Below are 72,089 nucleotides of genomic sequence, written 5' to 3'. Positions count from 1 at the left end.
TTTTTCTCTGGGGTACTTGAAATCTCGCTTCCCAAAACACCTCAGACACACAATAAAGGTTGGTTCACATTATCTGTTTGATTTTCGGCGAGAGGATGAGTTCCAGACATGTAATGTGAGACCATGTTGTCTGTATCTGTTAGGTAGTTTAATGCAAGTTTCATCCCCTGCAAAATTTTATACTGATAATGCAATTACAGAATGCACATAGTTTTGGATGCACATTACAGTAAAATTTGAATGTAATGTAATACTCGGAATGTAAATTACATGTTATTTTGAGAACAAATGATATTTTAATGCAATTGATATAAAATCGATTTGAATGCAAATGTGAAATATTGAATGTCAAACTTTATCTATTTTACAAGAAGGTTTCCCAATTTATTTTAGTCACTAGTCTTGTTGGCTCAAGTGGAACCGCGAAGACGGTTTTCAAATGGGAGTAAACTAAACCCACGAAACCGAGCAGGTGACCTGCACTTCTTCACGTTTGATCGTGAAATCGAACCCCGGCTGTATTGGTGAAAGCCGAATGCACTATCCACTACGCCATCCGACCATCCATGCCCAAAGTATAAATACTCGAAAACCTCCTTATACTGACATCATTTGTCGTGACAAAAATTTGCGTTATAAATTGTTTGTGGATAAATTTAGGGAAACAAACAAAGGAATTCTTAGGAATATGAGAACAAAACAACATGGAGATATGTTGTCGATAAGCGAGGTGGCAAATCGAACGAGGGACATTATATCGTCGTCTTATAACGTATAATGTCGTTTTTCTATCATTTAAGGAGTCCCTCTATGCCACTTTAAGATAAAAAAAAACTTAAGTTTTGTGGCCGAAACTGTGTGTTTCCTCTTCCATTCCATAGGTCCCGTTCCAAGATATTCAGTATCATAACCTGATTCTATTAACGGAGTTCCTTTACGTGGAACTCGTTAGCGTGCAGGGGGCAATTCGATCTTGTTTACAATTATTGTAGCAGCAAACTCGAAAGCATACCCCATAGCTTTATTAACAAAGAAACAGATGAATGGTTAATTGTTAGTCACTGGTATAAATCACTCGGCCGTTCCACGAACTAGATAATACGCACTTTCAAATTGATGACTTTCGGCCATTAACACTATATCATAGTATGCATATGCATGAACCGATGGAAAAAAAATACCAAGCAATACATTGAAGGTTAGAAGTGTGTGTGAAAAACAATGAAACAGTTGTCTTTTGACAGTTTGGGTGCGTGTAGTTTACATACACATGGGTTACTCATCAGCACAATTTGTCAATTCACGTTTGTTCATTTATGCAATACCAGTCGATTGGTGCTGATAAAGCGAATTGCTCGGAGTGTACTTTCGCAAAAGGTTCAGACGATCTGTTTCACACGTAGGCCTACAACCCTCCCCGAATCCCATTTTCGGCCCGCACTGTCTGTCAAGCTATATATCACTAAACTATATCTGACAGAACGATGACGATGAACGATGAAATGAATGCACAATAACCTGTCCCAGCCAGTGTAGAGATAATCTATGTGACGTATCGGGTACTATCTATCAATTGCAGCCAAAATCTGCATAGAAATTCTGAGGAGAGATTATCTGTATATATAATTTTTTAAATGTAATGTGTTCGTACTTATTTACAATGTAGGCAGTGAACGTCAGACAGGGATCCTTTTAAGACACGTTGATGCATTTTGGGGTCTAACACTGCACATATCTCATATGACGTTTAAAGTCTATCATAACTCAATGATATTTTATGATTGGCTCTTTTCTAAACATGTATGTTAACCTTCATAATCCAATTGTTTTGATACTATTAGGTAAGGAGATGTCCCTTAATCGGGTATTTGAGAAAACAGTAAATAGTTCAAGTAAAGTCTTGTCGTAAGATGTAAACAAAATGTATGCTAATTGCTATCGAGAGCCAAATTGAGGGGTGCTTTCTGAACATGCGCTGTACACGAGTGAGCTAGTTTCCGTTATTAAATGGGAGATATATCATTTTACAAATTAAATGTACAGCTTTCATCATGCCATGATATCTAGTGAGTTATTTAAAATTTCGGATAGTATTGTTGTTAATGCGGTCGTCACTTTTAAGTTATTTAAATCGTTATCCAACGTTAGTATTCTCTGCAGTTTACGGGTGCGCTGTTTTAATTTTCAGACAAGATATTTTACTGTTTCAATACTATGTTTTAAATTATTCAGTAGGCAACTGTGTTATGATAAGCGATCAATTACTAGCCGTCCACGCGATAGCTCCTTTTTCATTTGTTATAATTTACAGTTATTATACATGTATTAAAGGGACATTAACGAGAACAAACAGTTTTGGTGAAAAACGATTCTTGGACTGGTATGCAGATTAATCCACCAAATTTTCAAACAGAAAAACAAAACAAAACAAAACTACTGCTTGTATTGCAGTTTTGTCCCCCTAACTAATGCTGGCCTGAACGTGCTCCTAAATGAATCTACTCCGAACAAGGACAAGCCTCGTCCTAGTAAGGAGAGAGAAAAAAAGAAAATGTTGGGGGCCTCTTTTGTTGGGCCGATCACGCCGTCACAACAACCGGAAGTAGAAGTGTTCCCCTGTTTAGTCATTTTGTTTATGAGCTGCAATATTTCCTAATGGTATCAAGTGCTTCCGGGGGCTGTTTCGAATTAAACGTTTCTGGGCTATTTTCCTAATCGAGGAACCCCGCTGGTATCTACGTAATACATCTACAGAAAAACGGAAGTCGGCCTCGTTAGACACCGAGAATGTCATTCGATGACGTTCCGTGCTCATTCAATACACACGTTTTGTATTACTCTTTAAGCCCTATTCAGTGTTGCTTATGTTGTTAATTCCGTTATAAACATCTGGTAGAGAAATTATAAAGACACGTGTTAACCAGAAAAAATAATGTTTGATTTCAGAACACCGCGCGCATTTATACTAGACTATGTTCCCGTGATCATACTCCTGTGACCGTAACGAAAAATATTGAGGGTCATGTGAAATTCGGTACAATTATGTGGCTTTCAAAGAGTTAGAACGCCTCCGTAAAGGTTAAAGTTGCGGAAATATTTGAGTTTTTATTTTATGACACGTCGAAACTATGTAGCATATTATAGGTTGAGTGTGTTTTGTGTAGGAGACAATCGGTCTTAAAAATGTTTGATATTCGCCTCGTATGGACTACACAGGATAAAGGAGCGGGTCGATGGTGTAATATCATAAACAACACTGTGATAGTTAACTAGATTATATTCATTTTTGTTTGTTAAGTTGTAATGCTATATATCACAAACGATTTACAACAGTACTTCTTATGACACAGAAAAACAGCCACGACGTCATGTTTTTCCGTTTAAGTAAAATATGAATAGACTCTTAAACTCATTCTCATTGCAGCCGAAGCTCGTTTCAAGAAAAAATAGTTATTTTGAGATCTAATATGGCTTCAACGTCAGATAGAACTCAATCTTGTCAGCTAAGCTTTGATCATGTGATTTAGACTTCGATCTAATTACTTTAGTTATTTTACAAAGATTATGAAACTCTTGGGTCTTGATGTGGGATGAAACAGGAGAAAACCACGAAATCGGGCAGATTACCCAATACTTTTTCAGTTTGACATCATTGTCATTAAAGGAATCGATCTCACCTTTTTTCCTCAAATAGTGTCATTTACGCCTCAAACTTCATTTTGCGCGGGAGTTTATATATTTTAATCCGGGACAAAATGTCAATTCATTTGTTTCCTTTTCCTTGTTTCCTCCGCTCCACACATCCCCTTTCCTTCTTTATTTAAATGAACAGCTGAAGGTGGCCGTGTCAGCCGGAATTACCAGCAGTCAAACAATGATACTCTATATCCAGTAAGAATCGATGATAATACGATTGTGTTTGGGCATGCGGCTATTTTACACCGGAATATTATACGTAATAAGCCCTCAATAGGAAGGTGTCATCGAAACGTCCGTATAGCTGACACGTTCATTATTGGCGATTGAAGCTACAGAGGCAGGAACAATGAAAACGAGGCTCTAGTATTCATCCCGAGCCAGAACAATGGCGGCGCGTCTGGCCCACTAATGTCTTGTCTATGCGGGTTATCCGCGCGCGTACAGTGTGGTAATTCGGAAAAGCGTAATTTGATATTTACAACATGATTCATATATATCCACTTTACATATATATATTATATATCTATTGTATTAACTTGTGTTGAATATTTTTAGGTGTGGTGTTGGAAACCAAAACACAACAGAATCCGCAAAACATGTACAATGTATGTATCATACCAACAAATTAGATATAGGTCCACAGCACTGATCTGTAGAAGAATCAAAGGGAAATCATACGAAATTAAAATTTTCGAGGCTGCTGACTCATTGAAAAACTTGTAATTTATAAAAACCAGACAATTCTTTAGACCACAATAAACTATTTATGTCTGAGTCACGGAAGACTTTAGCATTTAATTTGTTTAAATGATTTGTGTTTAATAATGATCGTGGCTATTCAAAGTTTATTTAACCACACATAAAAAGGTTCGTCGCTCCTTGAAAAATGCCAAATCTGATAAATAACAGTATACCTAGGGAAAGCTTGTAAAACTGATATGTAGGGAAGATCTACATGTATTTTGATACTTTACCTGATATGAAAGTATATAAGAAATTGTCTGTATACAGACTCATATATCACAGCCAGTGAAACGTTTAAATGTGGTATTTTGATGATTCGTATGATATGTACTCAATTACCTTCATCAGAGAAATCCTTCATGTGTGACGTCTTTGACTTGTAAGATATGTATCCTGTCACCTTCATCTGAAAAATCAATTCAAGTGTGACGTTTCGATGAACAGATCGAAATGTATTTTGTCACCTTCATCAGAGAAATACTTTCATTTGTGACGTTTCGATGACTAGATCAAATGTATTCTGTCACCTTCATCAGAGAAATACTTTCATTTGTAACGTTTCGTTGACTAGAACGAAATGTATTCTCTCACCTTCATCAGAGAAATACTTTCATTTGTGACGTTTCAATGACTAAAAACAAAATGTATTCTGTCACCTTAATCAGAGAAATACTTTCATGTGTGACGATTTTGATTGCTGGTAAGATATGTACCCTGCCACCTTTATCAGAGAAATGACTATTAAAGTGCTTGTAAAAGTGTAAAATATGAACGAGTTGGCAACAATAAAGATGTCGTAGATTCGGCTAAGCTGTAGTTAGTTGTAAACAGTATTACTGGAAAATCTAAACGCCTACTCTAACAATCGTGCACGGCGTTATAGCCATGAACAATTACCTATGAAATAGCGATTTTCAAAAAAAAAACCCACAACAAATGAAAACGTCGCGTAATCATAATTTTAATCACCATAATAAATGTCACCTAAATGAGATATTTAAGATGTCTGGAGATTTGCATTGTGTTGTCGAAAAAGACAAAAACAAACACTTTGCTATCACACACAACGCATTAAAGAGGTTGGCAGCTCGGATATAGCTAAGCTATCTTTCATAACTACTTACGCACATTGGAAACATTTCAACAACTTATATGACATTTCCTTTGCAAATCTAAATGTAAAAGTCTGTAGGTTGGTGTTTATGTTGTTACTCAAATGGCAATTGTGTGCCAATACGTTCTTAAATAATTGCACTAAATGTGGCACGTGTCTTCGTTTCAATCACATAAATATATCCGATACTGCGATATGGAACACTTAAAATGAAACATTTTTGTTATCACGACCGCTGTATCTGACCAAATGAATTTGAAATGTAATCGATATGGCAAAATTTAAACCCAAAATGAAAATTAAACTGGATATTAAATAAGTGAGCGAAAGAAAGAAACATCTTTGGCGGAGCAACTTAAAAAATGTGATGAACTTTATCAAGATGTTGTAACACATTTCAGTATTTACGAGAATAACAAGAACTTTAAAATTATAATGTGTTATTCAATCATTGAGGTGGTGGTTGGTATTCTTTGTTTGGTCTGCTGTATCATTAGTGATCTCGTCACGATGTTACGGTATCTTACAGAAAGATTATCCTCCTCGGCGGTTAAAACGTGTTTAGGTTAATGAATTGTTGAAGTCCTTTCCGTAGATTTCGTTCCTACTTGCGTTCGATTGTTATTTGTAACTGTGTGTATTCTCTGTTCTGCATGAGCCTTGGGTTTCAACATATATTCCATGTATACTCTACCATACGAGGTCCTATGATATACAGTTATCGCATGGGTGTGAGGGAAATAGTTAATGTCAAGGGGGACACACAAAATGCTATTTCCCGAAATACCCATAAGATAACTGTTTTATTATAACAACATCAGAATAATTCCATTCTTATGTAAAAGTGCATGTAAGAAAGCAAAGTCTGTCTCAATGAACACATTTAAGCCAAAAAATCCTCGAAAGTTTGAATGCAGGTTAGATAACTCATTCCGGTTAAATAGCTCTAATGACTATTTACCTGGTAGATAGTTTCTTGAAAGAGGTTATTTTGAACAGCATTTCTATTTTCTACTTTTATAAAAGAATAATAATAACAAAAGCTACTAGAAAAATGCTGATTTAAGTGTAAGGCGGAGTATGGTACGGAAAGAAATTCAGCCCAGATAAGAGAAGAACAGCCAAGTCAAAGAAGTTGAATCAGTTAATCAAGGATGATTAACAAGGGGATAGACAGACCAGCGATCGCTTTCCTCGACTGACAGTTGGAAGTACCCTTAACTCAAACCTCAGCCCCTTCTCCGATCTGTGTATGATTCGCAGCCCCCCTTGTACATGTACAATGTATATACACCTGATTGCCCCCGTCTTTCGGAAGTGACAAACCTTAAAGGTACCGACGGTCCGTGCGGGTAACCTTAGTTGGATTTTTTTTCTTTATTTTTAACAGGATAAATATAGCAATTCTTATTTTTCTTACATAGCAAAAGTTAATTAACTTCCCGTTAATTCCACACCTAGGAAGTGAAACTTGTTAAAGATATAAAATAAATTTTAATGACTTACGTGTCATAAAGAATTCGATATTTTACATAATTTTAAGCATGCGTAGACACGTACGATGTAATGTTAATGCTCATGCTAGAACGTGGTCGGCTAAGCAAACAGACATCGCAATTAAACGAAAGTGTGCATCAATGAAGCCTTAGACTAATGGAATGTGCTTAAGATGGAAAAAAGTGTGTGTGCATCACACACTTTTTTCCTCCTTAAGCACATTCCATTAGTCTGGTCGAACAGCGATGGTTCCGAATGTCGCTGCGTGCTGGGAGAGAGAAAAAAACGTGAAAATACGTGTAAATTAAAAAAACAAACAAAAAAAACCTGTTATAATGGAGGATTCTTGAATATTCGAAACGAAAATTACCCTGAACAACTATTGACAGCTCTCATGATTTACATGAAACTAGTAGTACTGAATACTCCTGATGGGTTCCGAATGGACATGTGAACATATTACAAACAAGAGTTGCGAAGCTTTTACATGACAGGTGAGTACTGAATCGGCTTAGAGTAACACTTTGCATGTTTATTGTGTAATCATCCATTTGACATTTCAAGAGATATATATGTCGTACCAAACAATCTCAGGTATCATAGGAACACATGTGGTCGACACGGAAGAAGGGCTGTAGTCCTCGAGTAATTCGGCAATGCGTAGGAAGAAGGTTGCAGTGAGGCCCGCAAAATAAAGGATGCTCATGATTAATATGAGTTTGTGTTTGTTTGACGGGTGCCTAGGGAGACACTGCCAAAAATAGAAAGTAGATAGAAAAAAAAGAAGATCACTTTTGATATCTCCCATGTCCCCTTCGTATAAGACACAAAGAAAAACCCCGATTCTGCAGTGGCCCACGGAAGTCGCCTTTTTACGATACGCATGAAGTGGGATACAACAGGTCTATTCGGGGTTTCTTGAATGTCCCTATAACAGAAGACATGGAAGAAACCACCACCGATTATTGAAGGCGGTGGAAGGGGGTGGGGGTGGGGGNATTATCTCCCCTTACCTCCACGAGAGTTAGGTATCGGTTAATTTGTAGTACAGCGTAGAGTTAAAGGATGAACACACGGAGCTCTCAAGTGAAGTCGAGGTATTTGCTGCAGAGACCTTTCCGAGAGCCGATGTAGCAAGTGTTCTCTGTAGTGGAAATTCAAGGACGATGCATGCAGACAGTATTAAACAGATCGGTAAAAGCAACGGAAAGAATATTTAGCTTGTTATGGATAAAGAACGATAACAGAATCTTAAGACGCTCCAACGACGCGCAGTGATTGATTACCACTGTGAACCCCATCCTGACAGTGCACCGAGCAAGGGGCCGAAAGACAGGTTGATGGATAGATTCGGCTGAAGAAGTCGGAGGTGATTCTAAATCATCAACATTGCTACATGTAAGTTAGTAACGTTACAATATTGATGACATCGAAAAGGTGATGACGTACCTCTCCTTATGGAATACACATACCTATTTGAACCGTTTCATTTTATAGAAAAATAATAGTTAAAATCGATTGAATTACCTAAAAACGTATTTCGAAAGTGTTGGTGGAGGTTTTAATATACACATTACGCATTTAAAAGAGTGTTTCCGTTTTTGTTAAAATTATGAAAACTAAAACTAATGAAAACTGATTTAGGAAGCCACAGTGTGTCTGGAACTATCGGAGAATTAACATGTTTGCAGTTTTTCGTCACTCCATTAATATTTTTACCCTACTCGTTACTTTTCGACGACACCTTACGCTAGCTGGTCGCTTCTAGTGTTACTGGTCCATTGTTTCGCCTAATCGTTTAAGTGATCTGTGTGGGTACCGATATAAACTTTACATACAGTATCTAAAGATTTTTACATTAATGTGATCGCCTGATTTACTTCGCTTCTTTTAGGGTTTGTACATTAAAAGCGTTGTTATTGCAAGGCTTCATTTATTTCAGTGTTTGTACACCATTTCATATACAAAAATGTAATACCCACAGCAGACCTGCGAATTTTTACACCGTTTATGCTTTGAGACCTTTCCTGATATGTAGAGAGTGTTATTTCAACATTTAAGGGCGATCAGATGTACACCCCACAAAAATACCATCCTCAAGGATTGGCTACCGGCTCTCGTTTCATTGGTCATTTAAAAGAACCGGCCGATGAGACGGGAGATATTGCATACAATTAAGACTGATGTAGTTTTTCGTTTACATTTTCCGGTTCTCTGTTGCGAAGGCCGAGAAGCCGAGTGGATAGGGCGTCTGACCGTTTTGATCACTATAGCCCTCCACCACTTGATCGCGGGTTCGAGGCCTACATGGAGCAGTCGCTAGGTTCTGTCCGCATGTCGGTGGTTTTTCTACGGGTACTCCGGTTGTCCTCCACCACCAAAACCTTACTCGTCCTTAAATGACCTTAGCTGTTAATGGGATCTAAAACACAAACAGATAAACAATGCACTCTGTTCCTTTGGACTACCGTTTCTCATGAATTTAACAATACTTATGATGATCTTAAAACTTCAAAACTTAAAAGGTCTTAAGTAGAATTTATCGGTTAGTTTATGTTATATACACATAAGGAGACAGAGATTGATTCATTTACTTACGTAAGAACGTCATGTAAGCTGGAGTTATAGGTTTGTTTATAATCCACACTCACACATATATTTATATATAGAGAGAGATCTAGATGGGGAGTTCTGTACCTAGCGTAAACAATGTCTTGCAAACACATTATGAGAAGGCGTGATTCTATATAGTTTATTATAGTTATACGTCACAGAAAGTACAAACCTTTTTGTTGGCGAAACACATTATCTAAACGTTGACATCGTCAACTGATACGCAATCTTTAGCATAAACAGAGACATATATGGTGGTAATTGTAAACCTACGCTAAACGCACTGAGGTGTAACATCCAGTGACGGACCATGAGATAAAAAAAAAAAAAAAAAAAAAAAAAATTTTTATAANTGGAGGATTCTTGAATATTCGAAACGAAAATTACCCTGAACAGCTATTGACAGCTCTCATGGTTTACATGAAACTAGTAGTACTGAATACTCCTGAGGGGTTCCGAATGTGTTGATTAATGGATACGTTCCCATCTTTCATCGATAAGAGTGCTAAGATTCCTGGGTTTCCAAAACTGAGGAATTTTATTCCGAGAGTTGTGATATAATCAAATGCTTTCTTTAAAACCGTTTTTAAATTGTTGTGCTTTGTTCGGGTTTCAACGTCCTTTCAACAGACACAGTGACGTGAAGACGAGTCCCGAGGGAGACATCGACCGTAAGAAAGGTAGGATAGAAAAGAAAATATACAGTGGGTTGCAGGGAAAATAAAACATCAAACCACTACATGTTTTAATGCATTTACTTATATCACTTGAAGCAAATCACCTAGGCATGGCACGGACTTTCAACTCGTTGCACCTATATAGATTTACATATGAAAGGTCCAAGTAGGTAATCAGGTCCTCATTTCATCTGCTAATTCGTCCCTGTAGAGGATGTGAGAGTGTCACAGGTATTACTCACACACAACCCCCAACATACACATAATTAATGAGCCTGACCTGATAATTTCGCCCACCGGTACCATGGGAGGGGAATGATACCCAACATATTTTTTGGCACGGTGTATACCTCTCAAGTAAGAAACTATGTAAATAGCATTGCAGTGATGGTAGATTATTGTGTTTTTTAGCCGTTTATTAATTCTTCCTGAAATACAACATACACAATTAACGAAACAGAACTGGCAACATAGGGCAATACCAACTCGTTGTATCGAGTCTTGATGAAAAGATACAGTTTATACACGATCGCCCCCTCCATCAATAACGTATTTCTATCTCTACCCTTTTAAAAGGTTTTGTTTTCCCCACCACACCCTTCTTAACAATAATTAAAATTGAACGAAAAAAACATGCATATCTTTATCGAAATATTTTTTTTCTTCTACTTGCTTGTGTAAGAATGAAAACGTATACATGAATATTTGTGTTATTCTGGACTTGATACTATTGATCAGAAAGTGCTGTTCAGCTATTTTCGCCCTCTACGACAGAGCGTTGGAGACAGCAAGGAAAGCAAAACTTTATCAAATCAGGTGTTTCTCAACCAATTGGAAATAAAGATCCTTTGGGATATTAGTGTGCTGTGTAAATGGCTGGGGCCTATCGCCTTTATCCCGTTTATATAAGCCAGAGAATCGACATGTCACCAAAGGGAACGGTTAAACCATGCATATACATGTTTCACTTAAATAGGAATTTGCATGTTAGCTTTATTCCGATTTTATTAAATTATTGGTGAATTGGCAATAAATCTCGGAATCCATATCAAGGAAAGTTTGTTCCCGGTAGGGCAGATACTGTCATTGAAAATCATGTGACATTGTAATCAAGTTTGAACAGGTAAAGAACATTTTTAAGAGGTTTAGTCTCGCTCAACTATCACTTAACTCTCGTTCGACTATAGCGAGTACATGTCAGTTATGTCTCAAATTAACTTCACAACTGACAGTTGATTTTGAAATTGAAATATTTCTGCTGACAATGTATTCCATTTTTTGATGCTGATTGTTAAAGCAAGTCGAGTCATTTTTCTGGTGTCCCTATCTAATTAACCTTGCAATGCAGTATATGGTCTAGGCGTGTTTGTAACACTACGTACTATGTATGTCCCTTGTTTGTATGCAATAGGTATTATTCATGTCCCATTTCAATGTACACATTGTGATGAGGTAAATCAATTATATTGATTCAAAACATGATCATAGTGTATTGTTGGATTGATTCAAGACATGATCACAGTGTATTGTTAGATTGATTCAAGACATGATGACAGAGTATTGTTAGACCGATTCAAGACATGGTCACAGAGCATTGTTAGATTGAATCAAGACAGGGTCTCTAAGTATTGTTAGATTGATTCAAGACATGATCACAGTGTATTGTTAGATTGATTCTAAACATGATGACAGAGTATTGTTAGATTGATTCTAAACATGATCACAGAGTATTGTTAGATTGATTCAAGACATGTTCACAGACCATTGTTAGATTGATTCTAAACATGATCACAGAGTATTGTTATATTGATTCTAAACATGATGACAGAGTAGTGTTAGACTGATTCAAGACATGGTCACAGATCATTGTTAGATTGATTCAAGACATGATCACAGAGCATTGTTAGATTGATTCTAAACATGATCACAGAATATTGTTAGATTGATTCTAAACATGATCACAGTGTATTGTTAGATTGATTCAAGACATGATCACAGAGCATTGTTAGATTGATTCTAAACATGATCACAGAGTATTGTTAGATTGATTCTAAACTTAATGACAGAGTATTGTTAGATTGATTCAAGACATGATCACAGAGTATTGTTAGATTGATTCAAGACATGATCACAGAGTATTGTTAGATTGATTCAAGACATGATCATAGTGTATTGTTAGAGTGATTCTAAACATGATGACAGAGTATTGTTAGATTGATTCAAGACATGATCACAGTGTATTGTTAGATTTATTCTAAACATGATGACAGAATATTGTTAGATTGAATCAAGACATGATCACAGACCATTGTTAGATTGATTCAAGACATGAGCACAGACCTTTGTTAGATTGATTCTAAACTTGATCACAGAGTATTGTTAGATTGATTCTAAACATAATGACAGAGTATTGTTAGACTGATTAAAGACATGGTTACAGATCATTGTTAGATTGATTCAAGACATGATCACTGACCATTGTTAGATTGATTCAAGACATGATCACAGACCATTGTTAGATTGATTCTAAACATGATCACAGGGTATTGTTTGATTGATTCTAAACATGATCACAGAGTATTGTTAGGCTGGTTCAAGAAATGGTCACAGAGCATTGTTAGATTGATTCAACACATGGTCACAGAGCATTGTTAGATTGATTCAAGACATAATCACAGACCATTGAAAGTTTGATTCAAGACATGAACTTAGAGTATTGTTAGATTAATTCAAGACATGACCTTAGTGTATTGTTAGACTGATTCAAGACATGATCACAGACCATTGTTAGATTGATTCAAGACATGGTCACAGATCATTGTTAGATTGATTCAAGACATGATCACAGTGTATTGTTAGATTGATTCAAGACATGGTCACAGTGTATGTTTATATTTTTTCAAGCAAACCGTATCGTGTACATTGTAACAAGGAATGATTACATTTTTGACGTCAGTGTTAATAAGATGGAGATACATGTATTAAGCGATCAGCATCAAACACGGTATACCTGTCTTCATTGTCTATTACAATTAGACTGTTTTTTCTTGACAGCCAAGCAATTATGAGAAAGCAATTCTGACAATTTTCTCACCAACCGTCAAAAATGGCAAGTAATGCATTACACAGACCATACAAAACAAAGGACCTTTACATCGCTGAGTTCTTTTGAAAATGAACAAAAACAATTCAATTTCTTTGGACAACGAAGAGTTTTAGAGTAAGAATTCGATAGAAGATTTCTTAACTTCGTTGTTTATAATAAACATTTAGGTGTGACCTATAATTCAAGTGCAAAAGGGAGGGTGGTGTCAATGAATTTTAAACTTCTGTCAGTGAAATGTAAACGGTTTACGTAAATTTACATGTAAACGCTTACTGAGTCATGCTACTCTGTTGAGAAGCTGCTCGTGTTAAAGCAGAAATCCTATATCTGTATTGATAAGCATACTATGAAACGGGTCTATGAACTCCTTCCATTCGCAGAAAATAATGAGATACCAACATGCGTATGAGCTGCAGAACAAATAAACTCATGTGTATGTCGCCTCTATATGCATGCGAGATATATGGGATGGTTTTTAATCTGAAAAGTTTCAGAATACCGGAAAAGCAGCTGATCAAATTGTAGCAGAAATCGTATACCTGTGATGATGTTTCATGCTACATTTATGAAACGGGTCTACAAACTTCCTCCAGTCGAAGAAAACAATAAAATACCAACCAGTATATGAGATGCAGAACAAATGAACTCATGTTTGCTTTAACCATCTCCTGTCGATTTATATTGTAGAAAATAAACGTTAAACCCTACAAATATTATGATTACAGTTTCTTTGATGCTTTCCACGCTAACTTTATACAGTTTGTATTGGCACCGCTTCCCTTTCGGACACCAACATAACCTGTCTCCGGCACACAAACAATACCGAACCAAACCAAAGTTTCCCTTACGCAGTATTTCTGCATATGTTTCGGAAAACATTAAGTAGTGTTTTTTTATTCTTTTGATCTTTAGTACAACTTAGTCCTAGGAGGGCCAAAAAGGCAATGAGTTGCAGTAAAGTGATTGCTTTTCTTGACTTTCTGCTTCAACAAAAACTGATTTATTGAATAGTTGCGTCCTTAGTTCGCTTTATTTGGCTTCTTGCTTCAACAAGCTGAATCATTGAATAGGTGCTTCCTTACTTTGATTTATTTGGCTTCTTGCTTCAACAAACTGAATCATTGAAAAGTTGCTTCCTTAGTTCGCCTCATATGGCTTCTTGCTTCAACAAACTGAATAGGTGCTCCCTTGCGATGTACTTCGTATCGATTATTAATTATCATAATTTATAATTACAATGTCTTAGATAATTCAGTGCGATTACTACCTTATCAAAATACATACAGTCGGCTCTATGACTGTTAACGGAATATTTACATACAAAATTCAGACACCAGTGTAGCTCTACATATACAATATGATTGTTTTTTTGAAGAAACCCCTGGGTGAATGTATTTTTTTCACCGTCCTTTCAGAGTTTAAAATGTTTTTATATATATAAATGAAAGGACAATATGAAGTATGTTGTACGTTCAGTTTGATTTTAATGTAATTTTGCACTGAAATTCACAGTTTACTTTTGGCCTTAATATAAACATTTTTAGGCATGTGTAAAATTTATCAAGTCCAGTTATTGAATAAAAAAAGGAACACACTGTTCAAGTACCTGACAATGGAATAGTTATTGTCATTTTGCAGACTTTATGCAGATAAAAACATATTTCATGAGTGATTTAAATAAATTTCAAGCTGTTTTCCACTTCATATAAGACAATGCCAGTTGAGTGATTATCAAATAATTACACTCGCTTTATGGTGAACTTGAATTGAGTTTGGATTTTGTACTTGTGTGATATTGAAAGCGATAGCCAGATATGTTCACCGCCTTTATTAAAGCATTTGTCACACATACATATGGCCTTCTTCCTTTACTGGACATGCTAAATGTGGTCAGTGTGTCATTTCGTTGTTTTCCAAGTGTAAAGACAGTCAGCACTATTGGCCATTCCTTGTTTTACAGGATTACCTGAAGGTATTTCCTTGTTTTACTAGAGGAGTCAACAGACGTGTCCCTTTTTACTACAAGACGTGGTCAAAACATGTGTCTTTAGATTTATAAAAAAATCTGTCGGTGTGTCTCTTCTTTTACAAGAGGTGGTCAACAGCTGTGCCCTTTGTTTTATTATAATTGGTTAGCAGGTGTATTCAAATTTAATAATAGGTTGTCAACAGCTGTGTCCATTTTAACTGATCAACAGAGGAGTGTGTATATTTTTTCACTAGAAGTGGTTACAGGTGTGTTAATAGTGTATAGTTGTCAATACGATGTTTGACGACTTCAAGTAAGACCAAGAGACAAGTCTTAAAAGAAAAAAACTTCGGAAATGCACAACTCTTAACCGATCAATCGAACCGTTGGGAACGTCATAAACGAAAGCGGACCGGTAAAACAAATGGAATCATCTTTTGAAATCGTCGATGCAAAGACTAGTGACAAAGAGACTGAAATTTACATGGATGCTTGGTATTTCCACTTGTAAGGTATGTCGGCCTTTTAACCCATAACTCACGAGGAGGACAGTGGACCCACACCTGACGGATGGCCTTATAAAGGGCCGTGTGCGGATTTTTAAATCCTACCACGGTAACCAGTGAGACAAATTGCTTAAACACACATTTACTGTGTTGCCAACATTTTTAACAAGGGATGTGGCACAACTTAATACAACTTAACAACTTATTCTCTTTCTTTTTTTTTTTTAAATGACTTGCGCATATTCTCAAACTATGGTCCGCATTAAGTATCTGGACATGGCCATGCACGAGCGGAAGGCTTCATCAACATATTGATTTCCAGTCAATCTCCCCCGTCTTTATAGCATGGTCCCTCCCTCCGTGGCGGGAGTTATACGCACAACGTGGCTTGGAGCGGGTCTACCTGCACGTGTCGAGGGCTGTACACCATTTAGTACCCATATCACTTATCGATTTTACATATCGGCATACTTTTTCTTCGTAGTATCCAATAACGTTTTAATTCCTTTGACACATATCGTGCGGTACGCAGCAAAACCTCTCTCGCCTGAGCTTGCCGTCAGCGATACAATCACCATGGAACAACATAGACGTGCTGGTAACATGTCAAATTGTGTTAAAACACACATTCTGTTGTAAACAGAAACAAACACAAAGAAAAAAATATCTGAATTTAAAAACACGTGTTCTTGGTGATTGCACAGCAGGAAATATAAAGGATCGACAAAGATCGGAGGGACGCCAAAGCTATTAGATGTAGCGGAGGAGTACACAGTTAGCGGAGTAACGTCCAAACGTACAGGACTCAAATAGTGAGCGAAGGGTTGTGACAAATTAACGGAATCAAAAAAGTGTTCAAAAGTGTGGAAACAGGACAGTTTTCATTCCGAGGTAAGTGACACAAAATAGTGTTAATATATATGATACAAGTATCGAATGTTTAGGTAAGTAATAGGGGAGAACTTACTTTATATGTTATGTATGTATCATTCGTTTGGGTAGTTGATAAAAACGGTATCATAATTTAATATTTATTAGACATAGTACAATTACTTTCTTTATCAAATTTTTACTTTCCACACAAACAGTGTACGCATTAAACGTCTCGCAACGTTCCAAGACCGACTCGTCCCTTTGTTAAGCTATGACTGAGTGTGTTTACACAGTTCCAAACTGATGAGTCGTATTGAAGATACAGTACAATTACGACAGGTAGTTCACATCTGAAACCTTCAAACAACGTGCACTAGTGCATATGACACATAATGTTTATAACTGGAAATAGACAAATTCAAACTCGTACACTGTTCATTCAGGCTCCGAATTCACGATCTTCGGCACCAAATCACATACTGTGTATCTGAAAAATATGCGCAAATCTAGACCATTAAATAAACCGTCTAGCCTCTTCAGAAAATTAGTTTTCAAATTGCAATTGCCAACAGCCGGACAATCTGGACATGGTCCCGATATATTTACATATGTACACATATATATATCAGACATTTAGGTAGGTTTACTATATGTGATGGCTTTAGTTTTAGGGGTTTTGTTTTATTTACTTGTATATTTATTCATTTTCTAACGGCTTCATACCTTGCAACAGCTAAGGTCATGTGTAGACAGCGGGGATTACCATGACTTTAGCCGTTGCGAAGACATACGAAGGAAAAGTTAATAAAATTATTTAGTAACAGTAAAAATTGTACACAACATTTGATAAAGCATCCTATCTAACACGAATAAGTTACTCTAGAGCGCTTTATAAAGGTATACAATTAATGCAATTAGCATGTTCATTAATCAATACAATTTTAAAGAATTCGCAGGAGCTGCCTTATCAGACGCTAACTGCTAATCCTATGCCACCTGGCTAATATCTCCCTATGTGTGTATGCCTCCGTGTGTGCTGGAGATGTATTGTGGTGTGCTCTTCATCTACATGTAGTTAGAGATATATGAGGATAGCGTAATCAAATATGTACTGAAATACACTACAGAAACAAAACCCAGCCTCGACACTTTTCACCCATACCAATATACGCAGTGATGGTTTTGTTGTCTTTCCTCCTTTTTATTCTCTACCTGGGACTATTGAAGTCATACATCTCGCTTATTGCTATAAATATCACTTCGTCGGAATTATCTTTTTGAGGCTGGCAACAGAGTTGTTTCAGTGCAGGATATTTTAACTTTAAAATCGTTCAACTCAAAACACATTTTAAGCCCTGCTCTGTTTGAAAACATATCAGCATAACTGTCTGCTGTTTCTTATATCATGATTATGTAGAGCCGTTTTTCATGAAGACACCCAATGTTATCTGTCTTTCGATGATGAAATATTCAACAAAAACGACCAGCGAAAACATTATAGTTATCATGTTGGCTAATGTATATCTGATAATTTACTAGTAAAGGCCGAAGCAAATTGGCAATTACCCAATCTTAAAACCAGAACATTTTACCAAGCACAGAAAATCGTGTAAACATTGGCTGTAATCTGTTCTTAAACCACAGCGAGATTAATTTTTAATGTTTTAACGGTCTATATGATCTCCCAGTAACCCGACTCCGCAGTCGTCGGCGGAGTATAAAATGGCGTAACACAGTTCTTTGTAGTTGTCATAAGTAGACTCCGTCACACTCAATTTACTGACGAATAGATGTGATTGTAAACAGATGGTATGTCATTCTCTCATGACCCGCTCTCACTTCGTGCTGAGATTGAGAATGAGCAATAAGCGGTGTGTTTGCAAATATTTGTGGTCAACAGCTGTTTAACAGGAAATAAACGGTATATTAGATCAGAAATATTGTATTTCGAAAAAAGCGATCGTTTTACATTAAAATAAAACATGTGAATATTTTAATATCCTTTCACACGAATACAGGGTTTGCCTCTATATAGGTGTTGCAATTCAATCTGCCACCTTATTGTCCTAAATCTAGTGTGAATTGAAGCCTGTATGACAGGTTTCTCATGAATAGTAAAAAAGGTTTTTGAACTCACACTGTAGTAGTTTGGTATCATTAAGAAAATGTAACAGGGGTCACTAGTCACTTCAGTGCCTTCGCTGCCTTCGCTAGGAGTCGAAGCCGAGACCTCTGGTTCACTAGTCGAACGCTTTACCGAGTGAGCTAAAGAGAAATTTCTCCCTAGCCAAGCTGGTAGGAAGCCGCTTATATTTTACATGTACCATAGAAGCATTCCCCCCCCCTCTAGGAAAAAAATCTTCCCGAGTTTTCCAGTGGTCATTTCGATTCTTGTGAAAGTATCGCATAGTATAGTTCCTGGGTCCTGTCAAGGCTTCCGCTAGGAGTCGAACCCGGGTCCTCTGGTTTAGCTAAAAAGAAATTATCCCTATTTTACCAGGGTGACACAAATGCATTCGAATGCACCCAGCAGTAGCTTTAAGAACAATTGAATGTGTTTACTCTCATTGGAAAAAATATCAGAAAGTAAAGTTAAGGGAGGAAAACTTGACATACTTGTATCAATGATAGATGTAAACCCTTCTATTTCCGTTTAGACAATTCCATTCAAATATAATGTAAAATCCACATTTGTAGTCATATAAGAAATTTGTCGCCAACAACGATTTAGCATAACATTATTTAATACAAACACGAAATCTATCGTATTTAACATTATCTAAATTATTTAGATGCACTCAGTGGCATCTAAGTACCATTCAATAGTACATGTATATAAAAAAAAATATACAAATGTATTCGAACGCACCTAAATGCAATCAAGTACTATTGGATATGCTTTCCATTCGAGCGCTCCCTGTATACGTAGTTACTATTTAAATGGTACGGTTGTTTACTCGACAGTGAATTCCATACTTGGACCACAGGGAGCATCTCGTAGTACACTGATGGTTATTTTTCAGAATGTTGTGTGGGAGTTTTAAATCGAACCTCTGGAATACCATGCGGTACACACCAAACATAAACAGAACTGTCAGAGATACAAGAACATGATACATGGTGGAGGGTTCGAAGTCACGGAGTTTTCATAAATATGACCACCGATTATACTGTAACTTCATAGTAAATCAATCGGCATGTAATATGCTTGTCTGGAAAATAGGTATCCATTAAAATTGTTGATTTACGTTTCCAATTTCAACAACGCGTCGCGATTGACTGTTAGCCTCGATAGCATGAAAATGACTATATTTAGAAATAAAGTCAACGTAGTTAAATGCATACAAATAAATTGTCTTATTTTTAAACCAAGCTTCTAAACAGATTTATTAACTTTTGAGATATAGTGAGACGAATTCTATTAATATAACAATCTGGTGATATCTTTAGTACACTTCGAAATAAGGATAGTCACAGATTCCTTTATTTTGTTAAATAAACGCCAAATATCCGTAAAACCTTCTGAAGACTTGCTGTTCATAGTTCAAGTTCAAAGTTCAAATATTTTATTTTCGTGTCAAACACATAGTATTCATTAAATCACAATACATACATACCTTTGAATATAAAATGTGTCTAGCCAAAATGACTTATTAGACACGTTATAAAAACAATCACTCTATTTAGTATCTTCAGATATATAATGTTATTGTAACCAGTCTTTGTAAAAACAATTGTGCTTGATAAAATGTTATTTGTAGCAGGACTATAATTTGCATATATATATATATATATAATACCATGCACCCAAACAGGGTAAGAGATATACAAGAGTGGTTGGGCCTATCCCTACCGACAAATTATATATCCCCCACCCCATACCTGCATATCTAATTATAATAAATAAGTTAATATGGGAGAAACATAGTTCTTCTCCTCCACATAAGAGAATATCTGAACTGTTCAAATTTGTTCATATCATTGAAACATTCATATACATTGTTCGCTTTCGTTCAAATTAAAGATCTAAGATCATCATAAAATATACATTCCATCAAAAAATGATACTCGTTTTCTACATCAGTGTTGCACAATTTACATAACCTGTTAAGATTTGGGGACCGCGGTGGCCAAGTGGTTAAGGCGTCTGAAATTCTGCTGGCACCAGCCCTCCACCACTGGGTCGCGGGTTTGAGACCTACAGTACGTGGGGCATTCGCCATGTACTGGCCGAAGGTCGGTGGTTTTTCTCCGGGGACTCCGGCTTTCTTCCACCACCATAGTTGTTAATAGGACGTAAATCACAAACAAACAAAAATATGTGTTGCAAATGCCAACCAATTTTAAATTAAAATTCATCTTATGTGTCTCAAGTTTGTCAAATAAACTCCAACTATCTACAAAAACGTACTGTCGGCCGTAAAAATAATCTTACTCGAAAATCGCACAGCGATCAATGGCTTAAGGCTTAATATCGCGTTGCCGTTTAAAATCTCAACTACATACTGTCGTTATCGTTTTAGCTTATAATTGCATGTTATTCTATGTGACCTTCTAGATTCAGACATAGAAAAAACAAAAAGTTCATTTAAAAATTCATCATATTCTTTTTCAAAGATATTGTTTTCAGAATTTCAAAGCTTTGAAAAATAAACAGTAATCATTGACCGATACTATGAAAATGGAATTTTAATGTTAACATTAAAACAATTGTTGTTTCCGAAAAAGTGTGGAGTTTTAAGATGTGAATTTAGATTTAATTACAAACATTGTAGACCTACATTGTACATGTAGTATTTAAACAACTTTCAGATCGGGAAAGCATTTCAAGATAAAGGTTTCTGCATTCTTTTCTGGTATCAAGTGTCGTTTGACTGATGGATTGCAATCGAATGCTGTATTGCAATAGACCAGGTGCTAATTGATAATGATGGTATAAAGATTTGTGCCACTCCTTCTACTCGAAGTAGGTCAATCGAGATATAGTCATGATTACAACCTGTCGTGTTTTTCTTTTTCCGTCATCACAACACGTGTTTAATGACATCTGCTATGACAAATAGAATGGTATGTTAGCAATCCAAATAAGCACCATTAACAGGAAGTGTGACGTCTATTGCCTAGCTCGGACACATCAGCTTTTTTTTGTTTCACTGCGCTTGCGTCGAGAATAACTCTCGTGTGTAATTTTCAAACCGCCTACCCGAGGCAGCGTAAAAATAAAACAATCCGAAACCCACATGCTCGGTACATACGCACCCAGGTACGTTCATAGACATGTGGAACTGAAAACGTCAACATCGAGCTGCAATTTCATGCCATCAATTGTGTACTGTTCGGCGTAGCTTGCGCAGACAACAAGAGTCTGGTTGAACGAGACTACTAATTTTAAGGTCCTTTTGCGGTAGTAGTCGAAATAATTTGTACTCGTTAAAATAGTTTTTAAACGTTGAAGCATGTAAGATCAGCAAATGGAAATGAGGCGGAAATAATTATACTCCCTTCATATGCGATATTCAACTGTTGTTAGTGGTATTTAATTTCGGTTGGCCAACCCCCCCGACGTCCCCTCTCCTATATTGATCCTCTCACACATCCTTTAGATCCCCCTTTACCTATATTGAACCCTCCTGTCCAATTTACCGCTCTTAGATCGATAGGCCAACTCTTTTTATTGTGAGTCGCCGGAGAAGGCGACTACATTGCGCCCGTAGATCGTCGCTATAAGCATGGTCAAAGTTACAACTAAGGAATCGGTGGACTGTTTGGCGTGCCAAAAATTTAATCTCGATTCAAAACAAAAGAAAAAACGGACACAAGTAAGGAAATAAATTATTCTTTTGATGACGTATTTGTAAAGGTTATAGGTTTAATCGTAAGAACGTCGGGGGATGAATTTGTTAATTAAGCTCCTGACACTAGTCTCATCTCGCTCTTCTATTAGACCGACTGCTTTTTGCTTCCCCGTCGCCGAACAATCACAACCGCTCCCAGTCAGCTCCCAGTCCATATATTAATTCTATCCACAGCCATTGTACTTCCGCAGACGAGATTTTCGGCTCAATTACATAACTTGGTAACTTGTATAAGTGTAAAATCCACAAGTGTCGATGGTCGTTGTAGTTTTGGTGGGGACACGAGAAGGATCCACTTGGATTGGTGCTAATGAAATTGAATGAAATGTTTACCCATATCGGCTTTTTATACTTTTGTATTCATCACAGTAAGGATGACGTCACGATACTTGAATATAATTACAAAGAATATACGGCATTCTATAATGGCATAATTATTTGTAATATTGTACAGTACTTTATACAGTGCACGTAACACCCCACCTCTCCACCTCTACGCTTTGTTGATCGGTTGCTATCTTTCGCATATATAAAGTCTATCGCATGTAGATATGAGGGATCGGGTAATTTCACCTGAGGATGTAAATATTCCTTATCTCTTATACCTACATAAGGATTGGTCCCTTTTCTACACGCGCTATGACGTTAAAACGCACTTTTGCATACTTGACCTCTGACTTTTGATTGTACCATCACTACACGTGTACTCGTATTCTTCTGTGTATTGGCGTACGTAAATGTTCACCACCCCTATAAAATTAACATAATTGTATTAATGCGCGTCATGGAATACAAGCATATGAGGGGCACGGAGTAGTGACACTGGCATGTTTATTTCGAGTATGGGAGAAAAAAGGATCAATCATTAGTATGGTCCGTGGACAGGGAAATCTCAACCCTCTGGTAAGAGTTTGGCTGTCCAGCACTCGGCAAAGCCTCGTGCTAGACAGCCAACCTCAGGGGATTTCCCGGTCCACGGATCACACCCATGTGATTCTATAGGTCTCACCCTAGAGTTTTTACGAGTGTTTCCACAGTTAACACAAATTGAGCTTGCAACGTCAACATTGCATTATGTATAACAGGTCCACAGGAGAAGAGAAAACGAATCAGCCAATCCCTTGAGGTGAGATGGGGAATCTCAACCTTCGGGAAAAGAAACAGACGTTGTTAAACACTCGGCAAGCTTCGTGTTTGGCAAGTCCCCTCCGTGTTGAAATTTTATTATTTCAAACCGAAAGGTGATGAAAGGTTCTATAAATATTTCATCCTGGGGATGAATTGTTTCCTAGGGTTGATATTCCCCCCCCCCCCCCCCCCCTCCCCTCTCCAAAGAAATGCGTATATGATTTACGTGACGTTAATGAGTTGTAAACATGACGTCATAGTCACAACCTTAATTGAGACAAAGATATTTGAAATAATGCATAGAGAGGTAACACACCTGTATCCCACAGAGATCCGTGTAAGGTACATCTGTAATATGTATCTTACGTACGTGTGAGGTGTGAGAAAATAATTAACAAAATTCCGGCCCCTCTTTCTGGAAATCATTAATCCGCCATGGATTAGTCTCACAGAAAGGCTCCTATAAAACGTAATTTCACAGTAAGAACCTGTGCATTTTTGACGATTATAGCTTGAGGGACCGGATGTACGTCATGCTATGAAGTATATAATTAAGTTTATCGAGATGTGGGATAATGTAATTCATGCAAATTCGTTCTATCTTTGTGTGAGAGCTCTGGTATAACAATACACCTTATTCTTCATAATGAAAGCATGCAATCTATAAATAAATCACAGATTTTATTGCCGAATACCATGTAGCACTGGTGTCACTGTTCATTTCGGTAATAACACTTACGAGACTTGATAGCGTTAAAAGGTTTGAAATGTCTTATTACTAAATGCGTAAGGTGTCAGATCGCTCGATGAAATGGCATGCTCAAAATATAGTTATTGTGAAGGCATCCATTAAGGGCAGTACCTCAGGGTCCATAGAAGCGAGCGCGTGCAAAATACCCAAATACGGCGTTTAAATAGCTCACCGAAAACGGGAAACTGTCCCTTCTTGGGCCTTTAAATAAAGCTGCGGAAAATCACGAAACCGTGATTTAGTAGATTCGAAACTCATGTCACAGCTTTATCTGTGGAATTGTAATGCTAACATACAACGGAACCCGCCGCCTCAGTAACACTCAAAAAGAGAAACCCGCGGGTCCGGCGAGGCGCCATTAAGTGTAGCGTGATGGCCTCGGACCCGAATGTCATTAATATAACTAAATGGCTACCAAACGACAGTTATGGTTAAAAAATATAAAGAAAAGCATAAATGCGGGAAATTAAGTCTGTAGAAGATCGATATCGAGGCTAGGAGAAATCCGGAACAATGATCGACTTATCCATTTAATGTCACATCCGTATCAATTAAAATGGCCATAGCCTTTAAGCTTGGTTTATATGTCAGCAGCAGCAACAGCAGCGAAGCGGTAAAACAGACTCCGTTTCGTCATTCTTTTATACATTTTCAAAATAAGGCGCTTTTGGCGATAAAGAAAATTGGCTACATGATTTAGAGGGAACGGATGCCGCCTTGAAATGACATTTCGAGTGATTTCTGTCGAAGAATGTCCTTCACAAATCTTTACGGATTCCACATGACCAATTTTATTTTACGAAATTAGAGAATCGTCAAAAGGATATTAAGTTCGGGCGTTTGGTTTACGACAGCAGAAACGGCGAGTTACACAATCAACAACCGACCGACTGCTCGACAGCACGTGCTCCTTCTAGCGACTGCTTCTTTCCTTTCTTCCCGATAAACCAACCAACCAAGCAACTACTCGACCGCCACCGCTACTTCCTCCCTCCCTCCCAATTAACCAATAAACTAACTACATGTAGCTGATCAATCAAGCGATTGTTTTATCGTTCACCGCTCATTCCTGTCTCCTTAAACTAACCAACCAACCAACATCTCTCTAGGCCCCGTACGCGTGTTCATCCTGATTCACAACCATTCCAACCTGAAATATGTATATTGTAATCAAGTATTTTTTGTGTCGGTTAATGAAAAACCTGTAAAACAAAACGAAAGTTTGTGAAAATTGCTGTCTCAGATCGCCTCTTACGTTATTTCAGTGAAAGCTGATTTTAATTTCTGGTCTAGCTAGACTCAATGAAACTATCACTTTTTGACTGTGTGTATGACTTTTTGTCTTCGCCATTTGACCAGCTTATCAATCCACTGCAATAGTAGAAATATTTTGGTGTATTGGTTGTAAATGCATTTTATTCCTTTTGCTTGACTTCACGCGGCACTGTACGTAATTCATGCTGATGGTTTAAATGTATGAACATCTCATTTTTAAGCTTCTATTCAGGTACGAGCATTTCAAACGTGGTACCTACAGCATTTAGGCTCCTTTTCGTTCTGAAATACCGAAATACGTAATATCTTTTTCTGTTTCGTCTGGTAGCTAGAGATCAGAGAACCAACCGTATGGTTCCTTCGCCATTTTGGAATATATACGTGTACCGAACATCACATTAGCATTGGTGACATGAGTCACGGCGATTTTAAAGCAAACATGCTTGCGGGCTGCAGAGAGCCCAGAACCAATTCAAAAGTAGACATTGATGTTTTGTAGTTTGGGCACCGTATTTCTCAGCCTAACGAATATTACCGGGTTTACGGATTGGCCAGTCTGATATCTAAATATAGCATGTCTAAATGCCAGATAAGATAAATACCCAAGACGCAATTTAAATGTTACAGAAATAAAACCTTTTTTTGTGTATTAAAATGGCAGATAAATTCATGAATTTCGACATGAGTTTACCCTAAACATTCCACACCTGATCCATTAAATCCTCTCAGTCGGTCAAATATTTTGATTTTGTCAGGCGGTGTTACTGCAAAATTTGGACTACATGTGTCTAATGTGGTTTTATTACGTTTTGGACATAATCTTCTCAAGATTAATTCTATCGTGTGTCGGAAGCGAATAGAGTCTGAGTTTCCTGAAGTCGACGGGAGCCAGATCACCTATACATTACACTAAAGTATGTACTGCTATGTTCCCATTAAAAATACTCATTAAAATGGGAGCAAACTGTAATTGTAATATACGCTGCTGGTCGGTAATCTTGCACAGCAAAGGAAATAACGTTCTCACGGAAAATAGATACAGAACGAAGGCCTTTAAAACCAATACAAGAAAAACGAGAAATGTATACTAGTATTCTATCGAAATAGCATTTTAATATTATGCTTCTGAAAAGATAAACGTCTAAAAAAAGCAGGTGACTGTATAAGTGAGACCTGTGTTTTAGTCTATATGAATTGAGCTTGTAGACCCTCTTGCAATTAAGGTGGTTAAACCGATTTGCCACTTCTCTGTTTTATATTTAAAAAATCGAACTATAGCAATACTTTTATGTTCAGATAACAATGCGCAAGAATTATTGACATCCATACCGATATGAACGCAGAACGGTTGCATCCATTTGCTTGAAGTTTTCGTTCATACCGACATGAATGATTAAAAAATCAACTCAATACGTATATTTCCGTTTTAAATGTATAACGTTTAGTGACAATATGAACGACATTTCCTGTCTGCCTCTTACTGAGGCTTCACTATTGTGAGACGGGAAAAGGAAATTCAAAGTAATAGGTATCCAGCTGCGTTCATAGCCTTATGAATGTAATGTATACATGTAGCTATATAAAACCATGATCGTAACGTCACTATATTTGTGACATCATTGAGTTGAATATAGCTGGCAGTACTGACTGTTTGCACTTTAGTTTCATTTGTTGAAAATTTTAAAGAACATGTTCAAATTTCAATATCAACTTATTGTCCAAATCAAGAGTTCTATTCATAGTTCTAGTCCTAATCTGAACAGTATTTCAGCCGTTTAATCGATCAACTCACGTCTGCATATGAGTAAACTTCTGAAAAAATGTAAATTATTCTGTTTTACATATGTTCGGGTTTTCCTTGATTCTGATTGGCTAATCCTTGGTTTCAGGTTCGCCGATATGGAGCATATCGACCCCATGTTTCTATTTTCGTCTTGCAAGTTACCATATCGCCCTCATGTTTCGAAATTTAGATCCGGATATTTCGTCCTGAAAACCACCCCTTGATTCTCACCATTAGTATATCTAATATCTCACATGATATGTAATATAAAATTAAGGTCTTTTGTCTCGATTAATACGTTGTTATGCGGATCTGACAAAGTAAAATCGACCTCGGAATGCGTTCCCGGTCTATATCACTCTACCAGGTTTAAATAATAATGCATCGACCTCGACAAAAGTCCATAATTGATAAATACATGTATACACATTCACTCCATTTTGACACAGAAACCAGAAGGAATCATTTGTCTGAATATAACAGGATCTCACAGACGACGGCCAGTCATATTGAAATCAGCATCGTTATTGATAAAAGAAGATACGTTTTCCCACACAAGTACATTTAATTTGGAAAAAAAGGCCGGATCATATCAAACTGGCGATATGCAAATTACATGCAGTAATGTTTGCAGAAAACATGGTCGTTAGTATGCGTAATTCCATTTAAATTTACATTTAATAAATATTCATAAAGTGAAAGAATCCTTATTTAAAGTTACTCTAATTGGCTATTTAATAGCTTTGGCCGTATTTCAAGGTTCTCGCATCTTGCTGCTGATAGCAAATCGATCCCTCTTGTCTTGTATCATTGAATTTTTTTATTTTATGAAAGCATCCGAAACAGACATTAAGATTTTGAAAGAAACCCCATTAAAATCTTCCTAATGTTTTGGACAGCCTGTGGCCATGCTTTGGGAAACATTATTATTAAAATATATAATTTTGGCGTGGTACTTCTTCGAATCCATGATGTTATTTGTTTTCCGGAATTGATTTGTCGATACCGTCAGCGGTATCGTTTTATTTATTGTTGTCGAATTTCTCATTTCCTGTTTCGCGGCTGGAAAAATTACGTCATCTGTCACAATCCACTTCATAATTGAATTGTTTTGCATGAAAGGATGTAAATTTTGTATGATTTCTGTAATCTCTATTTCTCTCTGTCGTTCAGTTTTATCAAATAGAAACCTTGTCAATAATAATACATCATTTGTGTCCTGCATATTTCGTATATACTTGTATATCTCAATTACTAAAAATTGCTTGTTATGAGAATCAGAACATACCGCTGAATTGCAGTCTTCGAAATATCGGGGAAATCAAATAACTCACCGCTTGTTGCTTCAAAATTTAATTTCATATTTGAAATCGAAAGTACAGCCATATAATTGAATGGCGAAACTGAACTTTTGTTAGGAAGTTTGTTCTGCATTTCTTCTCGTTGTTATATTCGGCATTGCTTTTTGATGCATCACTGAATGTATAGCTGTCACTATTTGTTGACACTGCTTGTAAAAATAGTATACCGTAGTTATAAATGCCAATTAGTTCTCCTTTTCATTCTCATCGTAATTCTTTGTGCAAATTATAAACAAAAACTTTTTTACTTTTTTTTTAATATTATACATGTAATTATTAAAAGAGAAAGGATTGACGTAAATTTAGAAAATACCAATCATAACTGAGGTATCGAATGGTTTCAATCAAAGAACGCGTTGTCACCAAGCATTCAAGTGACTTATATGTTTTTACATGAATGTGTTTGTGGCGAGAACGATAAGGCATGTTTCGCGTTCTTCTTCCTCTGCACGTTTGTTTGGAACACGAGTTATTACCAATAAGCATTCGAAATTCACTGCGAAGAGTTTATTGAAATTTACGTCATCAAGTCACTACAAAGAGTTCTCGTAATGAAGGTGGAATTAGACGATTCTGTGTCACGAGAACGCTTGTCAGGTATGACAAGTCATTAAGTTCACAGTTATGTATGGCGTGATCTTCTACGAAGTAGTTGAATGCGTCGAAACTTGTTGAAAAATAAGACGAATGCGATTGATTTACCGATAACTCTGATTATAAGTCAAACGGGAAAAGTTATGTTCTCGACAAATTGTCGAAATCCTGCGTACAAACAGAGCATTTTATTTAGTATTTATCAAGAGCATACATGAACCTTTCAAACGTATGTATTAAAAGAGCCTACATTAACATTTCATTATGATATCCATTAACTAGTATACATTGGTAGGGCCTACATATACATCAACGCATAAACAGGATATACATTGGTAGGGCCAACATTAATATGATCCCATCGCAAGTGGCGTTTACTATGGACTCCTTGCATGAAGGCGGGTTTCCAGGTGCGATCTCTTCTTGTATATTACGAAAGACATTTACCTAGACTTATCTGGTTATCTTACTGTCAGAATAACGTGACTCCATAGAGTGTCACGCTAGAGTGTTTATGATATGATAGTTCAGTGAGATAGCACTTTAAAACTGCCGTTGAATGGCCTCACCATCATCGGCGGACATCGCCATCTAAACACACTGGCTTTAGCGAATGCTTTAAACCCCGAACTATAAACCTGCGAATATTGTAACTCATCTACCAGAAATTTTGAACGAAAGTCAAACTTTTCCAATGTCGGTTTTTCGGTTTGAATTTCTCTTAAAATGACACGCATATTTAAAGAATATAGCTTATATTTCAAGAACATTCTTCTCTCTTAATATTTTGATCTCCACAAACACCGATTCTTTCATGCTGTGAATAAGTTTAGACAAGAGTTATTCAATTTGAGAAAATGTTTGTATAATACTGAAGTATATAATAATTATGCATCTTGTTTGTGGTACAGGACCATTGTGCCTCTTCTATTCTTTTGGCATCAATAATGGAAACGTAACGAGCATTCCCTGACGTATACCCAATATAAGCTAGAATGTGTGGTTATTATGTGCGGTACGTGAGTTTGTTATTCTCTCTCTCGGAGGGTAAACAGTTCCGGAAGTGGAAGCTATCGGCAATGAGTGACATCTTGACATAGTTAAGATGCCGTGTTGTCTAATTCTTGATCCGTGAGCTATGTGGAGTAATTGAATAAAAATACCGAATCGCAGTGTCAATTAAAGCAGGGTTACTGTTGATTTTTGGTATTCCCTGGGCATAACTGATACATAAGCAATTATTTTTGTTATGCATTAAGAACGGATATATCTTTGAAATCCTTTATTGGTGAACATATCTGCCCTGCATCAATAGAATATGTCATTTCAAAACCGAAGGCTCTTTTCGTGATATATTGCGAATGACACAAATCGACTAGGCTGATGTCTTTGATGGACATCAAGGAATCGCGTGGCAGCGCAACGGTAAAATTGACTGGTTTTCAAGTCTGATGTAGATCTGATCGACTTTACCACTTTATTGGAATCAAAGAATATTTAAATTCCAATTTGAATTAGAACTTGGAGTCAGTTTCTGCAGAACATACGGATAATTTGTTCTCTTCTATCTCCTGTAATTGTCGATATTTTAATAAAACTGCTTCTTCTTAAATTAAACTACGGTTTTGAATTCGCAAAAGAAATTGCGGCGATATGCATTCTTTGTCCTTATATTGGTGTAAGATGGTAATTTGAAGAAAAGGGCAAGAAAATATATCATTTCAACATAAAATCAAGAATAGTTTTAATATACCAAATAAAGGCATATTATTGTTTGGCGTTTATAACAAAACCAAACATGTTTTGTCGTAAAACTCGCATGAATATTTTTCATAGAAGGTTTAGGGAATTAGCAACGTTAAGCGGAAGTTTGGCGTCACGCGAATTTGAGGGAGCAATTTAAATCAGTTTTTTTGACAAGATCAGATAAGTTCCTATTTCTGAGGGAGACATATTGATTTAAACATATTTTATTTGCAAATATACAAATGGGATCAGACACAAGTTTAAAAACTTATAATAATTCTTTTCCCATAAAACATACATGATGAAATATACATATGACCGCAAATTACTAAGGAAATACAATGATGATGAAAAATGTCAAAACTTACCTATAAGATAAAATTTACAAAATGCATATCGTAATATATAGTGACTGTACCCGCATGTCTGTATAAAATAAAATGCATGTCCATATAACAATAGAGTGTTACGTATATATAAGTCATGGTCATGTATATAATAGAGTGCTATATATATAATACATGTCCATATAACAATAGAGTGTTATATATATAATGCATGTTTAAATGCTTACTGATCGATTGATGACACGATAGATTTATAATACCTAAAAAGGTTCAATTTATGATATAGTGAGTATAAGTGATGCACATGTGTGCATACATTTAATAATAGAATAACCAACATAATAGTTAGCATTGAGATGACCAATTGACACAGTAGACCGCATAGACATTGCTATTGTTTCATTGCACATGATATATTCTAAACGAAATAGAATCACGCATCTCACAATTATGATTCAAAACATGTTTTTATGTCATTGTTACTGGTTTATATAACAGCGTGTCTGGTTCATGGGTTATATTGTTCACATTTGAGCTCGTATTTCTCCGGTCACATTTCCCTTAACAAAGGAAACAAACGTTTTCGAAGCTTGCAAAATAACTTTTCAACAATTATTTGTGTTTAAAAAAAAACGAGCATTTAGTATTCATACCAAACAGATCAATCTTTTTTGTCCTTATTCGGAGCTTCTCGAGAAAAGTAGACAAGTCCCACCACAACCTTGTTCCGAACGACGGAAGCAGACAACAAAAGCGCGTAACCCTGATCATCTGTACTGTTATATCATTTTTCTATATCGGTATGATAAAACCGCTATTGCTCCCGTGGTAGGGATAAGTCATGGAGTAAACAAAGAATCGTATTTCCCCATATGAAGCGATTCCTTGGTTCGCCCCCGTGAAATAAAGTAAATCTCGAAAGAAACAAAGAGTCGTATTTCCCCACATCAAGCGATTCCTTGGTTCGCCCCCGTGAAATATAGTAAATCTCGAAGGAAACAAAGGATCGTATTTCCCCCACACCAAGCGATTCCTTGGTTCGCCCCCGTGAAATATAGAAAATCTAGAAAGAAACAAAGAGTCGCATTTCCCCACATCAAGCGATTCCTTGGTTCGCCCCCGTGAAACAAAGTAAATCTCGAAGGAAACAACGAATCGTATTTCCCTACTTCAAGCGATTCCTTGGTTCGCCCCCGTGAAATATAGTAAATCTCGAAGGAAACAAAAAGTCGTTTTTCCCCACATCAAGCGATTCCTTGATTCGCCCCCGTGAAATATAGTAAATCTCGAAGGAAACAAAGAATCGTGTTTCCCCTCATCAAGCGATTCCTTGGATCGCCCCCGTGACATATAGAAAATCTCGAAGGAAACAAAGAATCGTATTTCCCCACATCAAGCGATTCCTTGGGACGCCCCGTGAAATATAGTTAATCACGAAGGAAACAGATAATCATATTTCTCTACAACAATGTCAATAAATATATGACACCGCATAGCGTCGTCACCAAGGTCTGTTTGTTTGGGGTTACCGGTTTCGCAACAGCCAAGGTCAGATGAAGACGGGTGTGTAGGAAGACACCAAAGAAAGGAAAGAGTAGGAAAACGAGGAGATAAAGAAATGGATCACGGGTGTTGCGATGACAGCAGCAGATCAATTTGTGTTCCTTCAATGTTCCCTTAGCAGAAGACACAGAATAAAAATTAACACTATTCCCTAGCGGGTCTCACATAAATCGCCTCTTGTGATAAATTTGCATGGGGATACAGCAGGCCGTTACTTTCCCCAAACCTACTCAGGGACTTGCGGCGTTTAAATATTATAATATAATTATGTGATAGAATCCGTTAAACGACGCATGTGTGTTACACTGCATAGCATTAAGCTACAATCTTACGCGTTTCTGGAAACAATATGCAGGCAGTGTACATTTAAACTTCTACTGACGAGATGAGAAAGCGACAGTAAAGAAACATGCGTCTTTTTTCGTGTACGAATCACGGAGAGTCTCGGAAATGGACATAATTAAGGCGGCGAGCACCAGCATAAAGACAATCTTTGCGCACTATGGCTGTGTGTTGTGTGGGTTAGTGAGTGACTTCAGCAGAAAGGGAAACATATATCGGTCCCTGTGTCCGACATGACAGTTTTTATTGGGCACACGCTGCTATAATGAAGCGAGAGCAATATGAAGCCTTGGTCATCAAAGGACTCATTGACCCCTGGTGAGCGTGTAACAAATCAAATTTGTGCATGAATAATAGGGAATAATGTTATTTTAATACATTTATAGCCCTATTAGGGCGCAGTTGGAAATCACCAACGGGTGGCTCAATCAAATTAACGCCATATAATGATTATCGCGCGCCAGCCCTACTGGGGATACTTCCTGCCGGCCGTTTTGATGCCGATCAAGAATATGTATTATTTCATTAATTCAATTCTTACCTAGTGTAATAAGATATTTTGTTTGTCGATTTTGTATTAAATTATAATAATTATATATAATAATTGGAGGTTCTTATATACCGCTTTATCACAACCTAGTTCGTAGGTCGTCTCAACGCGGTTCATAAAATATTATCCGTGGGTATAGGGCCTTTGCAACCAGCCAATACCATTTCGGCGCTCAGAGCTAGCATTCAACAATTCTAGCACTGCCCAACCACGTTCTCATTTACAGCTGAGTAGACTGGAACAAGCGGAGTAAAGTGTCTTGTTTAAAGGTTCAACACAGTGCCGTGGCTCGAACCCGCAACCCTTCGGTCACGAGCCCGGCGTCCTACCACTAGACTATCGTGCCTCCACTAGTTTACCAGTCATCCAATTGTGACAAACCATACTGATTATAAACCAGGTTGAATTCGGCATTAAAATAATACAAGTGAATACCTATAAGTATATTTAGTAAGTGAGTGAATACACACCTGTCGTCCATTTCATTCCGCGGAGCATTCCAGTTGTGCTAACTTGTAACTTGTTTGTTTGAATGGAAAAGCGTGTTCCACATCAGTTCCCGCACGTGGAAATATAAAAATCTAATAGGAAAAGGGAACGAATTTTCCGGAATAAACCTCAACAGCTCCGGTGTAAAATTGTGAAACAACGCAGGCTACCACATACATTTTTAAGTGTTACGAAATGTGAATTTAATTGGAGCCAATAATATTTTTTAGGACTGATTAAATATAGTTTAACCTGCTATACGTTGAAACAATATAGAAGTCTGAAGTGAAACATTTTCACTGACCACCAATTTGGTACCCTCAAATGAAACGTTTCGGTCGGATCCGGTTCGCTCCGACAGATCGCCTGGTTCGTAAAATGGAGTACGCTGCTGTTTTACTTCTTATGAAATCCTTACACCTACACAATGACCGTTAATCGCAACGAGATCATATTAGCTCAAAACAGTGCCTCTCAAAAGCACACAATATGTTGACATACACTGCTGTATCTTTGCTGTACATTTAGCTGTGTTTAAGCTGTATCCTGTTACACGAACGGGTTAGTTTTAAATCGTATCTATATATCAATACAGTGCAAGTCCCAAACTATTCTAAGTAAACAAACTAAAAAAACTTTTAACATCTCATATCGTTAATTGTTGTTTGACAGTGACATTTATATCGGATAATGAATTATGCAGATTCAAAACCACATGCCTGCTGTATCCACTGCATGATCGCCGACTTATATGTGCATTTTTACAGGTATTATTTCGAACCGTGAAGAAACCGAACCTGGTCTATTGCACCTTCTGTTTATTTACCTTGAACCTTTGTCTTTTCGTTGTATTCATCAAATTGATAAATTACGTGGTTTATTTGGTATGTATCTAATGTTTTTAGCAATTTTCTACCGTGTGCGCCTATAGGAACCTTATTGCGTTGTTGAGTCAATAAAACCTATATTCTGTTTTGTAGGACCTTGTTCCGTTAACATGACCTTTAAGACCTAAGCGATCTTATTGTGTTTGTTTGCCTGACAGGTGACATTATTTTGAAGTTCAGTTAAGGATAAGTTTTGCAGTAAGCAGTCCTCCTTCAGTATCTGGTATTTTTCAAAATCCTTCATATCAGTGACATTTTTTTTTTTTAACAATTTTTATTTTTATCTCCGTTTTAAATTTGCGTTCATATGACTATTATGTGTACTCTTCTCTTCCCGCTTTGAATTACGTGTTGTCCTCATTAGAGGCAAACATTGAGGTGACTAAGGCTGTCCCAAAATATCGTGCTCTCTGCTGATGCATATATACTTAAATACACCGCAAATATCGTGTTATTGTTATATCGAAATCACTAATTACTTTCTTTAAGCTGTAAATAGACGTATTGCACAGTTTGAGAAACATGAAAAAACATTCATGCCAGTATTTTACTCATTCAACCCTGAAGATACATTTGAACTCTTCCAATTCAAAGGTTGGAATAGTTCATTATGAAATTTCAGGGCTGACTGAGTTAATATGAAACCGTACTGACATGAACGTTAGGAAATCCGTTGAATACTTAAGCGAAGATGCTCTATAATTAGTCACGTCTTGCCTTGTTCCAGTAGTCAAGGTCACGCGGATGTCCTTCCGACCTCTGTCCAAGGCAGTTAGGCATAATAGCGGGGCTCATGTCGAGTTCAAGCTATTTATAGCGACTAGCAATCAGTGTTACGGTAAATACAATATTTGATAGAAAAATAGATTACAGCAAATTGAAACACCTAGGCCACGTGCTGTTTTTAGCGTCCATTGTAATAAATGAAGCGACATTTAATAGACATTGGCATCAGAGTGTGTAATACACATTGGTATTGTTCTTGGAATATACTGTCAGATAGAGTAAATCTGTATCCTCTCAGACTAATGGATCGCAGGCTTCTGTTTGGTTTTAATATACATTGGTACGCTGGCATGTTTGTATAGTTTTTTTCTAATTATGCAAATTCTGAGTTCATCATTCTAGAATAAATAATTACAATGGTACATCAGCACGTCTGAGGATCTTTGCCGACGATATTTTATTCGGACACATGAACAGGTTGTTTTTTTTTGTTCGAAGAAAATATTAGCGTTTCTCTTTTAATTTAATCTAATTGTCCATGACGTCATGTCTAGCCTGTGGAATATGCGTTACAAGATACTGCTATGTGAGCAAAGATCAAGACATTCGAAATCTTCCCCCAAAAGACAATATAAACAAAAGAGATGAATAAGTTGTATTTCAAAAGTTGGAGGCAAGGGACTGAGGGACGTTTGTACTAACACTAGAAAAAGCACTTTCGTTGAATCCAAATTTTCTTATTTGGATTTTGAAAATAATCTTTATATCAGAAACATGGACTTCGGAGTTGACAAATGGAGATATTTAATGTCATATATTTCAGTAAAGTTTTATTTATATGTCATTGATCTTACCCAAGTGTCTGCTAGTTACGACCGCCTTAATGCATACGGAACCTAGCCGTGTGTAACGGATTTCGCTCCGATTCCAGGTTGCCTGTCTCCATGCGTGATTTGATGAATTATGTCATAGATATTACGCTCCAAACCTACTAGTTCTAGTACCTGTTCTAATTAAAAGTTGATGGTTGTTCTCTAGAAAGTAAAAACTAATCAAATATAGGAGGCGCCGAGATATACCAGTTGTCAAAGGGCGTGAATCTTTCGCGTTAATCAAAACTGCGTTCTGTGCTATAATCATATACCCAATAACTCCATGTCACCTCCAACGATCCGGTAAGTCAAAGAGTCAGCTTTACTATGTTTAAATATCAACGTAATTGTCGGCAAATTCGTTTCTACTGAGTCCGTATAGGAGCCCCTGGCAAAATGCACGGCAAAATAACAGGCATTAACCATGCTTCAACGCAAATGTAATTTGAAACTTTCCGACTTCACAGTGGTTCCAGGACTGATTTTCAAATTAAATTAAATTCTGTCATAATTGCACGCTGTGTCGTCATCTGGATTCCCGGCATTAACAGTGATGTATTCGCCACCAGTTGAATCAGATAGCCCCGCTGTCGTCAATAACAAGCTTACATAGTGCTGCCAACACTGTGACGAGTTAAAACCTATAAAAGCCATGTATTTGTTGGGATTTACACAGACGTAATGTAAACAAATGACTTAGATTTTTAAACATTACGCTGGGATTCATTTGATTGTGAACCCGTCGATTGGAATGTATTGCCTTCAGAGCTAAGATCATTCTGTTTCCACCTTTACAGACACGCAGTTCTAACCGATAACTACGTTCTTCTTTATCACGCCACAGGTGGGGTTTTTAAGAACCCTCGAAACTATAAGTTTGCTCCAACATAACGGGAACCACTGCAAACATTGCGATCGCGAAGAGTTGCAACTGATAATCTGTTTCGTTCTTTTTCTTACAATTTCCAGCATGTTCACCTACCTTTACGAAAACATAGCAGCTTAACGATTCCCTTACCACTGCCAAATACTGTAACAACATTATTTGAACATGACTTTGATAAATCATTTTTGTAAAGAAAACCATACCTGGCGAGATGTTTATGAAAATAAAATAAAAATGAAATAGATAAATCCTATTGAGCAGAAGCATTGTGAGTGTACAAATTCAGTTGGGCTAGACCGGGGTTCGAACCCTGAACCTAAAATTGCTATACTATTGCCCTAACCGACTAAGCCACCAGTTTATAGGAAGTGGTCGGGCCCAGCCGTGCTACAGTAATAATAAAAAAATAAGGGGAGGTTACAGTATATACGAAAAACCACAATCCAATGGGACAGGGATCCTTAAAAAGACTTTTTTTGCTAAGAGTTACTTCCCTTTGTTATATGTTCATCTTTCATTTTGAACCAATGCATTTACAACTCTTCGATAGCAAAATGTGTAGGACTGACAGTGGATTGGTTCCCGAGTTATGCCTCTGGAATTCTGGTGGGTTTTTTCGTTCTTTTTTCCCCCTATATTGTGCTAAGCGTAAATTAAAATGAGGTGCTTACAATGAAATAAGCATGGTCTATTTCAGTGCTTCTAATTAGGTTTTACATGTAATTCCCTATTGTTTCTGGAGCTAGACAAAAAACTGTTTTATGTGTTAACATACTTGTTATGTTACTAATTGGTAGCCAATGGAAAAGAAGCGGGCGTCTATTAAAGACATGAATGAAACCAATGTCATTTCCCTCATAATAACCTATGTAAACCATGTTAAAACCATGTTTGGTATAATCAAAATCTAGGCAGGTTGATAATTATGTTAAGCCGGTCTCACAGGCATAGAGTGATGGATTTAACTCGATATACGCGATATTACGTCTCGTGAGAGCTGTCCAAGATAACTCGATATACCGCCTTAACGGCTGAGGGACGTACCGCGGTGCGAGATCTGGAGTTTGTTAACTGTCCGTGGACCTATCCTACATACACATAGTAATTTTCAGAAGTTCTTAAATTTAATTTATGAAAGTTTACCGAACGGCGATTAAACAGTTTATAAGAGAATCATCAATACGATGCACGATTGCGCGCGGCGGTTTCGTCCCGGAATGCTTTTTTCATTTCATTACATTTTCATCACATTTCAAGATAAGGTGAGATTCTCATTTCGTTACTTGGGGAACATAAACAACCTGATTTATTTTCTAAAACATTTTTTTTACTAAATTAAAAAGGATGTACAACTTTTCAGCGTTAGTGGCAGGCGTAAAAATATTGGAATAAGAGGTCTGTTTTCTGATTGGATCACGTCGGCTGTGTTCCGTTTCTGATTGGATCACGTCGGCTGTGTTCCGTTTTTGATTGGTTTCCTGTGTGTTCTCGGTTTCTTAAACTTTATCTGTTGAAAAAAAAATGTTATTGATGCACAAAAAGAGTTATTTTATTGGTATACACTATCTTCAATGTCGTAACAAAAGCTTTTGCGCGCCATCTACTTCCTCTTTTAAACGGACCCAGCAAACCAATCAGAAAGAAGAAAACAACAAAATTGTTGACTACTCCAGCAGAGTATGCTAGATTTTCATCATAGTCACACAAAGCTGGGCCCCAACAGCAATGCTGACTCGTCTTAAATATTTTACAGGATATATTCAAGGAGATCTTCAGACATTTGAGGTAAGTTTCGTTAACTGCTTCAAAAAGTGTTAGGACTGGGGATTTTTTAAATAGTTAATTTCATCTATTATTTCACGTAGTTAGACTTACATAGCATGCATGAGATACATGTTTTTACCATTTTCAACATTTGTCGCTTTTATAGCACTTAAACTGTATAGAAAAGAGATGACCTTATTAATAAAACGAACGTTAAAGGTATCGGGTCGCTTCGATAGTGCTACATGTACCATTGCTTGCTGCACTGACGAACACGCAATCTTCTGTGTGTGAGAGTTATCGAGATATGGATAGTCTTAGAGAGGGTAATGGTAAGGATACCTTTACGTCCATTAACAGATAAAGAAGGAAAGTCTAGATTGGGTAAGCTATACTGACCATAATGTCCAACCTTAGGTCACGATATCTGAGTGCTTGTGTATTGATATATCATTTCTTGACGACCGAGATATATTTAAAATACGTCATTTACTCTTCAAACTAATAATGAAAGATCAGGTTTGGCTGTTCGTTTTCATGAGGATCGGACAACTGGATGAGAACTTTGATTAAGCTCCTAGAATATACGCTTTACATACATGTACATTTGTACGTTCATACATTCGATGTGCTAATTTTGAGGGTATTTAGACATTTCCTTGCTCAAAGTTTTCAGCCAAAATAGCTAAGAAAAAACAGGAGGCTTTGAACTACGAAACATGTATACCCTAACCACGTAACGTCTTACTTGAAAACATAATAATAACAATTATTGTATATCCATAAAATCTCAAGAAATAAAAACTTTTGTTTAACATAAACTTGTACGATGTTCTGATTACGCGAATAACTCCTGCATGTAAGTCTTAATGAGGAAAATATGATCGAGACAACTCGAGCGCGTGAGCCAAACCGGATACTTTATTCCCCGTCATGTGATTAATACAATTCCATCAGATATATATCAGAATGTATTTCGTAACTAACAAAGTAACCAGGGTCAAATGTTTTAAAATGAACTTACATCTATTTTAACAATATCAAAATATGTTTTGTATGTTACATCGGGGTAGCTTTATTGCATAGAAGCATGTTCGATTTTCTTTGGGGATTAAATCATTATGAATTTTATACATGTCGTAAATTCTTGTACATACATGGTTGTAATCTTCAAATACGTGTTTGTCTAATTATCAAAAGAATGCAAAATTAGGTGAGGGATTTATATGTTTCCATATTGTGAAAAAATAATATGTTAATTTGTTTATACAATTTTGCTGGAAGTAAGAAATGGAGACCTGTTTTAATTTATTAGCACCAGCATATTTTGGGCTGGGCTCCATAACAAATATGCCATATTTAGACTGACAATGAACCATATGTGCCGAAGGATAAATATAATTCCTAAAGGATCTGAAGATTAATCCATTTATATTCCACCTATTTTGGGACAATGATACTCTATTGGTCTTTATGAGAAATATCATGATTTCATTTATTTTCAATTAGTGTGCCCACTTGCTGTTATATCATATCTAGGTAAATATATACGTCGATCCGTTCGTCTGCACGATGTGTTGACCATTTAGCTTTGTCCATATGGTACGCCGATCACACTTCGTCTGCAACCCCCGGGTCAATTAGTCTGGGCACGACACACTACAAATAAAATTTGACCAGACAGATTTTGGTCACTCCTGTAAGTGACCATGTAACAACAAACGATTTTTAGGATTGTTATGTATCATCGCTTCTTATAAATATGCATAACGGTATGGCAGAACGTTTCTTGATTTTCTGCTAGTCTGTATCAGATAGCTCAAATTTGATACAATAGCGTGACGCGGGCTTGACATATACTAAATTACAACCACCAAAACATAGTGTTCACGAAGGACACGCTTAGATCCAATCGCTTATATGTAATGAACATTTCTGCACTTTCTATTAAGATTATATGTCTCTACCAACGCTATCATCCCCATCCATTATATCAAACCACTTACCTTAATCTGGACAAATCCCCATGGGGGGCCTCAATGTCTATCAGCATGTAAAGTACATGTCAAGCACGCGCCGCACGTGAACGTATTTACTTAAGAAAACAAATTGTAATGAGATCTTATCAGGTAATCTATTCTGTAAATGTTAAGGTCATATGCTCTTTGAAGATTACCAGACACCAATGCTGGTGACATAACATAACAATAGTCATCTTGCCTCCCCAAAAGGCGCTAGAGATCGGACATATTGACCGTAATTCTATTTAGATGTTTAGTGACGATTGAAGAGAATGACAAGCACTTTTATCAATGAAGTTGGTTTATCGATGCACAACTTAAGATTTAATATGTTTGTACATTATTTCAAAAGAAAAATAAATCGACAACACATCTTTAGCACTTTCATCTCTTCAAAGAGGTTTGTACAATTCCTGTCTCTTATTCCTGTCTCTTCAGTAAGATGTCATTAAAACAAATTACTACCCTCTTCTTAAAACAGAAGTACATTGAAGTCACATAAAGAAATCAATTTAGGACATACAAGTGTTGACAACATGCTCATCTCCGATTTTGCACAACATGCAGCTGGTATATGGTTGCATCTTATTGCAGTATTTCTAGCGAAAGGAAAAATAATAAGAGCTATAATTGTTGGAACAGCAGATTTTAAATAATGTTTGTGAAAATGATGCTGTAACAGCGGATGTCAATTACAAAGATGTTGATTGATAGGCTTAAATAAACCCCATATAGGAGCCGTTTTTGTATAGCCGTGAAAAAAACAGCGACAAAAGTCAAACTAGTGGGAAGATTGTTAGTTCGATAACAATAAGAAAAACTGATCATGTGTCAAGTAGTGTGGGGCGAGAAGTTCCGGGAGCGTGGCTCTAATGAGGTCAACTCTACCTTCGAAAGAATTGAATTTCTTGTCTAATCACTCAGTTGACGATTGGTTAAAAAGAAAACACATCAGGAGTCTGTGTAATCAATTTGCTTAAAGTAAATAAGGACAGGGCATGCTATCTTCGGAAGGCTTGGCTTGGCTTGGCTTGGCATGAATAATTTGAGTTAGCTGTCAGCAAAAGCTAAGAAAAAATTCCGAGTACGTCAGATAGTCAACAAATTAACCTCGTCGTTATCGAACATGGATAAAATCCGAACTCAGAGTCGATATAAAAAAAAACACATCAATACGTAATGGGGAGTTACCAAAACAAAATGAAAAATATGTTGTAATCCTTCAAAATATCAGGGGAAACAAGATGCTCCGGAAAGATGGGCGTTTCCGGAACCCCAAGTCTGGAACTGATCGCATTGTCTTCCGTCAAATTCAGGAAAGCCTTAATGAATCGTTAGTGTTAAAGGGATTGTATGTGTGGCAATTATAGTAAACAAAAGTACTTCAAGACGCATTTCCTCAATATTGTAAATAAAGTAGACCATAGGTGGCTTAATTGATAGATAAACTGTTATCGACCGTCGTTAGCTGCTCGACTACCTGCTGTGCTGGTTGAGTTTGCCTTATTAGTGTGGTCAGTTCGGCTGTTTTGACCTCTTTTGGTCTCTTAATTGATTTTCCAATTTTATCTTTCTTAGCAGACATGTTCGCGATAGGCACAAAACAGCATTAGACCTGTTCATCAATGGTACGCTGCTGCCATTCGTAAAGCGATATGGCCAGCCCACCATTGACGTAGGCAGTTTGTATTTTTCGCCGAGCGCTCAGTTAACAGGGTTATCCAAATTTTAGGACACTATTTGAAATTTCATAATGTTAAGTTGAATTAATTTTCAATTTCTTCCCCTTCCACCCCCCTTCCCTTAAAAAAACAGAAAGACAAAAACGAAAATCAGAAAACCCCTTCTGTTCAAACAATCAAGCAATATATCTTTTTCCATGTCCAATAGCATACATGTATTACCTTAGTTGATATTAGACTACGGGTACTGATATGAAATTACAAACAAAACACGTGATGAAAGGTTTATATTTCGTTGTTAATATGCTGTTCAATAAAATAAGTCGGTTGCCATAGCAACAGACCAATGCCGGTACGTTCAGCTAGTACCTAATGTTAACAGTTTCCCGAATGAAGCCATGGTTTCGTAGCTGGACCGCGAACGGTGAGATTTATTCTGGTCAGAACTGCGTAAGAATAAGATTTGTAAGACCCAATATCACACTCTATTCCCCTACGTTAATATCGCCGTGCTCCACAGTCAAGGAGGGTCACTGCAAAGAGTTACAGCCAACGGATAAAGTGATTGACCCCTGCTTACATAGGATCGTCTTCCAGGAATTACAAATGAGAGGTTTCTGAAGCACGAGAGGAGGAGAGATGTCGCCTCTTGTAAATTACTCAAAGGCGCTTGATAGTTGAAGCGCTTCTGTCATCCGGAATAATCATAATCATCTCTTGAACATGGTACCACGGAGAAATTATGTTACCATAATTGGTGTACCTTTAGCTGTCCACAAATGTTCCTTACATATACGCCGGTCAATGTAAAGTATTTTTATGACAATAACATAGGACATTCCCTGTACGAGGGGGACGTCCTTAAGTGATTATAAAAGAACATACGTGAGAGGAAATCACGAGCCGCCATTAGTCTGATGTAGTAGGCTAACTGTATTTGTATTAGCCGACGTGAGGGATCGCGCATAGAATCGCCTCAATGCTAAGAATGATGATTAATTTGTATAGATGATAATGTCCGATACTAATGAATTATGGATATTGAGATATTCCGTGAGATATGTAAGTGTATTGACGTTTGATGATGTATAACATAATCCCTTTTTCATTGGTATCTTTATTTTAAAATTGTTTTTTTAAATGTTTTCTTACAAGGATTTAAGACTTGGCAAACAAATGTTTACCTCAGAGACAGTTATACAGAAAAAATAGGTTTCTCATGGTTGAACTTTTGAACCGAAAACTGATTGTGATACATTGCGTTTGATGAAATGACCCTGATAGTAGTATCGTTACTATGAATAGGTGTCGTTTGGTCCTGATTGAGTTTACCGAAGTGGGTCTCCCCCTAATGGTCCCTCTAATACTCACAATGATATCTCATTTAGGCGTTATAAACTGACTCTAGTTCTGACCATCCTCAAAACCTGTTCCTAGGGGAGACTGTGCCACTCGGTGAAAAGGCACGCGCACCACGGCAAGCTTAATGTCACCATGCTTACGGAAACACGCGTACTATTTATATGAAATTATGTCTTCGGTAAAGGTGTATATCTATACTAATATATAAATATCAGAAAACGTTTGATCTGAAAGGAAGATTGGGGTAGTCTACAGAATGTTGTCTTAGATGTTTGAGACTAAAACAAATCCAAGATGATATGACTATGCAAGAAATAAGAGAAGTTGTCTGTGATTTGAAGCATAATCGAGAGGTATTAACAAACAAACTGGGCATGGACAAATTGTCATTTCGAAGCTGTTCATGGAAGGCCACGAGATGTAATGGAGATCTCCTAAGTCCTAAAAACCCTTGAAACGCAGGGCGATTGTCAGCCGCGTGATTGAATGAGGCAAAAATGTAGAATATGTTTTTTGTGAAGTATCGGGACATGCGTTGGCAAGGTCAGGACGTGTCTATAAGACTATCCCGCTGAATTAAGAGCTATCACAACAGGGCCATTGACATAAAATCACGTTCTATTGTAAGCCTTTCGTCATTTCCATGCATTCAAAGGTAATAGAGACTTATTGACTGTCGGTATCTCCTGTTAAGCGTGCATTGATAGGCTATATTCATGGCATAGAGCAGCATATACTGTTCATCTTGAAATTTTGAAATAATAGACATCTATGGCACAAACACGTTTTTTTAGATTGACCTACATTCATGTAAATATTGCCACGGTGATTCAAACAAATATACCATAAAAAGGTCCGTAAGGAATATGAATTTCATTTAATTATGTATAAATAGTTAACTAAGGTATTCAAAATCACTAGAAGTGATGTGCAGTCGGTTCTTACAGAATTGAACATTTTGTGAGCGAACGTAGATTTCCAATTTTACTATTTTCTGTGGCACCCACTGTTTTTAAGAATTGCCGTAAATTAACAAATTGCAATGTAATGTTGACAGTGACAAAAACGCCGATCAAGGACCGTTTCATAACGGAGAAACACGTTAATAAATTAAGTCTTCCTTGATACTAAATATAGATTATCTCTTTAAATATTAATTTGGTCTAGCCCCTTAGACGATATTCTTCGATAAATGTATAGGCACATGATGGTCCAAATTTAAAGAAGGCCAAGGAAAGTATTATTATATCTCACCTTTATTACAGCGTGTCTGATTAGATGATACTGGTCACATGACGGGGCAATAAAACATATGTCGCCCTCATGCGCTCAGGTTTCCCCGATCATATTTCCCTTATTCGAAGCCTCCCTAAAAATATCGACAAGAGGCACCACAACCTAGTTCCGAATGACGGAAGCAGACGACAACAATGAGGCGCCAACCTGATCATCTCTTTTATTGTGTGATTTTTTTTTATGATTGATTGATTGATTTTTTTTCGGCATAATAAAACGTGTATTGGCCTTGCAGTAGGTTATCACTATTCTTTGTTTCCCCAAGGTTAATACAGTTTAACGAGGGCGAATATCATAACTTGTAGCTGCTGCCTACGACAGGCGTGTATAATAAACACGAGATATCTTGGACATTTGTTTCATCTTTGATGGATTAAAAAAGCGTCATAAAATATCCAATGTTAGTATTGTTCTACTTAGCCCATGTATTTAAGAGCAAATTGAGCATTGGTTTCAAAATATATGCATTTTGGGGCCAAGGTCATTAAAATATCGAGTCTATGTTGATATTAGCCTTCTTCAGATCCCTGCGATAAATTTACGAATTTTATTTCAAATTTGATTATGACAAAAACGACGTTTTAAAAAGATATTTTCTTATCTTTATGAGGGAGATTTTAATAATATGCTTGTAAATAATTTCATGCAAAATTATTAGTGTCTTTCCCACTCTAAGTGTGACACGGTGAGTACAAAAATTCTTCATCAAACCTGAGTTATAGCCATGTGAGAAGGTCTCTATATGATCCAGAGTACTTATGTCAGTCTTTGTTTATGTATGAGTGCAGTATTCTCATTTAAGGGCGATACTTCTTTTCTGAAATTCAGAAATTAAATGGATTTCAGTGATTGTTTAACGTAACGTCATTTTTTTTCCGTTTTTGATATATTTTTTTGTTTTTGTTTATAGATGTTTTTAGTATATCTACTAACTGTCATCAGATTTAATACCTTTAGCGGTTTTTTAGTAAGTTACCGTTTACAGTGTAAACACGCCAACAATTATAATGACGTCACGCCAACAGATACTCAGCATCACAATTACTGCAATGTGTGCTGACATTGTGTAAGGTATCTACCATTGTTTTTTAGCATAATTCAGTACATTTTAGTACTGTGGAACGTTCCTGTGATCAAATCTAATGATTGATGAGATAATTGATGTGATCTGCTTCATATTTTCTGAATATTGTCTAAAAGTTAGCTCTGTTCATCGCCCTACGAATTTCGCCTTATTAACAGAATGTGCTTCGCCCGATATTGCCATAAATATATTAGCTGCTTAAAATACGTGTCATAACACTGAACACCTCCCTCGACGATCGTTTTATTGAATGATTCACAGAAAAAAGGGAATATCAAGATATAATTGTAATAATATTTGTAGCTGAACAAGGATAGTGACCCGGTCACTGAATTTGTACCGTGCAAATGCGCCTAATGGAACTGTGTCGCCAAATTGATACCAATGAAAGCATAACATACATGCCACGATAGCCAATGGCAAGAACTCTTACACCGCTGATGCAGAGTGTTGTATGTTGTTTATCAAAAATATTTATTTCATGTCCTTAGGTACATTTGCACTATGAAAACACACTAGAAAGCAATGGCAATGACAAATATAGCACTAGTGAATTCATTGCCGCAATCTACACGCAGAAACATCCATTCAATCCCTATATGGAATTTGAAGTTGCTATCTTTGTTATTACTCTTAACTGATACGATATATTGTAAACTGCTTTCAGATAGCGTTTATAGGCAATTAAATGCCAAATGATTACATGATTATAAAACATGCTGCAATTGTTCTTTTATACATAAGACATTTGAATTATTCTATAAATGCCATCTGAAAGTAGTTCCATTAAAAATACCAACACAATCTCTGTTGATTACTGGGTTATGCGCGTCCACCATTGTGGCATTGACGACAAACCAAGCGGCTGATCTGACGTGTCTCAGTATAAGTGATGCTTGAGTGTGGACATCGATTCTGTTTTTCTTGCTACCGAAATAAAAACTATTGACGTGTAACATATCACATTATCTGATCAATGTCTGCTGATATGTAGTAATTCTCGGATAAATACTCTAAGCAACATAGACGGGTTGACTGGCCCACGCGTTGTTAGACAAAGCGTCAACTATAGAACACCGCCAATCAACACATCAGACTACGAGTAGAGTTACTCAGAGCGTCAACTATAGAACACCGTCAATCAACACATCAGACTACGAGTAGAGTTACTCAGAGCGTCAACTATAGAACACCACCAATCAACACATCAGTGTACGAGTAGTGATACTCAGAGCGTCAACTATAGAACACCACCAATCAACACATCAGACTACGAGTAGAGTTATACCAGGCGTCAACTATAGAACACCACCGATCAACACATCAGACTACGAGTAGAGTTATACCAGGCGTCAACTATAGAACACCACCGATCAACACATCAGACTACGAGTAGTGTTATACCAGGCGTCAACTACATAACACCGCCAATCAACACATCACACTACGAGTAGAGTTATACCAGGCGTCAACTATAGAACACCGTCAATCAACACATCAGCCTACGAGTAGAGTTACTCAGAGCGTCAACTATAGAACACCACCAATCAACACATCAGTGTACGAGTAAAGTTAAATCAGGCGTCAACTATAGAACACCACCAATCAATACATCAGTGTACGAGTAGAGTTATACCAGGCGTCAACTATAGAACACCACCGATCAACACATCAGACTACGAGTAGAGTTATACCAGGCGTCAACTATAGAACACTATTAATTAATACATCAGTATACGAGTAGAGTTATACCAGGCGTCAACTTTAGAACACCACCAATCAACACATCAGACTACGAATAGAGTTATACCAGGCGTCAACTATAGAACACCAGCAATTGTTACATCAGTGTACGAGTAAAGTTATACCAGGCGTCAACTATAGAACACCACCAATCAATACATCAGTGTACGAGTAGAGTTATACCAGGCGTCAACTATAGAACACCACCAATCAACACATCAGACTACGAATAGTGTTATACCAGGCGTCAACTATAGAACACCACCAATCAACACATCAGACTACGAGTAGTGTTATATCAGGCGTCAACTATAGAACACCACCAATCAACACATCAGAATACGAGTAAAGTTATATCAGGCGTCAACTATAGAACACCGCCAATCAACACATCAGTCTACGAGTAGTGTTATACCGAGCGTCAACTATAGAACACCGTCAATCAACACATCAGCCTACGAGTAGAGTTACACCGAGTGTCAACTATAGAACACCACCAATCAACACATCAGACTACGAGTAGAGTTATATCAGGCGTCAACTATAGAACACCGCCAATCAACACATCAGACTACGAGTAGAGTTACACCAGGCGTCAACTGTAGAACAACACCAATCAACACATCAGCCTACGAGTAGTAAACTCAAAATGTTAATGAATTTATTAAATGATTTCTGTTGGTATTTCGGTATATTTTAAAATTTTTATTAAACATTTTATAGTGGTTTTGACGTCTCTTTAGAATACTAATCAGATAACAGGTTCTGCGTCATACTTTGAGGCTAGAGCGTGTTTGATCCACGATTCAACATCCAGGAAATGATATTAGATCACATTCGTGAATACAAATAAAAATGACTTTTCATCTGAGCTGATTCTGCAATGTTTCTTATCAGAAGAAATGCACTTTCGATTCTGAAATTGATTTAACTACAAGGCTCACCCTCAAAAACCTAACAGTATTCTTCAGTGGAATCCTGCAAATGTATTCTATTCAAGATATTATCCCGAATGATAACACAACAACGATATGCACTTTAGAAAGATTCAGAAACATTTCTATGCAAAGAAATCCCTTTCAAATGGAAATTTAATTGATTTTTCCACGCGAAATGGTTTTATTTCTTGTAATTTGAGTCTTATGGAGAATATACAAAAATAGAATTCGCTGAATGCAGATTACATTCCAATTTATACGCGCTATCACCTGAGTGCTTGAATTTCATGCTAAAGAATGTTGAAATGTCAAGGGTTGTGCGCAGTGTCCCGTACGGTAACCTACTAATGAAATGGACTTTCTTAATTGATTTTCTTATGCTTCATTATCAATGGCATATAAAAAAAAAACTTAACACAGCACTCGTTTAAATATGTCAGATGACTCATATGGATATTTGCTATCTAAAAAATAATCAAGAAACCCCGTAATTTTTTGTTCAATATACAACGAGAGTGATGAAATGTATAAAACATTTGATTGGCTCAGGTCTCTTCGGATAATTTAATCTTCCGATCCAGAAGGATATATTTTACCATAACATACAAACATGTTGATTTTATTGTTTTTACTGCAATTCCTTGTTTTCGTTTCATCAAGAAGCCTCGAACAACTGATGGCATAAGGCATAGACGCTGTAACCAATGGGCCTGTTAATATCTGTGTGTATATGAAAACCATATCATTTTCACAAGAACGCGTGCTATATCACGTACAAAGCTAATTGATCCCGGCAAAATTTCATTCTGGTCATTTGTTTACATTTCCACTACTGATGGAGCCTTTGAGAAAAACTTTGCACGTGCTTTGCTTGTTAGAATTAACACATGTACGGGCATAGGTTATTATCCAATGATAAATGAACATTAACCAATGAAATGTGTCGTTACATCGCCGACAAGGTAGAATCGAGGGTTTATAATACTAATCAAAATTAAAGACAAACTGTACACGTGAAAGTAAACGGTGGAAATATGTACTTCGTTATTATCATTTCACTCAGGAGGAGGTGTTTTTTGCTATATAGAAAAGTATAATATTTCTACTGTTAATGAAGATTAGTGTAACATTCTAGATTAAAGTCAAACTTTGAATATTGTTTACTTATTAGTGTTCTATCCAAGTACATCGAGATATCACCAATGTATGCCGAGCTCCTGTTATTTAGTTACTACTCATCAGAATGTCCCACAATCCAGGAAGAAGTTTAGGGGACATGTTATCAATTTTCCATTCGAAAATGTTCATATATCCAGTTGACATATAACTGGGCAACATTTCACGGAAACAAAGCTGACTTATTTTATAAGTTTAAAATTATCCCGGATATACAATATACTCATCGAGTAGAAAAACGCCATGATATTTGGTCATGTCTATGTGACAAGGACGTTTGCGATATAACAGGTTTGTTTGATCTAGATCTGTAGCTACCTTACATATAGTTAACCTTTATATATATATAAGACACTAGTGATGCCCTGTCTCCGGTACATCATGACTCTTACAGTGCCTCCCAGCATTCTCCATCAGTTCTGAAACCATGTTGAAAGCCTGATTAACGCCGACCCCGGAAAATCTCGAAATGAGTTAAAATAATTCAGATGACAGAGCTTTGATCTACACGTGATTTTCATAGAAATGATAAACTTAAGACGTATACAGGCGATTGCACAATTCACTTTGGTTTGGATTTGTTGAATTTTGTTCAATGTACTATTAACAGCTAATGTCATTTAAGGACGTGCCTCCATGTGTTTTGGGTAAGCGTGCATGCGTGTATGTGTGCCAGAGACAGGGTATGTTGGTGTAGTTGCCTCCTTGTGATAGCGCGGATCTGATGCCGACTTTATAGTGCTATCTCACTGAAATACCATCCCGAAGGCACCCAGCACAGCATTCCGCCCAATCACATAATATTGACAACGGATGAAGCAGTTGTTGTCATTTCCCCAAAGGCTGAACGTTAAGTAGGGAATAACAGCTACCATTTTAATAACGTTGGTATGTCCCGGCCTGGGACAGAACCCAGTGCCTTCCTCACCTGGGCGAACGTTTAACATTAAAGGCAAAATTGAGGTATTGCTAAGCAAAGCGCTAGGAAATAAAAGGTAGTTAGAAGTAGAGAGAATTTCCATTTGGTAATACATACAGAATGCCTAAAACGAATTACACTGCACCATAGAGCGGTTTCGTCTTCTAGGATTTCCAACCTTTTTGGCCCCAATCATAACCAAGGAGTCTTAGACGAAATGGCTGTATAATGCAATGTAATTGATTTTGACATATATTCATTTCAAAAATCAGAGGAGTGCTGGTTACTTTAAAATTAATAATGAGTAAAGTGTGCGTATTTTATACCGTGCCAATACTAAAAAAAAAAATGTATCATCGCTGTGTAGAGGTTCATCCCACTATAACTTCAGATTCCTGATAGTATCCAATGCTTCTGGACATTTTCGTCAAGAGTCTGTGATTATTATACTACATTAAAATTAACTCTGTACAAAGAGCTGCAAATAACACTTAATGAATATTTGATCTCATCTTCAATAGTCTGTCCTTTAAACTGCTGATTCCATTAATAGCGACCGTGGTGTTTTAATTGCCTAATTTTATCCTCATCATGGTGTGGAACCCGCATTGTATGTAAAATGGCAAGATTTTCTTTAATAACATGAAAGGTTAAAAAATAACCCTTCTAGACTTAATTTCGCACATATGAAATGGCAATGCATGGAGCATCTACATATAACAGGCTGTTTTCAATAAAGTATTATTTTGTTTTATTATATCTCCATATCATATCGCCTTGATTAGCTAGCGACATGTCCGGTTGTCGTATTGTGCTCACGGTCTTTGATGTACGACCGTTCGATGTCACGCGCTGACGAGCGCTCGAGTTGATCGTAGGCAACGTTTTCTAACTCGTATGGTCGGACTCGGCGGATGTTTGCCTTTCTTAGGGTGGTGAATTCTTGTGTATTCAACAAGGAAGACAAATAACTATTTTCTGTATTTCATATTTTTTCAACATTGATAGCGTGGCGAAATATACCCTTGTACGGAACTCAAATTTACATTATCGCGTGCAGCTTTACAGTTGCATGTAATTATATGCACATATATTACGAATTTACCATGAAAGTTATCTTTTGATTCGCGCGTGCAGTTTTAAAGCAATTGCATTCGAACTGTATACTATAAACCTACTTGTTGCAGCGCACACATATTTTAGCGCATTATCGATTTTTGTATAGGTTGAGGAATTGGCGCAATAACACATATATGGAATATATACTTTAAACAGAAACTTTAATAGTCATAATTAAGCATACTATTTCAAATACAAAATAAGCGTTAACAAAACATTTACCGATAAAGCAAGAACGACAACATTGTCTGAGAGATGCCCATATATGTGAATAGGACGTGAAACACAAACAACCCAATCCAAAGTCTGAGAAATGTGTACCGAAATAGGCGAAGGGTTGCCGGCATAGTCATAAAACAATTGACTTATGTCACTTTGTGACATTGTGAGTGACAGGATTCACAAACGTCATGGCATCTCCTTTAAAAACATTTAAAGTCTGTGTGAGATGATACAGATATCCTTAAGTTATTTTTCATAAATTTTATTTACGGAACTCATCCTTACCGTATAGCAGTAGAATATCCCAACGGTAGATCCCGCTAAATGGATATATTCGTTTCGCTTAAATTATATAATTACCATATGAAATTGTAACTCATTTGCGACGTAACATGAATTACACCATACCTTTCTTCTCTAGCTCGCACTCGAGCATGCTCTTGTCAACAAGACAGGCTCTCAGAGATCCTTACAAGAAAGGAGAGACAAAGATACCAAAGAGGTTATAGTTTTTGTCTCGAAGATCCATTTGTGTTCGATCATAAATTCGTCATACATTGGTTTGTAATGAAATCCTATCGCTTAGGCGTCCCTCGTAGATATTAGGTTATAGTCCCAGCTGCGGTATAGATACGGGGTATTAACGTCCGATTTGTCAAGTTTACTTGGTACTTGCTGACATCAGCTAGACACAGCCCATTTGTCACTGAACAGTTGAGCAGAAGGACTCCGTTGATACTTGAAAATTCGGACACCTACGTCGTAAGCTTCAATCCGACTACATATGCCCTAAATATCATCGAGTGATTTATCTTTCGCCTTTTTCGCCATGAGGGCGAATTGATCATGACAGCGAATATTAGTATGCAACATACAATGTATAGTAATTACATGTGAATTGCAAACCATGGATTATATCGGAAAAGGGTGAATATTTGACTGGGCTAAAGTTCCCCGGTATACAAAATTTTATTACATACTTACTGAAAAATACGTTTTATATATATATATATATGCAATACGACACAATTGCTTTAACCTATATCAGCCTTTGCCGTATCACCCCCCTAAACTCGTATCAGCCCTCTCCGTATCAGCCCGTAAAACACGTATCAAATCTCTTTTGGAAAATAGATCATAAGATAGAAGATCTTTCCGTATCTTATAAGTAAGTATGCAATAAACAGAATAAAACATGCCCTTTTCCATATCACACCCTGTATCAACCCTCGACCAATATTAGCCCTCGGGCTGATATTGCAGTCTCGGGTTGGTACTGGGTGTGACATGGAAAAATGCATGCATTATTCTCTATATCTCTACTCAACTAAACTATATAATAAGGAATGATGAACTGCCAAAGAGCATAGTGCTACTAGTAGTTATTACATTTCTACACACCCCTGCAGGTGGGATATCGGGAAAAGAATGCACATGCTGTTACCGACTGCAAGTATCGTAGGAGGCGACCAATGCGGGAACCCCCTGTAGAATAGGATTTACTTTGGTGTCCTCTATTTGGGGACATAAAGGCGACCAAAATAAATCTGCTGTACCCATTGCAATATTTGGGATCTTTATCTTTCCTTCTACTTCTAACTACCTTTTATTTCCTAGCGCATTGTTTGGTAACACCTCACTTTTGGCTTGAATGATGAGCGTTCGCCCAGGTGAGGAAGGCTAAAGTCATAAAAAAATGGTAGTTGTTATTCCCTAATTAACATTCAGCATTTAGGGGAATGGCAACAACTGGTTCACCCGTTGTCAGTTTAATGTGACCGGTTGCAATGCTGTGCTGGTTTTATGATATTTCATTGATATAGCACTATGAAGTCGGCATCAGATACGCGCTATCACAAGGAGGCAAGCAAACCAACATACCCTGTATCCTGCATACACATATTCAAGCACGCATACACTATGCACTTGGAGGCACGTCCTTAAATGACCTTGGCTGTTAATAGGACGTTAAACAAAATTAAACCAAACAAAACATTTCTACAGAATAACAGAGAGTGTACTTCTACCTAACTTACTGATGGTGTAGGGTTCCTTCACTAAACAATTTGTTGAAGATATCTCCTCTTTTACGGTTTTAATATTGTGATGGTACAGATATTCCGGATATTCTTGAGGATATCGTCACCTAACTTACTGACTTCATGAAGTATGGATTTACTTAACCTACAAATGCTTAGGATATCACTATCCATATGCATTACAATGCCAACAGTAATAGCAAATTCCTTATTTAAGCGAGTGCTAGTTTTTCGCGACTCTGGGTTTCAACTGACAATTGACAGTTGGTTCGAAAGTGATTCGCAGAGAGAAGGATAACAGATGTATGCTTTTTTTTAAATGCACCATGCACAATCATCTCGCTGATACATTTTCATGGATATATTCATTCTTTTTTTTTTCATATTTATTTTCATTATTTTACTCTCTCCAAAAGGATAGGATGCAAAAAAATAAAAAATAAAAAAAAAGGAAATAAATGAAGAATTTTGACGTATGTTTGGGTCATTCATCAATGTTAGATCAATAAGCTATTACAGATGTTCTAGCTCTATCTCCCCTGACCGATATGCGGTTTGTAATGGCCCGTACAACATGCTCTTACAGCTCGCCTTCACACATTGACTGACATTGACTTTATTATGCGCTAGCTCGCCGTATTGTTCTGAAGGATGGTACAGAGTGTTCCTGGTTACACTAGGGAAAGGAAACAACAGTCCATGAACCCTAGTTATATTTGCTTTGGAAGGAAGCATACGTATAAAACGGGGTCATCCGACCTCTCAGATGTATTTGTAGATACTGACCAAGTTCTGAGCAATGTTTATTCATATGGTCCATTGTTGTGACAGACCGATGCTACATTTAATTCTCATACTGCAATATCATTTGCTTTTGTACGGACCAATACACAATTGTCCGCTCTTTAGAAAAAAAGAACTTAACATTTTGTACAACAGTACTGAAACAAAGCAATCCAAATGTATGAAACCACTGTAAACCATCTTTCTGGCCCCGGTTTCGTTACCGCATGGAAATGTTTTACTTTAGTTTATCAATAGGAAATCATTATTTGATTAAAGTAATATAATTCCCGAACTTCTGTAATGTTTGTTTATGGAAAAATCTCAAGTTTAAGAATTAAGTCCCCGAAAGACAAACACTTTAATATAACAACGTAAAATATGGCACCAAATATACCCTCGTTAAAATAAGAAATAGTGTTAAAAGAATATGTTATTTTCGAACATTATGTCCGGAACCAAATTCTATATTTAGAATTCTGTATGAGCTAATGATGTCCATCCTTTGTTTGTCACATCAGTTCCTGTTATTGTCTTTTTTCGTACAGACTTCGTTTTCTGATGTTATCTTTGTGCATTGAAAATGTGCTATATTTATCCTTGTTTACTTACTACTTTATAAGTAAATTACGTCGTTTTTCTTTACAAGCATTATCACTTCAGCTAAACATATATATGAGGGTTTAGTGTAAAGTTGGAAGCAATACAATAGATAACATTGCATTGAAGCTTCTGATTTATTTCTGATATGACGGTTCGTTTCGTTTTTATTGTAGCGACAAAAATGCACTTTTACAGAAAACTATGTTATCGAATGGTCCGTCTCTTATATTATCAAGTAGTAAAACTAAATGCAGAAATTGATTATGACATATGAAATAGATGTTATCGACTAATTATTGCTTTATATCAAGATTTTGCCGGTTCCTAATCATCGAGTGCTGATAGTTGGCGTGTGTCCTGATTTCCTTGTGCAATCAATGAACATGTGATCTCGTGTTTTACAGGCGACTGGTCACTGACTTAGGCGGCAAATCCAGGACCTCAGCATCAGCAGCGCACATTGTGGTGGGAAACGGTGGTACCCAACATCATCGACCTCCAAACTGGCGGGAAACGTCGTCATACGAACAATGTTTCTCCTCACAATTAAGAGCCCCGGGTTTCGTCAACTTGAGCACGTGATAACGTGAAAATCTACACTCACGTGGAGAACACGGGCATGAAACATGTCCAACCTTCAAGACAATTGTTAAAAATCTTTGATCTCAGCAGGAAATGTATAGATGCCTAAAAGAACTCGAATAACAGTTGACCTAGTTATAGGTACTTACATCTATAAGGTCAATGCATTATAGCGTTAAATGATTTATCTTATTGTATAAATAAGGTACTAATAGAACAATCCGTCGAACAAAACTGTATCCAGTGTTTCAGACTTACTTACAGTGCAGAGAAGTCACAAACTTACTTAAAGAGACTAAAAAGTGTTTCAGCCATCTACCTGTGTATTAAGTGTGAGTACATAGAAGTCACGATCTTACTTAAAGAGACAGAAAGATCGAGAACATTTGACGTACTTTATTTACAAGACGACCGGCTCTTTTGGTGGAAAACTACTTCAGTACAACATCCCCGGATGTGACAGTGGCTGAGTTTTCTGTCGTTATCGTCATCAAACGAACTAGCAAACACGTCTTAATTCCTCACCATTTCGCTGGACAATAAATCGAAAACCTTTTTTCGCGTCTTAAGTTGAAATTGCTTAACGGAAATACGTTATATGTAAAAGCTTTGTGAGTGACGAGATAAATTGTCAACGTATTGAAGGGGATTATAGAGGCATTAGTGTATAACATTCGGGAATCCGTATAAATAACTACTAGATACTTCACCATATAGAGCGTGTTATACCAAGACGCTCTCACCAAGTTTCAAAGACATTTTATGGTATTCGTCATTACCAGATCGATAGCGAGGCCATTCTGACGGGTTTGACAATTTAAAAATATATAGCCCGGCCACAGCGTTCGTGCAGTCCAACTGACTGACTTAATTCTTCAACACACAGCATTGATAACATATTACACGGAACCGGTAAGAAAAACCGGAATTTATGGTGATTTTGATTGTTTATCGTACAGAAACATAAGAACTAATCAAAACTTTTCGGGATTATTGTAATGTCTGACACGACACTGCCATTAAATCCGGAATAGGTAAGCCGAATCTGTAAGTGAGTGGCGTCGAGGGACATTATTGAGAAACACTGCAGACGAACACGCATCTATGTCAGCTTGAAGTGTACTATTTGGCAAGAAATGGATGAAATGACAACAGCATTAAGAAGCTTACAATTTCAAAGTAGATGCATAACATTTTGCGATAGTTTTGTGTAAGAAAGGCACGCATACAATTATTCATGGTTTTAAAATAACCCGAAACATCTCCTTTTTAATTCTTTTTGCAATCGATGTCTATTCTGTTCTAGATATCAGTTAAAAATACACTAGAAAAAACTCGGCTTGTTTAATAACAATTTATTTACAAACTGATCAGTCGGATCTTCTGTTTATCAAACAAACACCATCAGTTGATTGCGAAGAATTACAAGTAACAAGTCAACTAAAGGCGCCGTGAATCAAATTAAAACTTGACTGTATACGTCTCTTGGAATATTTTTTAATCATTCGGCATTTAAACACTGCTTTCCACTACATGAAGTGAGGGATTTTTTTTCCATTGAAGTTGATGTGTTTAAACCATCCTCTTTTTAACTGTTGACCTGCATACTTAAAAGAAACAGTGAAAAAATAACTCTTTAAAGGGTCGATGCGCTTTACAATTGCCGGATTATTGACACAGCATGTTGATTCCTTGACGTGGTAAGGTAGATCAACGACCCTATTTGTGATTAGGACAAACGTACATATGTTTATCTGTGTATGACCAGGCTTTATGAGAAATTGAGTGCTATAGCTTGAGGAAAGTGTGTCATCGATTATCGAACACAACACGTTGGGCCTGGCTTCATAACATGATGTGCTCAATGGAGACAAATAACATGTCAAAAACAATCCTTGAGAGCTGGAACAATATGTAGATTTCTATTTTTAAGGGATTTAAAGTCAGTGAAAATTCAGGATTCCATGTGTTAGCTTCGACAAGCATTAGCAGCGGAAAACAGAAGGTAAAATGGCGAATAATTTCAGTAATGTCTCCTTCCCGCCAAACACTAATTGGGAGGGTTACGTGACGTCAGTATTCATGTCATTCCTGATCGTCCTAACTCTTGTAGGTAATATGTACGTGGTGGCCGCCATTTTTATATATAAACCGCTGAGGAGCGTTCAGAACTTTTACATTATATCTCTATCAGTGGCCGATATGGCTGTGGCCATACTCGTCATGCCGTTTCATATCTCCAATATATTATTCAACGAATGGATTTACGGATTTGCATTTTGTGACCTGTGGTTGACATTTGATATTTTATTGTGCACGGCATCCATCTTAAATATATGTGTTATTGCTATGGATCGGTACTTCGCCATACATGACCCTTTAAACTATGCTGCTAAAAGAACGATAAAGCGTGTGTCGTTTATGATAGTGGCTGCCTGGGTAACGAGCGCCGTCATTTCGGTACCTCCATTGTTTGGATGGAGTGACAAATCACACGGGAGTTTGCTCGATCCCGAGAGTGGACAGTGCCATCTGACGGAGGAAAGGGGCTTCGTAATATATTCCGCCTGTGGTTCATTCTATATTCCTCTCGCTATAATGTCATTTGTGTACCTGAAAATATTTTTGGCCACCAGAAAAAGGCTTCGAGAAAGGGCTAAGGCGTCTGCGGCCACAAAACTTTCTTGCATGTCTGGAGTTCGGCCTAGCCCAAATATCAGCAGTGACCCCGCGTCTGAGGCGAGCGCTGAGCCTGTGGCAAAGGAGAACACAATCACAACAGCCACGTCCAAAACGGTGACTACAAAGAACACGGGTGGATCATCTGGGGAAACACGTGTATACCTAGCGGTGAACAATAACCCGGAATCAGCTCAAAAAATATCTACATTCTTCGAGCAAAAGCAGAAAATTTCTCTTTCTAAAGAAAGACGGGCAGCTCGAATTCTTGGTTTCATCATGGGTGCGTTTATTTTTTGTTGGCTTCCGTTTTTCCTCTATTATGTTATCATGCCGTTCTGTCCGGGTTGTATAAAGGACGGAACAGCCACTGTTGAGATGTTTGTAGTGGTTCTCGGATACGTGAACTCCAGTCTCAACCCTATCATTTACACAATCTTCAACAATGACTTCCAGAAGGCGTTTCAGTATATTTACGTCAAAAAGTTACGGTGTAAAAGTTCAAGGTCGACTACAACGATAAAAATTAATGGTCAAACAATGGTGTGAATTGTCGGTACCATTGTAGATAATTCAAATGTTTTTTAAAAAAAATCTTTAGCATAACCGTTTTAATGGAAGTGAATGTTTTAACGTGAAATGTGATTTTTCTTTCTTTTCTTTCAGTGAATCGATTGTTTTTATCAATCCTTTTTTCTTAAAAAGTTGAGATAATGTTCTTACCTTTTTTTCAATATATTTGTTGTTCATAAACATCATTTTAGTATGACGTAGATCATTTTCAACCTGGTTTTTATCTTAAGCTTCTCCATACCACTGGCAAAAAACTGTAGCTAAGTATTGGAAACCTCTTTCTTTCCAACATGACTATAGCTTTGATAATGAGTGTAAAATCCAACTGGCTAGACCGGGATTCGAACCTGGGACTACAGATATTGATAATATCGCTCTAACCGATAAACCTATCTATTCAGTGAAGATATATCAAAACGGAAGTTAATGAAAAGTTATTGTATATACTCAGTAAGAAAAAACACAGTGAATTGGTACAGGGATTCTTAAGAGGCTATATAAATGTAAGAGAGTTTTCTCCAATATCGACCTTATTTTCTTTTACAGATTTTCGATGACTAACCAAACACGATACTTCGTAATTTGTGTTTACTATTCCAACAACATTTTAGGTCTTGCTAAACGTGTGTTCTGTATACTAATGGTCCCCACGTAGTGTCATATCAGACAGGTTTCACAGTAATTTCATTCACATTGCGTTATTCTGGCCTGAATAAATCATAAGGACCAAACATCAATTGTTAATGTGGAACAATTTAACGTGCCGATATAAATAGGAGCCGTTTCTTGATTTTGTTCATTATTTTTAAACTATATAAATATTAAGCCTCAATACCGAACCTTGCCTTATACCGCATTTACTCGGATAGATATGTTTTTGGTTATTTTCATATACAATTTTTTCTAGTGCTTTTGCAATTTCGGCGTTTCGGCGTCAGGCATTGCTGATGGGATTTTATTAATTGAAACAATCATGTCCAGCCCGCTCGTGCTTACTTTTACAAAGGTCTCCTCGGGCATGAAAAACAAGGTCCTGTGGACATGCAGAATCACACAGGGTGTGGGAATCGTTGTGATCAATACCAATTATTTCGTTATCCATCGTCGCCGTTTGTCATTTAGTTTCTTATCATGTAGCAAACGTTTAATGTTGAGATCGATTATATTTACGTTTTTTCAGATCACGTGGTTCGGTCGAAGCACCATTACTATAAGTATTTGTACTGCCATTAGTTATTGTCATTTCCTATTGTCTCAATATACCCCATGTGGGTTTTTTAAAACTAACCTACTTAACTTCAGAATACTTTGACAAAACTGCATCCTCGATACTCAGGTGTTTGGTCCACTTTCGCTCTTTGCACCCCTGGAATATGTCATAGCAAAATCGAAGACTCAGTGTGCACCACCGTGTGGATGAGACGATAAGACAAGTTTGATCCTTTGATGTACAGCAAAAGAATCGATCGGTCGCGTAACGATAAAATTGACTGGCTTTGAAGTCGAGTGTCACTCCTCCGTGATTTGCAAAGGACATGCATCAGCCTAGCGATTGGAAATGTTTGTTTAACCTGAGACCAATGAGCGTAACCACCGGAGTTTCGAGAATGACAAAACTAGAGAAAAGCCATTAAAATGACAATTTGTTATATTACATATATAATTCGGAAAGCCTTAAACAGAGTTTCTACTATTTCTGATCGTCCAATGTTACTAATCCATTTTAATGCACACACATGAAGACAAATACTACTGGCATTACATCAGCTGATGGGCGGACAGACCATCAGCCGAGCGGACAATGCCAGTCTTAGGTGTGATGTGAAGAATCGTAGACTTTCAGCAAAATCACAAGTAATCCTTTTTTCAGACTATGTGTTAAGTAGGATAATTCATAACAGTATGTGAAAGTGTTCGAGATGTTTGTTATTTCATCAAAAATAGTCTCTGACTTTCATAATCATAACAGCCTTTGCTGAAGTATTCTTCCATCTGAAACGTTCCTTTTTATTATGACAGGATACGACTGTCTGTCAATATTACAGATGAAAGCTGATCTATGTTTTTCATATAGAAACGCTTACTTGCTTTTATTGCATATTGTCCACAAAAGCGACTCGATACTATTTTCAGCAACTAATGACAATTTCTCTTTCAAAATTAAAAATTGTTAGCTTAAGATTTGTTAATTTCAGTATTCGAAATCGTTTTCATTTTAAGTTATTTTGACTTTCACATTTTTGATTGTTCATCTTATATCAAGAGACACTGTTTGTTGTGTGTCTCCGTATTTTTTTGTAAACAACACCGGAATTATGCATGTTCAGAAAATTGTTTAAACTAACAAGCGAGGCCAGTCATTCTGAGAACTTTTCATCCTCATCTATAAACTATTGTGTTGGATGATATTTTACGACATTTCAGGTTAATATTGATCCTTGTTTTTTCATTTGACGTGTACATATTCGTTCTTTATGGATTTCGTTTTATCATTGAAGCAATAAACATATCTTAAAACACTCGAGTACGCCTTTTTTATTTACGGCAGTGAAGTGTAAACAGATCGATAAACGGCCATGTGAAATTCTATATTTATATCGAGATTAACATATATCGATTAGATCTGTGTTTTTATTCATGAATGACAATTGGGTTTTTTAACAGATTATATCAAGCTAAAGAAATCGATAGCGAAAATTGATTTAAATAAATATTTAGCATGTCGTACTCGGTCCTATCGATTATGGTGTACAGGTATGAAACAGGTATAGTGTACAGGTATGGCACAAGTATGGTGTACATGTAAGTGTACAGGTATGACAAAGGTATGGTGCACAAGTATAGTGTACAGGAATAACACAGGTATAGTGTACAGGCATGTACAGGTATTATACAGGTAAGCTGTTCACGTGTGCAAAGTACAGCGGAGAAAGGTTAGGAAATGGGAAATGATAGACGTTTATGGCCAGGATTATACGGGATTATGATTAGTTTTACAACATAAACAAGGATTTCTCATGGGAAATACTTGATGTATCACCCCATCATTTGGAGTCGTCGTTGCCAAACCTTAACAAATCAATGATTTTATGAAGAATTGAGGTCAATGCTTTTGTGAGACCGCTGAGTCTTGGTCTAAAGTCTCACAATACTTGCATCTTTTCAAGAAAAAATAAATTCATCCTGCCGTGAAGAGAGATGAGATTTACATAATAAACCATAACTCGCTTCCGTTGTTCGGCCAAGCATATTTTCTATAATACCCTTAGGATGCTGGACCGGCAGTGAGATATGCGAGTATATCTAACGCGATTAACGGGAGTAAAGTGGTGCTGTAGACCAAAGATAACGAATTATTGCTTACTTTCACAGGGGATTATCTTCAACATCCTAGCAATTTCCTTCCACGAGAGGACTGATCGTGGTTTTCATTACGACTGATACTTGGAGTATGTAGAAGAAACCTGCAATTGCTACCTGAGGGCGTTAACCTTTTCCAGCAAATCAAACAGTGTCTTTTTCTCTTTTTTTTGATAATATTGCAATACTATTTAAGCATCTTTTTATTGTTGTAGGCTATTATGAAGTGTAATGTATTTTACTCCGCTTCAACGTGCCTGGTAGTCAAAGCGCAAAAATAATGATGCTTTTTCCTGCTTTTACGATATTCTTTTAATTCGCAAAATATGTCATTTTGTTGATTTAAAAGAATAACTTCAAAATCGTTCTAAATTAAACCTGCTGAAGCAGGTTCCGTAAATAAATCACATGAACAGAAATTATGTTTTCAAGAGAGTTATGTTAGGATGAAACGTAACAGTATAAGTAACCTGGGTTACCGTTAATGATGATTCGCATCTCCTTATTCAAAAGAGTTCGAAAACAAAAGACACTTATATTATTTCTTGTTAAGAATAATAGCTCAGACAATGTTGATCACTTGAAGACAATTTTGAAGGTATAGCGAAATGATGCGCTGTTGCCATTTGCGTTATAAAACCTTTAAAGGGGATAACTCTGACACAAATCACTTGTATAACAGTGTACGTATGTAAGGATGCTAAATTGTCTTCAGAGATAGCCATTCTAGCACTGACTGTGAGTTCATGGCCTTGTAATGTCTGCAACGAATGAAGAAGGTCTATCATTAGATTTTTTTAAAAAAACTGCCATCAGGTCGATTTCTCCCCTAAAATGGAACGCGCCATTGGCAACGTGACGTTTTTCTGTATTTAGTAAGCGTTAATTAAACGGCTTATATACTTAATTCTTGGTCACAAATGGATACTGCTAATCCTATCCCATAATATAGTTACACCACAAATCACATAAACAAGATAATAAAATAATCCTTATATTTTCAGTTTGTTCACTTCATTGCCTCAAAGTTTCAAGAAAAATACACATTTTTTGATAACTTGTCGATAAGCGAAATAATAAGTTTAGGCTTGAACATTTTTTTCTATATCACTATTTATTATAATCAACGTCTCTATTGGTTTTTGAAGAGCGCTAAAAAAAGGTAACTATAAAATTCATTATTTCACGGAAAGATTATCGTAAACACTCCGTTTCGTCTCACTTTATGCACGAAAATAATTAATATTAATTGTTATAGAGGTATAGGGATAAATCAACACAAAAAGGCCATGGATTAAATTACAACTGAAAAGGTTAATACAGTAAAACCTCGATATAACGCCACTTCTTTCTTGCTTTTTCCTAAGAATTCCTTTATGTTTCACTCGATTTATCGCCAAACTTCTTTATAACGCCATCATTTATACGGACAAATAGTGGCAGTATAACGAGGTTTTACTACATACCATCTTTAGCGCCTTTAAAGGGCAATAACTTACATTGCTTACGTCATCATTATCATGACACTTTGAATGGGAACGGCTGATTCACAAAACCTTGTCGATAGACAGTTTTGCGACGAACTAAAAGGAACAGAAACGAACCAAAAACAAAAAAACACGACAACGGATGGTTTCAAAAATTCTTGATGGAAAATGCCCTTCAAAAGAAAAGAAATCGCTGCGATGCATATTTTGCTATTCAAGCTATGAAATAAAATTGTATTTATGGCAATTACCGCAGATGCTATACACCGATCAAAAATCAGCACATCAATATGTGTCTCATTAAAAGACATCGGAATCGAGATGGAAAACCCTTAATTGATTACAAAATTGTGTCCACCTGAAAAGACCTAAGATGACGTCACTTTACAATATGAATAGTACGTACCTTTTTGGAAAAGTTTTCGAAACCTTCCATTATATTACTAAGTTTCCGAATTACACATGGCGGTACAGGAGATGCGCAATATTTGCATTTATAAAACAGGACAGGAACAGTAGATTCCCTTTATACAGGACGTGATCTACTAGTGTTTGAATTAAAACAGGATGTGAATGGCAGTCTTATTCGTGTTTTATATAAGTTTTTATTTTTCTTGTACGAGCAACAATATATCGTGTTGAAATGCAAATCTAGAAAAATATAGATATAATAGACAACACGATAAGAATACAAAAGACACCACACTATAAACACAAGAGACAACACACTATAAACACAAGAGACACAACACTATAAAAACAGGATAAAACACACTATAAACGCAAGAACCATCACACAATAAACACAAGAGACACCACACTATAAACACAAGAGACAACACACTATAAACACAAGAGACAACACACTATAAACATAAGAGACAACACACTATAAACACAATAGACACCACACTATAAACACAAGAGACACCACAATATAAACACAAGAGACACCACACTATAAACACAAGAGACACCACACAATAAACACAAGAACCATCACACAATAAACACAAGAGACTACACACTATAAACACAAATGACAACACACAATAAACACTATAAACACAAGAGACACCCAATATAAACACAAGAGACTCCACAATATAAACACAAGAGACACCACACTATAAACACACGCGACAACACACTATAAACACAAGAGACAACACACTATAAACACAAGAGACACCACACTATAAACACAAGAGACTACACACTATAAACACAAGAGACACCACAATATAAACACAAGGGACAACACACTATAAACACAAGCGACACCACACTATAAACACAAGAGACACCACACTATAAACACAAGAGACACCACATAATAAACATAAGAACCATCACACAATAAACACAAGGGACTACACACTATAAACACAAGAGACACCACAATATAAACACAAGAGACACAACACTATAAACACAAGAGACATCACACAATAAACACAAGAACAATCACACAATAAACACAAGAGACACCACAAAATAAACACAATAGACACCACACTAATAACACAAGAGACAACACACTTTAAACACAAGAGACAACACACTATAAACACAAGAACCATCACATTATAAACACAAGAGACACCACACAATAAACACAGAAACCATTAGACAATAAACACAAGAGACAACACACTATAAACACAAGAGACAACACACTTTACACACAAGAGACACCACACTATAAACACAAGAGACACCACACTATAAACACAAGATTCAATAGTCGTTGTTAAATGTAGCGTAAGTACTGGGGATCAACTTTTCTTGTTGGTCGTTGCATTCGTTTGCAATCCAGCATCAGAAATATCTTTGTCACTGTTTCGTTAGACTTGGATTTGCAAATTTTCGGTAACTTATAGTCCTGATATATGTATTGACATCATAAAAGAATTATTCAAAAAGAATGAAATAGCTGTTAGCTAATTGGAAAACAACTCGTGCAGGATATCTAGACACCTTCTTTAAGAAAACGTAAACAGAAAACGTATAAGCGACAATACGGCTGTGTTAGTGGTATGCATTTAGATTGATTTACATTTAAATAATAAACTTCATTTTTAGAAATCAGCTCAAAATAAAAACAGTTAAAATGCCACAGGCAACATTTAAATCAAAATATTTAATGATAAAATGCTCAAAATTAATATTGTCAAATTTAAACAAGGAAACAATGCTCCATATAGCAGTAATAAGGCCCTAGGATATACATGTAGTCATTCACCGCTTTATAGATCATCCAGTTACCTTGAACCTACAGCAGGAGGAAATCTCACGTGATGTCGGAACTCACGTGATAGGTCGCTATATATCCTAGGCAACGGTATTATCTCAGATTGAAAATCACGTAGATTACAAACGGAATGCATAGTTCATTGAACGATTGCATGATTCAATAACGTACCCGACCGACTCTGATTAACAGTTTAAATTTTTCATTAAAAGATAAAAGAGTTAAGAGAACCTGACTTATGTTTGCAACGATAACAGACGTACTGGATAGAGAACGTTTCTGATGACATCGAAAAACACTGAACCGGACAATTGGAAGAATAACGAATCTTCAAATTATGTCGCTTTTAATTGGGTTGACATAAAAAAAAAAAGTGTATATGTTACGACCATGTAGCCTTAGATCTCTGAGCGCAAACACATACAACATTTGTATGGGGTAAATAAGATAAAGCACTGAATTGTGACATCAGGCTGTGTATTGACTGAACGACTGTAAATTAAGCCCGGAAGACTTTTAAAAAAACACCGTTTATTGCTTAATATTTCATTATTGTATTTCATAAGGACACCATCAAAACCTTATTTGCAAAGAGACAAAAATGATATTTTTGCTAAAATAATATTTACATTTAAGTAAGTACATGTCGTTTAGTACAAATATATATATATATTGCCAATGGTGAAACTGAAGCGAAACTGTAGATGTTTTTGTCAAGACCTGCCTAAAAAATTACTCGGGTCAAGCACTGACCAAATTGCTTTTCTGAGCTTATAACTCACAACGTGACGAAAAGGAAACTCGCCCGAGGCAAAGAGATGACCTGTTTTATAACAATAAATCAATACTATCTTTGTCGTCTAATGTTAAGATTCCTCGTCATCTGTACACGGTCGAATACTGGTCGCATCTACGAATATCCGGGGAATAAAAGCCAAGGATGGAAATATCCTTTCCCGTTTCTCAAAGTAGCCACATCTGTATAGTAGTAAATAAAAACAAAAGTCGCAAAAAACTCACAACATAGAGAAAATCTATTGCAAACGAAATATAGAATAAAAGATAAGTATTGAGATCAAGAATAAACAAGTCAAACTTCCGGAATATATGCGTTACTTCAAGGAAACATATGTCGCTGAGCTTAAAATTACTGTAATAATTGATTTATATTCTATTTCAAAAAAATATTTTGACATTTTGATTTTAGCAAAAAAACGAGAGCAACTCCGGCACTTCGACGCCTTAACTACTACAGATCATGAAGAACATTTAAGGAAATTTTACTGCCTGGTCTAACTGTGAAGCAATAACTCGAAAAATATGTTATTTTATAACCCATGCGTCATTTTTACTTCTCTCGCTGAACACTTCCTTGGAAAACCGTGGACAATCTAATGTAGTTCATTTTGTTTCTATTTACATTTACTAAAAGCGATTGTCCAGACGTCAATTTCTGGCTGACGTCCCACTTTAACTTTTACTAGCCGCAGACTGAATGATTTCCCAACCGCAACAACATTTTATCAGACTTATTTGCTTTCCTTGGACGACTGGGAGAGAGAAATGAAATGAGGTATGATTTTTGAAAACGTGTTGACCATTCACTGAGCGAGTCTAGCAGACATAATACATAATTGATAAGGGAGGAACATTCAGCTATGCCTTTTGTCCTGCCCTTGTAGACACGTGTTGTTGTTGTCCCAGATATTCATGTGATCTGTTGAACCCTAAACAAAACATATATTCAAATATAGACACACTACTAGAACTTGAACTATAGATATATACAGTAGTCCCCTGTCAAAGCGCCATCTTTTGTTCCGTGCCAATGTTGGCGGTATAACGGGGATGGCGATACAACAGGGTTTCAGTAGGAAAGTCGAATGCACAACACTGGGCTGGCTACCAACCCCTTAGTTTTCATGAAGATTTTCTCCGGTTGCATCTTACTACTAGCTTACCTCACCCTAGTTTTAGAACACAGGATCAGAAACAGACATCCAAGTGATCAAAATCATCACTTTTTTCTAAATAATTCAATAATCTAGAGACGAAGGGCCAGTCTATTACACCACACATGTGAAGCAAACTGTACAGACATAATTTTTAGAAACTTTTCTGCTGACTCAAAGTTTTATTACATTCAGTATCAGCGTTGATTTGGTTTAGTATTGTTTAACGTCCTATCAACAGCTATGGTCATTTAAGGACGGCCTCCGCTGTGTGCAAGATGCATGCGTGTAGTGTATGCGTGTGTGTTTTGGGAGGCTGCGATGGATATGTTCGTGTTTGTCTCCTTGTGATAGCGCGGAGCTGATGCCGACTTTATAGTGCTACCTCACTGAAACATACTGCTGAAAGATAACCAGCAGGACACCCCACCCGGTCGCATTATACTGACAACGGGCGAACCAGTCGCCCCACTCCTTAATTGCTGAGCGTTAAACAAAAGAAGAAACTACCATTTTATACAGACTCTGGTATGTCTCGGTCAGGGAACAGAACCAAAAGCCTTCTTCACAGGGGCGAACGCTCAGCGTACGTTATAAAGATACTGAATACCAAAACACAGAATCATAAAGTGTATATATGTGTGGCAGGGTTCAATTGTACATAGGATTACGTTCGTCTTTTAGCTTCGCGCTAAAAGGGAGATTTCCTTTAGCTCAATTGTAGAGCGTCTGACTAGGAATTCTGGGATAGCGGGTTTTCTTTTTGTGTGTGTTACAAATGGTGTCCATATCTTTCCCTGTGGTGACATGCAGTTATAACCTGGGTTGTCCTGGTGTTCGAGGGCGAACCCATGTATAAAGGAGAAGGAGTGTGAATAGATTTTAATTTTAGAAAAGTTAACGAGCGCCTTCTAGCTTCGTTCAGCAAAGAATATTCCCTTTTCTCAATTGTAGAGTATCTGACTAGGAGTTCTAGGATCGCGGGCTCGATCCCCGGTGGACACTTCCAATGATCTATGTATATACATTACCAACGTTACAATGACGTATTTCTTTCCATAACCCTAGTCATTATCACTGAACGCTTGGATGGTACATATACGTACCTCCGGTTGATAAAAGTGTTTTCTAAAATGCTTTTACTAGCTACTTCCGATACTTTACTGACTACTTTACTGATGAAGACCTTTACTTCAGATTTAAAGGTCAAGTAGGTGTCTCTCTACGATCGTATTGATTCTGAACTATGACGGTGTTTTTTATGGTTTGTTTTCATGTTTCGCAGTAAGATTCGTCTGTTTTGTATGAACACAAACAGTAATTGAAAACTTATATTGCGTATATATACGTATACTTTCGACAATGTCTGGGTAATTCTATACGTTTACCCATTCCGCCCTTAGTGGACAATAAGTTTCCAATTACTGTTCAAAACACACTTATCATTTGTTTTATGTTTCGCGTTGATCAATGTCTTGACTAAATGTTACGGAATAGTTTACATTACAATATATGAAATACAAAAGTTTACATTTCGGTAATATCTTCACCGTAAAAATATATTAAAAATTCTTGACATCTATTGCCTACATATTTTGCGACGCTGTATGTTTTCATTTCGTCAATATCTTTACTGGACATTATGAAAAAATCGTTGATTTATCTGAATTACAGGCTGTGCAATGTTTTCTGTTTAATTTCAAAAGTCAAAATTGTTAATACATATTTGCAGCTGACAATGCAATCTAAGGGTTTACATTTCACATCAATATCTTAACTGAGTGTTATTAAACCTTGTTGACACAACTTCACTACTGACTTTGCAAATGCGATGTGTTTACCTTTCATCAATATCATTAATACGTGTTGATACAACTGCTATACAGACTATATGTGCAATGCTAAATGTTCAAAGTTCGTCAATTTTCTTGAATGAATAGTAATAAGAAAATATGTTGATTCACCTGTTTTCCATAAATATACAGACTATGCAATGATTTATCACATAATGTACTGTGTTAGCCAGTGAACCATGCCCATGTCATATTGTTTTGCGTATTAACCCATGTAATATGACCTATCAGCCCTGTGATTGGTTTGTAAGTTTCAATTGTTTCAATTGTGACGTCACGCCTTGGACAAGTACATGACGTCATAGACTTACGCACTGGAGTAAAAATGGTGGCATTTTACATTTCAAGGTTGCATGAGAATTGTCGTTTTACACGAATAAATGCCACAAATCTTCAGTATGTGATCAAAAGGATCGTGCACGCGTTTTCATTTCATATCAAATTTTCATTTCGTTTTCATTTCAAATCGTCACGAATTTTATCTTGTATGAAATGGAAACTCATGTAAGATCATATATATAAGTTTAAATTTCGTCTGAATCTTTACTGAATACTATTTAAAGGTGTATTTATTCTGTACACTTATGACCCTAACAATAGCGAGTAGTGGCACGGTATACACACTTTGCTGATTATTATTTTTGA

At 36.8% G+C, this 72,089-nt stretch overlaps 1 protein-coding gene across 2 annotated transcripts; it reads left to right on the top strand.

The window, feature by feature from the left end:
• Positions 1-16,313: 16,313 nt before the first annotated feature.
• LOC110448652 (probable G-protein coupled receptor No18) lies at positions 16,314-63,051 on the top strand. 2 transcript variants are annotated; one of them, XM_021495019.1, is made up of 3 exons: positions 16,314-16,816; positions 39,707-39,738; positions 57,109-63,051. In XM_021495019.1, exon 3 carries the CDS (start codon positions 59,297-59,299, stop codon positions 60,512-60,514), a length of 1,218 nt encoding a protein of 405 aa, XP_021350694.1. In that variant the 5' UTR covers positions 16,314-16,816; positions 39,707-39,738; positions 57,109-59,296; the 3' UTR covers positions 60,515-63,051. The 2 variants fall into 2 exon arrangements, with proteins under 2 accessions (XP_021350694.1, XP_021350693.1); XM_021495018.1 differs by lacking the exon at positions 39,707-39,738.
• Positions 63,052-72,089: the final 9,038 nt, after the last annotated feature.

The sequence above is a fragment of the Mizuhopecten yessoensis genome, unplaced genomic scaffold (genome assembly GCF_002113885.1).
Source record: "Mizuhopecten yessoensis strain PY_sf001 unplaced genomic scaffold, ASM211388v2 scaffold4123, whole genome shotgun sequence".
In the NCBI taxonomy this organism is placed as follows: domain Eukaryota; kingdom Metazoa; phylum Mollusca; class Bivalvia; order Pectinida; family Pectinidae; genus Mizuhopecten; species Mizuhopecten yessoensis.
This window is presented reverse-complemented; position numbering and strand designations above follow the sequence as displayed.

What these genes read in the sequence shown, in the direction of transcription:
- LOC110448652 (XM_021495018.1), top strand. Translation starts at nt 59,297, where the DNA reads ATGGCGAATAATTTCAGTAATGTCTCCTTCCCGCCAAACACTAATTGG.